The sequence below is a fragment of the Urocitellus parryii genome, chromosome 15, assembly GCF_045843805.1.
Source record: "Urocitellus parryii isolate mUroPar1 chromosome 15, mUroPar1.hap1, whole genome shotgun sequence".
NCBI classification, from domain to species: Eukaryota; Metazoa; Chordata; class Mammalia; order Rodentia; family Sciuridae; genus Urocitellus; species Urocitellus parryii.
The window spans coordinates 30,871,036-30,942,572 of record NC_135545.1 but is presented as its reverse complement, the minus strand read 5'-3'; the positions used below and the strand labels follow the sequence as shown (position 1 = coordinate 30,942,572).

Below are 71,537 nucleotides of genomic sequence, written 5' to 3'. Positions count from 1 at the left end.
CTCAAGCCCAAGGCAGCTGTTGCATATGGGACTCCGTCAAGCAGGAGGAAAGGTACACCATATGAGAGAAGGTCTCCAGCTCCATGTAAAGCAAGAGATCGACCTTGGACTTGGCCAGGCTCCCAGGCTACCATGGAACGTCCAGTCCAGAAAGATGGCCAACCACTGCTGGCATCTTCAGTGTCCACAGCAAAGGGCCAGGTGGAGGGGCCAGGGGTCCAGAGTCCTTACTCCACCATGAGCTCCTGTAGGACTGGGAAATGAATCTCTCATTATCAAATGGCCTCATCTGTAAGACAGGCTCCTTATAATCCTGACACACTCCCCTCACGGGGTAGGGGTGAAGATGAAGAAATATCACCAATGAGAAGCGCGTTGCTACTCCAGAACGGCACAGAAATCAAACAGAAGAATATCAAGGAGGGAAAAGTCATTTGTCAGACAGTTTCTCCAAGATAAGAAAATCCATGGTGTCAACTCAGTTCCTTGAGAGTGTGGCCATCCCTTGGATTTACTTTATTTTCTGGATGCTTCAGAACAAACTTCCAGAAGATAAGGCAAACAGATACCCAGTCATCCAGATGAGTGATGGTGATTTTGAGTCGTCCTTTCCTCAAACATTTAGCAAGCACCTGCTCTATGCCAGTCCTGAAGCAGATGCTGGGCTACAAAGACCAGTTACACTCACACAGGGAACTCCCCTTCCAGCAGAACAAATAAACAAACATCCCCCCCCCCAAAAAAAAAACAGAGAGAGAACAATTATAGGACAGTGGAGGAGGCCCTGGGGAGGGGCTTCTGAGAGACACATGAGCCCCGTGTTGTGAAGGGAACTGAAGTTTTGAGTCACACCAGCTCAGGATTGCAGAGCAACTTGTCTGGTTGGGTGATTTGGAGCAAATGCCAATGTCCCCTGGCCTGGGTTTACCCATCTGTGCTAGAGAGAAAATAAGTGTCTCCCTTCCAGGCTGAGTGGGAGAATTCATAAGGAATGTGTACCAATGAGTGTTTAAGACGGGGCCTGGTCCACAGTAAGTGCTCAGTTAATGGCTCCTGAGAAATGATGCTAAGACTGTTCCTGGCAAAATGAGTACCATATCTTCACCACGGGGCGGGCGGGGAGGAAGAAAGTGGTGACTCAGCGAATTGTGACTTGTTTAAGAAGCCTCCTTCCTGGTCCCCACCACACGGGTCCAGTTCTCCCTCACACACAAATCCACAGGGTGCCGTGGGAGAGAAGTGGATTTAAGTCCAGGCAGGTTCTGTCCTCGCTGTCTTTGCATGTGCCCATTAGGTCCCACCCGCAGCCTCTCCAGTCCGTTCTGAGAGCAGGTGGCCTGGAAGCCATGTAATGTGGTCCAGCGAGTGAAGAAGTCCAAAGAATGTGACCAGATCAGCAAGTGGACGCCCCGGGGATGGCAGGAGGCAGGCGTCCCTCACACACAGAGAAAATGCGGCTTCCCCACCACGTTCCACGTTCGTGGAATGGGAGGCTGTTGGGCTGGTAAGTGACTTCCCTGAAGAAATTCTTCCAGGGTATTTCACCACCGCCAGCTGGTATTTGTTGGCAGCTGAAGCAAGATAATAATCATGTTGAAATGGCACCACGGCCTTGTAGGAACAGGGCATGACTTGTCACCTCCTGGGGCCTGCAAGCCTCCGCCTCCACTTCCCCTTATCTCCTCCCCAGCCACCCTGGGGCCACTCGCCTGGGGCAGTACCTGCAGCTGGACTCCAGCAGGGTGGGGGGCCACAGAGGCTCTGAGCCAATCCCCATCCAACCCCGGGACACCAGGACCAAGGACTACCAGCTGCCCAGCTGCCCCCAAACCACCACACCCCATCTCTCTTCCAGGAACTCCTCCCACTAGCAATTCCACCCAGGTGTATTCAGGCACATTTCAAAAATCTGCTTAATAAATTACCACCTCCTCGACATGACCTGACAATAGCTACAGATAATCCCGGGCTATTAGAAGCCTTGTTTACAAGGAGTGTAATTCTAGGTTGTGCAAAGCCTAACAAGTTAGGAAAGGTGTCAACCTTCCCTCTTTGAATGACATAACTTGTATGCACAAATTATATGTAATTGATCCAAAGATGTTACAGACATTTGAAAAACAAAGGGGAGGCTGCACCCTGCACCCTCCTCCACCCGCTCCTTCTGGGAATTTGCCCTGGAGGAAATTATAGAGAATGTAGGGGGAAAAAAATTAGCATAGGTCTGTTCAAAGTGGTGTTGTTTATAATAATACAAACTTTAGAAACAACTCACCTGCGCAACCAACAGGGATTAGTTAAACAAACCTTGGAACCTGCTCTGGATGATGAGATTCTAAGAAGCCATTTAAAATAATAGTATGTGGGAGGCTAGAACTGGCCATGGGAAAAATGTTAATCACCTATTTTTAAGTGAGGGAAGAAAAGGAGGATAAGAAGCAGTAGTTTACAGTTAATTTCATTAAAATAATTTGTATGAATTTATTTACTTAAACAGTGCTTGGGAGAGAGTGTGCTCTGCAGGTGGGCAGATGAGTCTGAGGTTGAATCTTAGGAGTTATGTGATTTGCGGTGAGTTATGAAACCTAGTTCGACCCTTCAGTTTCCTTATCCACCAAAAAAAAAAAAAAAAAAAAAAAACTGCTTTATAGAGCTGTCGCAAAGACTAAATAAAATTATCCACATAATTGTTATTTAAATTCCTGTAAAATTTATCTGACATAAAAGTTGAGTAGGTGCTAATTTTTGTTAATGTAATCATTGTGCCAGCTCTGATTTGTAGAATTCTAGGTATTTTCCTCTACTCTTTTGTTTTGTTTTGTCTATTTCTAGAAGGTACCATTAATGCAATAACAAAAAAAAAAATCTTTTTTTCAACTTACAAAATGGCTCGGGGTAGTAGGAAGGAAGTGGTGAATCAGAGGTGAGGCAGCCAGGTGACCTCAGCAGATGGGCGAGGAGTTCATTCTACCACCCAGGGGCAGCTGGGCAAAAGGGCAGCTCCTATCGATCCACATCAGAAACTGGGGGCCTGGGGAAAGCAGGGAGAGATGGTTCCAGATATGGCAAAAGGAGTCCTCCTGGCCTGGCTCCTCTCCTCCCTGTGCTCACCCATCTCACCTTTCACCAGAATTCAGGAATCAGGAGTCCTGGGTGGGGTAAGGAGGGGCTGGGAGGGGAAGAGCTATTACTAAAAAAGTGGAGGAGACCACGGATGGGGGGGCGGGGGGCAGGCAGTGCTGAATCATGATCCTGAGGCTTAGGGTGAGGGGCACTGGGCTACGTCCCAGTGAAAGGGAGCTACTGGGAACCAGCATAGGTGGGAATGTTCTGGAAGACCCAGATACTGCCGGCCCTGGCCTTGTCTAAGAGACCCGTGAGGTTGGTGTCCTGGTCTCCTGGCTCCACGGGTCTGGCCCCCTTGGGAAAGTGCACAAAGTCTCCTGGCACAGGCCGCCCTTTCTCAATCCACCTCACCCAGAGTCAGGCAGGTGCTTGGGGCTCTGCGGGGCCTCTTTAATTAGACTCCGTCTTCTAGGTCACAGAAGGGGTGTGCGGCAGTGGCCAGGGGCAGGGGAAGGACCAGGCGCCCTGACATCCCAAGCCCGGCTCCACCTAGAGCAGGGTGGGTGCCGTGGCAGGAGCAGGCCCCTCCCGCACAGGGACAGGGGAACAGAAGCCAGGGATCAGCCCGGTCCGTGTTGTGGTGGCAGATGGCTTGATCCTCCTCAGGCGGAGGAACCCGGAGGACAGGGAGAGCCCTGAGAAGGTGGCGCTCCTGCCTGGCCCCCGATGAAGAAGGCTGGGAAAGGAGGAGGAGCACAGTCCTGTCTAGGCTTCCGGCCACCCCACCCCTGGCCTGGGCCTCTTCACCTCCCCAAGGGCATTGCCCACCACGGCCATCTTAGGGACGCCTACATGGTGGAGGGAACAGAGCGTGGCCAAAGAAGGCAATGGCGGCCCCTTCCAGAAAGATCCAGGAAGCCTGCTTTTCCTCCACTCTGGAAGGAGGTAAGGCAGACGCAGCGTGGGGGTCCCTCCACCCTCCAGGTCTCCAGCTTTGGTGGCATGAGGGGACAAGGCAGATGGGAAGGGGCTCTCCTGCCTCCCGGGGCTTGGGGTGGGGTGGAGGGGACTCTGAAGCCACACCTGAGGACAGACAGCTCTGGTCACAGGTCAGCATGACAGGGCTATTTCTCAGGAATGTCCACCATCGGGCCCACCAAACCATCTCCCTCGATGCTACAGATGAAAAATGAACCACATCCTGCTAACGAGGACGATGCTCATCAAAAACTGGGAAATAACAAGGGTTGGCAAGGAAGGAGAGACGCTGGATCCCGCGCACACCGCTAGGACACAGGCCAAATGGCGAGGCACTTTGGAAAACAGCTTGGCCGCTCTTCAGCCTGGGCAACAGAAGCACCCCAGGACCCAGCCATCGGACTCCTAGGGCCATGTCTCCAAGAACAGAAGGCAGATACTCAAACAAGTTCATGTCTAGGCAGGTCCACCCCACCTCTGTTCAGAAAAGACCCAGGGTGGGAACACCCCAGAGGCCCATCACTAAGTGGAAAGATTGACAAAGTACATCCATATGATAGGATATCATTCACCACCAAAAGGTGAATTTCTCCTGTATCTTGCGACATGGGTGAGTCTTGAAAACACCATGTTAAATGAAAGAAGTCAGGCACCAAAGGACACATGTCATATACGTGCACTTATGTGAAATATCCAGCACAAGTAAATCCACAGAAACAGAAGACAGATGACCAGGTGGGGCTAGGAACTGACTGCTCAGTGAGTATTGGGTTTTCTTTGGGAGTAATAAAAATGTTTTGGAACTAGACAGAGTTGGTGGTTACACAACCTTGTGAATATACTAAATGACCCAGGATTGTAAAGTACCGAGTGGTTCACTTTATGTAAATTTCCCCTCCATAAAAAAAAGAGATGGATCAGAGCCAAGAAATGTCGTCTTGCTCTGCCATGTGTTTCGCCCACATTATCTCATGATCTCATCTCTAGAACAGGGCCGGGAGGCAGAGATTTATGACCCCATTTTGCTGATAAGAAAACTGAGAATCAGAGAGGTGATATAATGTGCCCAAGGCCTCATAGCTCAGGCGGGGCTTGAGGCAGAGCAGAGAATTCCCTCACTCCACAGAGGCTGTCTCAGAATTTCCCAGAAATTCTTCAGAGTTGAGTAAGATGACCCAGCTGGGTGCTGAGGATGTGCTGGGAGCTGAGGGAACCAGGGGCCTGGGTAATTCCATGCAGTTTTGAGTTGTTGGAATTCGGAGAATGATTGCAAGGACCTCGGGGAAAGATGCCTCATGTTGAGCCCATCTGTGAATTGCAAGGTGCCGGGCCTGAGCAGCTGGGGACTAAGCATCTGAGGCAGCAGATGATCTTTGATCCTTCAAATCAATTCTAACTTTACTTCTTCGTGGAAATAGGACTCAGAACAAAGGCCTCAGAAGGAAATAAAGCAGCACTGGGCTTTCATGAGATGGCCACTGAGTTTCCAGTCTGTAAAAGACGGATCTTCTCTTTCTCCTTCATAACTAAGATTTACTGAGCATTTACTATGCACCACGCATGGTCCCAAGCACTTGAACTACAAGAACCTTTGGGTAGAGGATGGTGTCCTGGTGATTGCCTTGACATCACCAAACCCACTCTCCTCTCCCACTACCCTGTGTTCGATCTCACCCGGGCTTGGCAGTCCCATCCTCCTTGATATCTACAGGATCATGCATTAGCGTGGAACTTCCTTCCAACCACCAGGGACATCTGTTGGGACTTCTGAGAAACATGGCCTGGCACTGAAGAAAGAGCTCCAGGAAGAACAAGAATGGCCCTCCTCTCCCCGGCTGTTGTTGTATCTGGATGTGATGCTGGAGGCCGTGGCCAGCATCCTCCTACAGTGGGAGGTGGGAGAGTCGAGAGGGAAGGACACCCAAGCCAATAACCACACCAGGCTCGTACCTTCCCGTTACAGGAAGCCACCTTGTCCTTGGTCCTGGTATATGCTGTTACTTGTGGCCAAAATGATCCTAACTGACACAGCTAGATCCTGCAAGAAAGACCTTTTGAGGTCCAGAGAGGTTTAGTAAACGGCCTAAGATCCCACAGCAGGGGTGAGACTGGGGTCTGAGCCCAGAGACTGGCCCTACAATCCCACCTGGCACCGTGTCAGTCAGTCCCCACTCTGTGGAACTGTTGTCACCGCAAACACAGTGCCTGACACCGTGGGGATTAAAAAATCCAAATGCTCCCTAAGAAGGAACTAGAAACAATCGACACCGAGGATCTAGGATAGAGCTGAGGGAGGGGGATGCCCCGTGAACACAGCAGCTATTTCCCCACATTTCTCAGCTGGATTTGGTGTCCATCTGGCCCCAAAGGCTCACAGTCTAGACATCTCCACACCCCCGCCAACTCTGGTCCCTCAAGAGTCCAGGTTTCCGAGTTCTAGGCCCACCCAGCCCCCCTATTCCAGGCAGCCCTCCATGATTTACCCACTGGCCCCCTTTCCCTTCCCAGTAGCCTTCGTCACAGCTGGTCCTTAGTGGGGACAACTTCGCTCGAGGTCTTGCCATGGGCTTCCTCTCCATGCCTAGAACGCCCTGAGAGGCGCATCTGCTCTCAGACTCTGTCAGATCACCTAATTTTGTGGCTTTACATGTGACACTTGCTGCCAGGGCGATTCTTGTTTTTGAACTGTTTCTTTTATTATTTTCCATCATTAATCTAGAATGAGTGGGGGACACATCAGTGTGACTCACTGTCAAATCCCCCAGCACCCAGCACCGTGGCATACAGCAGGTGCTCAATACACATTTGCTCAAGGGACACAACTCCATCTCCAGGCCAAGGGGTGCTCTTAGCTGATGCTAGAGAAATGACACCATCTGAGGGGAGTGGCAATTGAAGGGATCCTATCTCAACACTCCCAGGACCTTGAAGTTGTTCAGTATGCTAGACTCAGGTTCGCGGCAAAAGGTGCAGACTTGGTGCTTGTGCCTTTGAGAAGCTCTGCCAGCTTCTCAAAAAGTGATCTTGAGCGAGTCATTTAACCTGGCTCCCAGTGGCCTCAGTTGCCCTGACCGTCAAATGGGGATAATGGCTTCCAGAGTATTCTTGTGAAGAATAAGTGAGAAAATACACTGGCATTCAGCACGGTGTTTGGCATACAGCAAACACTGACTAAAGAAACTGCCTTTGTTCATTTGCTGTATCAGAGTGTAGGAGAGAGAGTGGGAGGGAGGGAGCAGCCGTATTTCAGCTACAGTCTCTGTGCCTAGATGTTACTGTGAACATATCCTCTGTCACTGGGAAGAAGAAGACAGGAGGTCTGAGTAGACCCCAGCTCTACTGAGTCCTCTGATGGCTTAGGCAACCCTGGTGCCCACAAAGCAGCACCTTCCCCGACTTAGCCCAGGAGGAACCTCTGGTACACGAGGGTGAAAAGGAGACCCGCTCTGCTTAGAGAATGTCCATGTCCCCAAAGCCCCTAGGGTGGTGGCAGCTGCTGCAGGGAAAAGCTTCCTGTGGGGATGAGTTGGGTCTTAATAGCTGCTAATTGGTCATAAGGCAGGGGAAGGGTATTAACGAGCAAACCGTTTGGCTGCGAGTGAATGGACCATAACCCAGAAGGATTTTATCGGTCTGTCTGCTTTTTAAGAGTTTTCATTAAAGGAGTGTCTTGGCCCTAAAATGGTCCACTGGGGACCAGGGCTTTGAGATAATGGTGAATGTTGAGGATGACAGTGTGCAAGCCCCAGCAGCCACCCTGCCCCATCCTTTTGTCCTGCTGAGCTGGGGAGGGGGCATCCTAAGGCCAGGAAGACATCCCCTGCCCGTCATGGCCCAGACGCTTCCTACCAGGAGAGGAGTCCCACTCAACAAGGACACCACCCTCCTTCAAGCCTTGTTTGGCGTTTGACCCCAAATGCTCAAAGAACGAGGGTGTTCTCTTTGGCTGAGGATTATCATAGCTAGCATGCATGGATGATCAGTTTTCTATAACTGGATCTACTTGTATTAAACTTCCCATAATACAAAAATATATAAAAAAGGAAATAAATTGCACTCTCATAATCTTACTCCTCAAAAATAACCTCCATTAACATTTTGATAGATAGCCTTCCATATGGATGGATGGATGGATGGATGGATGGATGGATGGATGGATGGACAAATCTTACTTTTTATTTTAAGGGTTTAAGAGGTTCATATAATTAATATTCAAGCACATACTATGCAGCTTAAAAAAATAAAACATCACAGGTCCATTGATTCCTGTGTTTTCTGTATTTCCTCCTTGTGTCCTCCCGTCCCCCAAGTCACCTTGGCTCAGAAGTTCTCATTTCTACATCCTCGTTGTACTTCTACGGTATCTGTGCAGTGATTCCTCCTTACCCCATTTTGCTTATCATAATTTCAATTATCCTCAGTTAATCCTGGCCCCAAAATATATTAAATGGAAAAGTCCAGAAGTCATTCTGAAGTTGTAAGTTGTGCCTCTCTCTGTAGCAGAATGGGCCACTCAACCTCATCCTCTCTAGGACATTAATCATCCCTTTGTCCAATGAATCCACCCTGCATATGTTACCCGCCCTTCAGTCACTGTTGGTTATCAGATCAACAATCACAGTATTAGTGCTTGTGTTCAAATAACCCTCACTTTACTTAATAATGACCCCAAATTGCACAAGTGGAGACACTAGGAATTTGTAGATGCCAAGGAGAAATTGTAAAATGCTTCCTTTAAGGGGCTGGGGTGTGGCTCAGTGGTAAAGCACTTGCCTCGCATGTGTAAGGGTTTGATCCTCAGCACCACATAAAAATACATAAATAAAGGTATTTAAAAAATGCTTCCTTTAAGGGAAAAGTTCAGATTCCTGACTCAGTGGGGAAAGAGTAGATATAGGGTTCAGCACCACCCATGGTTTCAAGCGGCCACTGACGATCTTCCTTCGGGGATGAGAGGTGGTTACTGTATCTATAAACAACATGCAACATTGTGTCACATAATGTTACTCTTTATAGAAACTACCCCCCACCCTATGTGATTTTTCTGGGACTGGCTTTATTTCCTCTTCTACTCTGTTTCCAGATTTGCCATGTTGTTAACATTCTTCTAGCACTATTTTATTCATTTTAACACGTATCATATTTTATTGTCTATGCCACAATGTATTTATCCATTCTCTTGTTGGACAATATTGTTGTGGTTTTGAATTGTTCACAAACACTGCTGCTGGGAATATTCCTGAACCCATCTCCATGGGGAGATATAGATAGATAGATAGATAGATAGATAGATAGATAGATAGATAGATAGATAGATAGATATTCTTTAAGGGAAAAGGTCAGATTCTTGACTCAATAGGGGAATTTTATACACACACACACACACACACACACACACACGAGTTTCTCTGGAGCATAGAACTGGAGATGGAACATCTGTCCTGGTGTGAGTTTCCAACTATACTAAACATTGACAAATTGCTCTCCAAAATGGCAATTTGTGTCCCTACCATCAAACATAAATTAGTGCAACCACTTCAGAAAAGAATTTGGCAATATCTATAAGTGCATGAGAGTTCCTGTTGCTGCACATCCTTGTGAACATGGTGTTGTCAGACATTTAAATTTGTGCTGATCTATTAGGTGTGAACTGATATTTTGTGGTGGTTTTAATTGTGTTCCCATAGTTAATGAGATGAGCACCTTATTATATTTACTGGCCTTTCTGGTTTTCTGTTGTGTAATTTGCTTATTCTTGCTCTGTCTAATTTCAATAGACTAGATAGACAGAGATAGAAGTAGAAATTGTTCTTAAAATAATTTATAAAATATTATCAACAATTTTAGATATATAATAAATATATGTAGTCCATATTCTATATTATATGTTTCAATGTGCTTTATTTTAACTTACTATAGTTTGTAGATACCAGGATAGTACTACTTTTGCATGTGTGTATACATATATATACACACACACACAAACACACACACATACATATGACATATATCATGAATACATATCATATGTGAGTGTGTGTGTGTGTGTGTGTGTGTGTGTGTGTTTGTGTATGATGTCATTTTCTTACCATTCTGTTTTGATGGACATTTTACTCTAATGATCTATTAAATTATTCTCATTATAAATAGAGAATGTTTTGTAGCATGTATTTAGTACAATCATAACTGTTTCTACAGAAGATGATCAATTTTCGTTCAATTGTAGGCGGTGATATATAACAAAAAAATAGAAAGCAATAAAAATACAATCAGATGAATTCAACATTAAATCTCCCCCAAATAAAATTCCTTCTCTTTTTTTAACAATCCAGTGTAATCTGAGAATAACCACTTGGGAAGTTGTGTGCGTGGTTAGATCCGTTCAAGTCATAGCTCAGCAATTCCACTCCTGGAATTGAATGAATCCAGCAAAACTAACATCACATATCCATGAAAAGACATGCCTGAGGATGGTCAAACAGCTTTATCCATCAGTTGCTTGAAACAGCGCCGATGGACATGGACACTAATGTGGAGGGATCTCAGACACGATGGTGAATGAAAGAAGCCAGACCCAACAGAGAACACACACCATCATCCCATTTGTATGAAGCTCAGGAATGATAAAAACCATCTATGGTGTCAGGAATCAGGATAATAGTTAGCTGTAGGGACCCAGTAGAACTTTCCGGAATGTCAGAAACATCTTCTCTCTGTATCTGGGTCATAGATGTGTTTGCTAAATTCGTTGATTTTTTTACCCTTAAGAGATGAATACTTTATATGAGTCATGCTACTATTAAAATGGAGGCGGGGGTCAATGGATACAAAATTCCAGTTAGGAGGAACAAGTTCAAGAGAGCCCCTGTCCCAGGTGCAACATGTAACTACAGTTGGTAACAATGCATTACATACTTGAAAATTTCTTAGAGTGTGTTGTGTTCTCACCCCACTGTGCATGAAAAGAGAAGTATCTGAGGTAATGGAGATACTAGTTAGCTTGATGTAGTCATTCCACAATTGAAACGTCTTGCCATATACCAGAAACAGATACAACTTCCATTTATCAATTTAAAGATAAAAATGTTTAAAGCATAAGTGCATTTTTTTTCCTTAAAGAAACAAAGATGTTTTAACTTTATGATTATTTGGGTTCCGCCTAGGTGAAAGGCAGAACCTGATGATCATAAACTACTGGGTTACTCATTTCATAAATGGTATCCCGCTTCATAATCATAACCATCCCTAGGGGGAGGGAGGTACGACTGGGAAGCATGCTAAGTTGGGTGACTCCTTTAAGGTGCCAGAACTACTCAGACTCTATTCATAACCTTTCAGCTATCACCATCCTAGTTGAAATTTATGAGGCACACCATGTGTCAGACATTACTCCAAATGCTCAACATGTATTATCTTATGTCATCTGCAAAACGATCCCGAGCAAGGGGTATTCAGAGGCACCAATATTTATCTCCATTTTACAGATGAGGAAACTGTGGCAGTAAGTCATTTCCCCCAAGGTCACACAGAGGAACCTGTGTGGCATAAGCCTCCGTTCTGATTCTTCTTGCCCCAAGACAATGTCTGAGATGGACTTCCTGCAAGCCGACACTACGGGTGCACGGCTGCATACTGAATTCGCTGTATTCCAGGGACTCCTGGTGGGACTCAGTGTTCGTTGACTTTTTCCCCATACTCTCGCATCTGTTTAGAGTTGAAAGACAGGGCCACGCAGTCCTGAAGCCTGAACATCCCAACATCGATTAGCAGCCAAATCTTCCCAAGGCAGAGGGACTGGGGCAGGGGAGTTGGGAGGCAGGAGTCCTAGGGTTTCTCTGGTCCTCAGAGCCAGACCTCACCCTCCCACACCCCAGGGAGGCCGGGACTGATAATAAGCTGCAGCAAAAGGCGTGTGGCTACATGCTCTTTGCAGAATTGGGTGTCACCTTAGGACCTTATTTTAATGGAAATGTAGCTATCTGGAGATAAACTTTGGGGGTGGGGGGAGGATATGAAGAAACAGCAGACCAACCAGTTACCCCTGTAGGCAAGAGAGAAAGAACCAGGAGGGGACAGTAAAGGAGGAAAGACACCTGACCCAGCACCAGTTTACTCTCCAGCAGAGGACCCAGCAGTGCCAGGAGCCAGCCTACCACCCAGCCGGCCCTGCTCGGCATGCACAGCTGCTCCTCGGCTACAGGGTTCCATCTCAGGCCACGCTCAGCCTTTGCCAGCTGATTACACCATTTCCACAGAGGGAGGGGAAGCCCCCACGGATGAGCCTCCCAGCTCCCAGCAATGGCAGAGTGAGCCTCCAGACAAGGGCCTCTTCCCCCATTTCAGCAAGTAGGTAGATCCCCCAGGGACATTGGAGGGAAGAAATCAGGCTAAGAGGGAAAGAAACCAGGCCTCCAGGCAACTACTAGGCCCCCCTGTCTGGTGAACAACCACAAAAATGAGCCCAGTCCCAGGCGCCTACTCTGCACCAGGCCCTGAACACGCCAGCCTTTGACTATCCTACAAGGGATTCATGTTAGCCTCGTTTGACAGAAAGGGAAATGAGGCTCCAAGTGGGTTAAGTAATCACTTACTTCAGATTTTGGCCTGGGTGACTCCAGAGTCCCTCCTTATTCAGCTAACAGCCTCCCTCCATGGAGAGGAAAGGAGAAAGAGCAGAAGAAACAAGCCCATTGGATGTAGTAAGTGCTCATTGAAATGAGCTGATGCTATTTATCAGTTACAATTCAGACTACTCCCAATGGATGATTTCCCATGAAAAGGAAAATCTGAGTCCACCATTGCCTGGGTCTCTCTTAGCCTGCACCAATGACAGGAGAAACATTTGTTCAAAGGAAAAAACACTCAGTCTTCCCCCAAGAAGGGCACAATGAGGGGAAAGTCAGAGCCCTGAGAGGCCATTTGTCAACGTGCTGTAGTGATGGGGAGTCAGGCTAAAGCCCACGGAGGCTGAGAATCCTGAAAGGTGGAGGAAATGAGTTTTGCAGGGCATCAGCACAGTTTGAGAAGGGGAGCTGTTTCCCGTGACTGGGAGAGTTAATGACGCAGCCTGGTGTCAAGAATGGGCCCTGGGGATTCAGGTGCTGGGGATCTTAAAAAAAAAAAAAAAAAAAAAAAAAAGCATCGTGGATGGCTTAGATCTGGACATGCCCACTCAAGCCCTCTCCTGGGAGGGGCTGTCATTCAGCAGTTACAACAGAAGAGGGTCACCCCAAGTGCTGAGGCTCAGCCCCGAGCCACAGGGGGCTGTCCATGCTGGCATCCTGGAGTCCTAACAAAGCACTCTGCTCCAGTCCCCAGGGGCCAGCACCTGCAGAAAAACACCAGACTCCCTGGAGGGGAAAGCCAGCTGTCAAATTCCTACCGCGTGAAGAAGGCAACCACTTCCGGGATATTATTGGAAAGAACGCTGAGAACACCAAAGGGAAGCAGTCTTCCCCGAACACAGGTGGCAGAAAACCTGGACGCTGAAGGCAGAACTGATCATATGCAGCACTTCCAAGTAATTACTCATACCCAGCAAGGTCGTTTACAGCCACGCAATCTCGCCTATCTGTTCACAGGGTCATGTTCAGGTAGGAGCCTCAGGAGTCTGCACTCTGATGGTACCAGTTGTGCAATCTAAGGGTGACACCTGGCCTCTCTGAACTTCAGCTTCGGCTTTACCTCCTCAGTGACTTGTGACAGTAAAGTGCCCAAGCAAAACATTCAAGGAGTGGGGCTGGGGATGTGGCTCAAGCGGTCACGAACTCGCCTGGCATGCGCCGGGTCGCTGGGTTCGATCCTCAGCACCACATGAAATAAAATAAAGATGTTGTGTCCACCGAAAACTGAAAAATAAATTTAAAAAAAAAAACATTCAAGGAGTTATACAAGATTCACTCCCTATGGTAGATGGATGGCCCAAATGGCCCAAATTTCTTACCTTTCCTGCACTCATCAAGAGGTGGAGTTCATTTCCCCACACCTAGAATCTGAGTTGCCTCTGGGACTTGCTTTGGTCAATAGTGACAGTGCTCCTTTCTTTGTATGTGTTGTGTTTGCCTGGCTCCCTTGCACCTCTGAATTTCCATGAGAGCGTGCCTGGGCTAGCCTGCTGGAGGATGAGGCATGTGGAGCGGTGCTGAGTCCCCCTGCCCCCTGGCACTGGTGAGAAAGCCCATCCAAGATGCACGCACAAAGCTACCTGCTGGCCGTGGGCCAGAGGGAGGAGCTCAGAGCCACAAACCACCCAGCCAATACAAAATTAGGAGCACAAATAAATGTTCACTCTCACAGGTTGAATAACCCCATGCAAAAAAAGCAAATGCTCTGATATCTGAAATTTTCCAAGCACCAACATGACACCACAAGCAAAAATAAAATTCCACATCTGATCTCCTATGATAAGTCACAGTCAAAATGCAGGTGCACTACAAATATTGTATAGAATTACCTCCAGGCTATTTGTATATGATATATTTGAAATATTAATGAATTTCATGTTTGAACGTGGGTTTCATCCCCAAGATGTCACATTACATGTATATGAAAAATATTCTGAAATCTTAAAAAAAAACTTGAAATCTGAAGCACTTCTGGCCTCAAGCATTTCAGATAAAGGATATTCATATATATATATATGACACTGAGGTTTCCTTGGTCGCTATGCATTGTGTTCAACTGCTCTACCCCTCCATGTGCAATCAGTCACTAAATCGAAACACATTTGTTAAGAGGCCAACATTGGAGCCAGACCTCCTGGTTTCAGACCTACTTCCTCTCCCATCCAGCTACTTGACATTGGACAAGTTCTTTAACCTCCTTGTGCCTCAAGACTTCAATTGCGTTTCCTTATCTAAAAATAGCAGTCGATGGTAGAAGAACCTATAAGAAGTCCTTGTGATGATTAATGAGTAAATAGTACAAGACGCTAAGGTGGCACAGGCCACAGAGTTAAGGCTGCATAAGTATTTGTCATTAATGTGCTTTCTGCTAAATATATTATGAATCATTTTCTCTCTTTTTCATCTGCTGCCTAACAAATATCATTCTGATCCAGGATATTTTGGGGGGTGGTTTTCTGCAGCCATCTTACATCCATTCAGCTGCTCTCCATAATGGAAACAAAGGGATCTTCCCAAAAGGTAGACCCCAAGGTTGTCACGCTGATTAAATCCTTCGGTGGTGCCCGCTGTCCGCCGTACAGTTGAAACTCTCCCAGTGATTATAAGGCCCTGCTAAAAACAGCCCCTATTTAATTATCAGGCCTCGTATTCCAGTGCCCCACATCGGTTGTCACAAATAATGAGTTATCATAGTCACCACACCAAGCACTTATTCTTTGTCAGGCCAAAGCTACGCATCATGCTTTCATTGTACCACTGAGTTCTTGTGACCTCCTTGCAACATGGGTGCTGCAATCCTCCTTTTACAGATTAGGAAACTGAGGTACAACTTGTCCAGGGTCGTCAGCTCATAGCCACTGCTTTTGCTTCTCCTATGAGCCAGGCGGCTCTGCAGGCACAGGACCCCAGATGTTAGAAACATTCAGGCTCAGGTCCTACTTGGGTGTCACTCCCCAAGGAATGAGAGGGAAAGGGCACCTCCTTGCTATGGTTAGGAGTTTTCGTTCCATAAAGTGTAAGAAGTTGGCAGATCAGTCAATCATCACAAAGAGTAGTCATAGCCCAGCTGACAGTGGTCACACCCTGCTGACCCCAACATCTCCACCCAACCAAGCCCCAAGCTGTCCGGTGACCGATTTTTGGCTGTACCTTGAGGCCTAGTACCTAATATGTGTTCGGTGCTACTGTTAACTAGTTAATTAAAGCAATGCTCCAATACCACTTACTGGACACCAGGCAACTAACTTCCTGAAGCCTAATAGCCTGGAAGATCATGGAGGCCTTGGAAAATTACGAGGCGCAACTCCTCAGCTGAGTCTGAAGACCACCCCGGAGGGCACAAGGTATTGATAGCAGTAGTATTTTTGCTTTGATCTGCAGTTCTCGGTCACACATTTAGACTCACCTGGGGAAGATGTGAGAACTTGAGATATCCACACCTGGTCCTCCGGGGCCTCTGGTTTAATTGGCCTGGAGGCGGAGTCCGGATGATTGGAGTCCAGGCCAGGTTTGGGAACCCTGCTCCAGGAGACTCTGAATGGTCATCAGAACCTTGGAAGCTAGTGTCCAATAGTCCCTTAGGAAGCCTGGCCTTCGGCTACAGTGATGCTTGAGCTCTGCCCTGAAGCTCAGAGCAGTCATGGGGTGACCTCAGAACAAGGTGACCACCTCAGAAGCTTCAGGCTGAATGAACCCCAGAGAACTTTCCTCAGCCTTCTCCTGGGCCATGACAAGGAATTCCTGGCGGGGGCAGAGGGAGGGGTCAGGCAAAGCTTTGATCGCAGAAGCAGGAGGGAAGCAGAGGAGCCCTGTGCTGAGAGAGCTGGGTAGCCTCCAGGCTTTAGCTGCCAGCCTCCATCCAGGGCCCAGGCACCCACGCCCCACCTGCAGGCCTTCCAGATTCAACGTCACGGTTCTGCTGTATCCATGCACCATGATTTCTCTATTTATCCTTGCTTAGTTCACTTTCTTCAGAAGGAAGCTTCCTGTCGTTGCTATTTGAAAATGGAAAGCCAGTGCCCTTTGTCCTAAATAGAAGGTATCTTAAGAGTAGATTTGAGGGACTGGGAAGGTAGCTTAGTGGTAGAGCATTTGCCTAACATGCATAAGGTCCTGGGTTCAAAATCTAGCACTGAAAAAAAGTCAAATATGATTTTTAAGATAATGTTATTGAAGTGCAGTTAGATGTCTCTCAAAGCTTCGGTGGGAAGCCTGTTCTGTCTTTTGTTTTTGTTTTTATTGTGGTAGACTATATATGGCATAAAATGGACCATTTTAACCATCTTTAAGTGTTCCATTTGGTGGCAATCATGATGCTGGAAAATTATCACCACCCTCCATCTCTAGAACTTTCTTTACTTTTTGTTGTTGTTGTTGTTTTGAGTATTGGGGATTGAACTCAGGGGCACTCGACCACCGAGCCACATCCCCAGCTCTATTTCATATTTTACTTAGAGACAGGGTCTCACTGAGTTGCTTAGCACCTCACTTTTGCTGAGGCTGGCTTTCTTTTTTTTTTTTTTTTTTTTTTTTTTTTTATTGGTCGTTCATAACATTACATAGTTCTTAATACATCATATTACACGGTTTGATTCAAGTGGATTATGAACTCCCGCTTTTACCCCGTATACAAATTGCTGTATCACATCAGTTACCCTTCCATTGATTGACATATTGCCTTTCTAGTGTCTGATGTATTCTGCTGTCTGTCCTATTGTCTACTATCCCCCCTCCCCTCCCCTCCCCTCCCCTCCCCTTTTCTCTCTCTACCCCTTCTACTGTAAATCATGTCTTCCATTTGTATTCTCTTGACTTACCCCTCCTTACCTCTTATATGACATTTTGTATAACCCTGAGGATCGCCTTCCATTTCCATGCAATTTCCCTTCTCACTCCCTTTCCCTCCCACCTCTCATCCCTGTTTACTGTAAATATTCTTCTCAAGCTCTTCGTCCCTACCCTGTCCTTGTTTACACCCCTTATATCAAAGGAGTCATTTGGTATTTGTTTTTTAAAGATTGACTAGCTTCACTTAGCATAATCTGCTCTAATGCCATCCATTTCCCTCCAAATTCTATAATTTTGTCATTTTTTAATGCAGAGTAATACTCCATAGTGTATAAATGCCACATTTTTTTTATCCATTCATCTATTGAAGGGCCTCTAGGCTGGTTCCACAGTCTTGCTATCGTGAATTGAGCTGCTATGAACATCGATGTAGCAGTGTCCCTGTAGCATGCTCTTGTTAGGGCTTTAGGGAATAGACCGAGAAGGGGAATAGCTGGGTCAAATGGTGGTTCCATTCCCAGCTTTCCAAGAAATCTCCATACTGCTTTCCAAATTGGCTGCACCAATTTGCAGTCCCACCAGCAATGAACAAGAGTGCCCTTTTCCCCGCATCCTCTCCAGCACTTATTGTTGTTTGACTTCCTAATGGCTGCCAGTCTTACTGGAGTGAGATGGTATCTTAGGGTAGTTTTGATTTGCATTTCTCTGACTGCTAGCGATGGTGAGCATTTTTTCATGTACTTATTGATTGATTGTATGTCCTCCTCTGAGAAGTGTCTGTTCAGGTCCTTGGCCCATTTATTGATTGGGTTATTTGTTATCTTATTGTCTAATTTTTTGAGTTCTTTGTATATTCTGGTTATTAGGGCTCTATCTGAAGTGTGTGGAGTAAAGATTTGTTCCCAGGATGTAGGCTCCCTATTTATCTCTCTTATTGTTTCTTTTGCTGAGAAAAAACTTTTTAGTTTGAGTAAGTCCCATTTGTTGATTCTATTTGTTAACTCTAGCGCTATGGGTGTCCTATTGAGGAATTTGGAGCCCGATCCCACAGCGTGTAGATCATAACCAACTTTTTCTTCTATCAGATGCCGTGTCTCTGATTTAATATCAAGCTCCTTGATCCATTTTGAGTTAACTTTTGTGCACGGCGAGAGATAGGGATTCAGATTCATTTTGGTGCAAATGGATTTCCAGTTTTCCCAGCACCATTTGTTGAAGATGCTATCCTTCCTCCATTGCATGCTTTTAGCCCCTTTATCAAAAATAAGATAGTTGTAGTTTTGTGGATTAGTTACTGTGTCCTCTATTCTGTACCATTGGTCCACCCGCCTGTTTTGGTACCAGTACCATGCTGTTTTTGTTACTATTGCTCTGTAGTATAGCTTGAAGTCTGGTATCGCTATACCGCCTGATTCACACTTCCTGCTTAGTATTGTTTTTGCTATTCTGGGTCTTTTATTATTCCATATGAATTTCATGATTCTTTTATCTATTTCTACAAGATATGCTGTTGGGATTTTGATTGGCATTGCATTGAACTTATAGAGAACTTTTGGTAATATCGCCATTTTGATGATGTTAGTTCTGCCTATCCATGAGCAGGGTATGTTTTTCCATCTTCTAAGGTCTTCTTCTATGTCTTTCTTTAGGGTTCTGTAATTTTCATTGTATAAATCTTTCACCTCTTTTGTTAGGTTGATTCCCAAGTATTTTATTTTTTGGGGGGATATTGTGAATGGAGTAGTTGTCCTCATTTCCGTTTCAGAGGATTTGTCGCTCATATACAGGAACGCCTTTGATTTATGCGTGTTGATCTTATATCCTGCCACTTTGCTGAATTCATTTATTAGCTCTAATAGCTTCTTTGTAGACCCTTTTGGGTCTGCTAGGTATAGAATCATATCATCTGCAAATAGTGATAATTTAAGTTCTTCTTTTCCTATTTTTATGCCTTTAATTTCTTTTGACTGTCTAATTGCTCTGGCCAGTGTTTCGAGGACTATGTTGAACAGAAGTGGTGAGAGAGGGCATCCCTGTCTTGTACCAGATCTTAGAGGGAATGCCTTCAATTTTTCTCCATTCAGAATGATGCTGGCCTGTGGCTTATCATAGATTGCTTTTACAATGTTGAGGTATGATCCTGTTATCCCTAGTTTTTCTAGCGTTTTGAACATAAAGGGATGCTGTACTTTGTCGAATGCTTTTTCTGCATCTATTGAGATGATCATATGGTTCTTATTTTTAAGTCTATTGATGTGGTGAATAACATTTATTGATTTCCGTATATTAAACCAAGAGGCTGGCTTTCAACTGGTGATCCTCCTGCCTCAGCCTCCTGAGGCACTGGGATTACAGATGTGCGCCACCGTGCCCAGCTAGAACTTTGTTTTTCCAAAATGAAATTCCATACCCCTGAAATAATAACTCCCCAATCTATCTTTCTCCCAATTTCTGTGCCTACGATTTCTTTGTCTCCAAAGGTGGTTAAAAAGAGTTAGAGAGGTGTTAAGAGCAAATTAGCACCACACTGAGACTTTCGTTTTGATTTGGTTCTGATCAAAAGCGGGTGAAAAGGTAATTCAGTTCACTCCTTGGGATTCAACATGGTGATGTGACTCAATACCTCCCCCCATGCATGGCCCAAAGTCTCGGTATTTGTCCCACAAGTTGCAAACGCTGCCCAAGTGACGCCCAGGCTTCTCTTCTAAGTTGCAGACTTGCAGCAAGCACATGATAAAATCCAAATCTCGAGACCCCCCCACTGTGCCCAGGATTCCATCAATGCTCCCAACAATGCTGAGACACAAATGATTCCCATTTGACCCAAGAGGAAACAGTTTAGCTCAGCAAAACAGACATTTACCCAAAGTGATACAATGAGCCCACACCAGGGCTTGTGGATCCAACCACAAACCCCTTTTCTCTCCACCCCACCACACTGACTTCCTTCCCTAAAAAAGGTTCCAGAGAATGTGAGGAATGACAGGAACCACCAGCAAAGAGGCTGCTTGGTGGCTCTGTGAGTACCGCCTGCACTCAGCAAGCAGACTCCTAACAAGTTAATCAAAATAAATCAACATGGCGCATGCCTAGGTAACACTCCTCCTGGTGCATAAACGGCACTGTGACTCTCTGGCCATGGGACCACCAGGCTGGCTTTTTAATGAATGCACACGAGATGCTGGCTGCTGAGGATGTGCCCCTCTGTGCATCCCTGGGGACCCACCCTGCTCTTTCCCAGGCCTTCACACCGGCAAATGGCTGTGCATACTCCCTCTGCATTTGGGCATTTCTGCCCCTGCAGGATTCTGATGCAAATGGATTTGACACATACACAGAGCATCACCCTCCCAGCTGAGCTCTCCTGTTTGCTGATGGGTTTCCAGCATCCTCCCTGGACTGCTTACCTTCATCTTTTGTGTTTATTTAAATAACAGCCAGGTAGAGACCTTAGTTAAATATCTTCCCCGAGACGCCAAGATGGGAAGCGTTTCCCTCCACTCCACTCCTCCACCCGACAGATGATGCTGTATTTGCAGTGCCTTCCAGATCAGTTCTCTGGCTGGTCTCCATTTATTTGTGAGGCTGGGATGGATCCATATGCATAAAGCTTGCACATTAGTAGGAGCCTCATGCATTTCCAGGCTAAGGGATGCAGCCAGGTACCTGGCCTGACCCTTCAGCTGCCTGCATTTGCTTTATTACCAAAGCCCTCCCCAGCATGAGACAGATTGCCTGCACTGGCCTCAGAAACAGCACACTGCTAATACAGTCCTCTCTGGGTAGCCTCAGGCTTGGTTCCAGAACCCCCATGGATGCCAAAATCTATGAATGCACAAACCTCTTATATAGAATGGTATGGTGTTTGCATATAACCTATGTTGATCCTCCTGTATCCATTGAATCATCTCTAGATTACTAATAAACACCTAAGACAATGTAAATGCTTTGTAAATAGTTTTACCCAGTATTGTGTAGGGAATAATGACAAGAAAAGCCTTTCCTTGTTACTTTATGGATGTAAATTTCATACACATATACACACAAACATATATATATATATATATATACATATTATATATATATATATATTATATGTATTATATATATTGGGAGGGGTGTACAGAGAAATTGAGCTGAGAGGTGCTTAACCACTGAGCCACAACCCCAGCCCTTTTTATTTTTTATTTTGAGACAGGGTCTTGTTAAGCTGCTCAGAGCCTCACTAAGTAGCTGAGGCTGGCTTTGAACTTGTGATCCTCCTGCCTCAACCTCCTTTAAAATAGTTTTGATCCTTGGTTAGTTGAATCCACAAATGCAGAATCCAAGTATGTACAGGGTCAAAATCCACCTCCAAAAAGGAATCTGATTTTTTTTTTTTTGTACAGGGGATTGAACTTGGGGACACTAGACCACTGAGCCACATCCCCAGCCCTATTTTGTATTTTATTTAGAGACAGGATCTCACTGAGTTGCTTAATGACTCCCCTTTTGCTGAGGCTGGCTTTGAACTCACCATCCTCCTGCTTCAGCCTCTTCAGCCACTAGGATTACAGGCGTGCACCACGGTGCCCGGCAAGAGCAGGGATTCTAAAGTCTGAGAGATTTGACTTTCCTCAGTTACCTTGTAGAAGTGTGAAAATTAGAAGAGACTCCATGCACATCCTCAGCAGGATCCCGACACTCATCAGTCACCAGGCGCCATGGTAGCCTCTGCTGGAAGCCTCCTCACTACCTGTCCCACCCTCCCTGCCTTGCCAGGAGCTCTCTGATTTTGTTCAGGATGGCCCTGTGCCCAGTGCCCAGCCCTGCACAGCAAGCTGGTGCCAGCTGCTGAGGAGTTGCTGTCCCAGCCTCCTTTGCAGTCAGACTTGGCCACTTGACTTTGATTTGACCCATCTAACTCGGGCCAGGGGAGAAGGTGCTGAAGCTCCCTCCCCCTCAGCCGTCTCCTCCGCCTAGAGCAGGGCAGCCATTTGGTGACCATTTTGCAGCCGTCTGAGAATGAAAGGCCAGAGTGCCCAGAAGGACAGGAGAGGACACGGAAGGAATCCTCGATGACAGGGTCAAGCTCCTCACCAGAGCCACGGTGGTCTTCTTCAGACCCCCCACGATAGATCTGATGGATTCCCGGTATCGCTGCAGCCTCTCGGCCGGGCCTGAAACTCTATTCTACTCTCTGTCGGCAGTGACATTCCCAGCCTCTGTCCCTTCAGCCTAGTGCAGCCAAAAGAACCATAGCAAAATGGAATTCCAAAAGAAGTCAATCCACATTTTTTCACGTAATTCTTTTCATGACTCAGTCATGCAGTGGCTCCAGGGTAACAGCCCCACACCCAGTGGAAACCCCAGCCTGGGCTGTGACAAGAGTCACAAGTGGATACCTGAGCAGATGAGAAACTGCTGGGCTTCTGTGAGGGAAGCTGGCCACCTGCCCACCCCTGTCTGCCCCTCAGGCCTCTGATCCAAAGACCGTGGCAAGCCGCATACCCCACTCTGTTCCTTCAGTTGTGAAAATGGGGATCATGGCATCTAATAAACCAAGTTGCTGACCTGACTCCGGAGCCGGTTGGACAACTACCACACAAATCAGGTGCCATACTTAACCTCTGGGTTCACAGCCCCCAGTATCTAGCACCTGCTGACCTTCTGAGCCCCAGATTTGGCCCTTCACGGCTGCCACTCTGAGCCCCGGTCTTCCTGAATGTCCTTTGGCTGCTCAGACTGATGTGATATCTTCCCATGCCTCACAGATGCCCTCCCCTGCCCGGAACACGCCCTGCCCTGCCCCTCCCCTGGCTAGATCCTGCTCCATCGAAGCCCTGGCTGATAAATTGCTTCCTCCAAGAAGCTCTGCCAGACACCTCTCTCTCTCTCTCTCTCTCTCTCTCTCTCTCTCTCTCTCTCTCTCACACACACACACACACACACACACACATTGAGGTCCCTTTACCTGTTTGACCGCTGCCTCCCCACTGGTCTGTGAGCTGTAGAAAGGTAGAGCCTCTCTAGATCTCCCAGGCTCACCATTATACCCCTAGCATCTAGCACAGGGGCTGGTTGTAGGACTGTCATGAACTAGGCACAGGCCTAATCAGAAGAGGCACTTAATATCGATGCATTTATGAAAGGATGAATACTTACAGAAAGAGTTTAGCACAACTCCAGGCTCTTGACAGGCCCAGGGTAAATTCACATCTGCTAAGAGGAACACAAAGTCCAGTGGTTAAGAGTGTCCCTCCCGTGGAGCAATCCTGCCCAGGTTGGAATTCCAGCCTGATGACTGAGCAACTGTGTGACCCTGGGCAAATCACTTTACCTCTCAGAACCCCAGTTTCCTCATCTGCAAACAAGAATCTAAAATAATAATGACCTGCTAGAGTTGCTGTGGAAATTTAACAAGGTGATTAAAAAATAAATAAATAAAGTACCTGGTACAAGATAAGTAGTCTCTAATTATTATTGTCATCAAAACTATTATTAAGCCAGAGATATCCAAAACGAGGCCTGGAGCAGGCCCTCCCACAGAGGACTGGGCCGTGCAGGTTTCCTCCAGCACCCACATCCTGCCACCTGTATTGATGCTCACTCTGGGCACCCCCCTCCCCATTCAGCAATGCCACCCATCCAAGGATTGTCCTCCGACCGCCCCTCCAGCCCTCCTTCCCGTCCACCAGCGGTCACAGACGCACTCGCCTGATTGATAAAGTCCCTATCTGGTCATTTACGATCTGGCTGCCGAAGAGGTAACTCCTGCCAACTCAAAAAGCAATTAATCTGCAAACAAGCTGGGCAACAGCAGGCCTGGGCATTGCAGTCTCGGGCCGAGGCCACTCCAGAGAGCAGATAAGACTGCAGTCGCCTATTTATTGTACATTTTAATTAAGTGCTTGTTAACGACAGTTATTTTAACAGTCATAAAATTACTGTTGTAATGCATTTTGTTGGAGGGAGAATGGAAGAGCTGCAGGATTTTATGAAAGCAACCACAGATTGCCTTCACTTTAAATCAAAGAATAAATTCTGAAGAGGAGGGTCGGTGCTGCGGTCCAGGCCCAGACGCTAATGGTTATTTAATGCGCTCATCAGTGTTTGTAAGTCCCGAGCATACGGCGCGGACACAACAGCCTCCAGACCCTCTTTAACACTTATTTGAGATGACAGGAAAAATGAAACCGTTTGTGATTTCAATGGAAAAGCAATCATTGGTACATTATATTCGCCTTGCCCTATCATGCTAATGCATGGTAAAAATGTCACCAAATGTATTTAAGGGCCTGATGGACTGTTAACGTTGGATTCCTGGTACTGGACTGATTAATAAAAATCTTCAATTTGTATGTAAATGCAGCGAGGCCTCATATCATCCGCATACCTGCACCCAGAGAAAATAATAAACTGAAGTTTAATGCAGCAATTATCAGCATTTATGGAACTCTTAAAGCAGTGGTGGCCCTTGGAAGCAGGCATGGAGGGAAACGCAGGGGATGAGTGGAGATGGTCCTTGTGGGATATGTGTGGCCTTTTCCCAAGGGCCAGCATCTGGCAAAGCGGGTCACAACACGCCGTGGTACCCTGTGCTCTTCCAGGGAGCGAGCCAAGCGTGGTGACTCGGGTGGTGATTTGGAGCTGTTGCCATCGAGATGATCCAAGAGGCAGCCCCTCTCCGCTAACAACCCCTCCTTGGAACAGTGGGGCACCTGCTGACTTTCCCTGCTCTGATTTGGAGGAACCCCACTGCATGGTCTCACCACCTGCAGAGACTCGATATCTTAGTACAAGTGGCAATAGTGACAAACCACTCACTGCATTGCTAAGTGTCGGCCCAGAGCGAAGTAGTTTACATATTAATCCTTGTAATGTGTGCGCCAGAGACTGGCTCATGGTTCACCAGACCCATGTTCTTTTCCTCCTGGACACGCGGCTAAACTACATTTCCCAGACTCCTTTGCAGGTAAGTGCAGTTGACGGACAGTTTGGTGAGCATTTTTTTCATGCTTTAACAAAGATAACAATTTTTATCATAAAAACAGAATCATGCTATAATAATATTCTGTTACTTCCTCCCCCCCCAAAAAAAAAGATCCAGATAGCTCTACTCTACCCATTTTAGTCAATGCCCTGTGCATCAATAAGAAAATATAGAAAACTAAATGTAACCAAAGCCCTAGAAACGACATGTGGTGAGTTTGTTACAGACATTCTTTACACCTGGGGGTTGGCATGCCTGTGGGATAAGGTCTCAGAAATGGAATCCTGGGCTCAAGGAGAACCCACACTTAGAATACTAATAGATATTCCAGTGTGCTCCAAAAGAATTGTGCCAATTTGTGCCCATGATGTTTTCTGTCCCTGGCTGTAGAGCAGGAGGCTGGGATGGTTGTAGGACTGCCATGAACTAGAGAGAGGAGTAAGTGGGGACAGCCTCCGCCACCAAAATGGGAGTCTGCCACCTACCCTTACTATTCAGACTGCAGGCTCCTGCCCTGCTGAAGCCCCAGCAGAAGCTCATTCTCCTTCCTGGAGAGAGGGAACGGAGGGCTACCATGTCTAGAAGTCACAGGGTTTATATGTTTGGGGCCCATTCGGAGGGAAAAGTGTCACAGAGAGCATGATTTCTAAGGAGTCACTTATCTCTCTGGGTTCACTTTCTTCACCGGAAAACTTCCTCGCACAGAGGAGATTGAGTTAGGTGAGAGCTGAATCGTGGAAAAGCCCTGGATCTCAGGGGCTCACCCCACTGGTAAGACACCCCACTCAAGTGACACCTACAGGGGAGGTAGCTCTTCTGCAGGAGGTGGGTTGAACGTCTTCCACCTCTGGTCCTTTGGATTGATTCCCACCAAGCTAACAAAGGGAAATGGGCAGTAGGGTGGCCCAAGGGGGATTGTAGGGGCCACATGATTCCTGTCCCCCTTCCATTGGCCAGCTCTCGGCCACATGGTGTGGCAGTCATGCAAGTGCCCCTCTCAGATCCCCTCCTGTGGGGAGCCCCATTTGCTGGCAACCCCAGATGTTCTACCTCTGGATTTAACCTCACACTTACCTGGAGGGAGGCCATGCTTCTCCTGGACCAGAAATGACCCAACAGGAAGGACCCAACATGGCGGACGCATTAAGCAAGGCCCACTTTGGCAGGACCAAGGACTTCTAATGGGCCGTGCTGGCTCCGAGACTTCCTCGTGGCCTAGCAGGCACTTTCTGGGAAGTGTGACACAATCTGAGATTCCTCCCCAGGGCTCCCTGCTCCTGCTTGGTCCTGTGGAGGTCCTGGCCTACAGGCTCTCTCCCTGCGCTCTCTCGCTTCCTCCCTCAGCTAAACTGTGCGCTTCTAGTATCCGATCCCATCTTCCCATCTGCTTTCCGTCAGCAGTCATCATTTCCAACTCTGTGAGTGTCTGTGATGTGAGAGTTACGTACAATCAACACAAATTACTTCTACGCCCAAAATAAATCTTTAAAAGGATATTTTTAAAGCCTCCTGGAAAGATAGCAGGATCCCAAGAAGCACAGTGAAGGACTGGAGTGGTGGACAGAGAGTAGAGGGCCCAGAAAAGGTGAAGAATGGGTTTGTTGCCACGGTGGGCAACTGGGGGCCCATCTCACTGGGACCTCAAGAGAGCTTCAAAGCCCTGTTCCAGTGGCCAGGCCAAGGGAGGGGACAGTGGATGAGTTTCTTCACCACCCCTAGTTCCTGGTAGTCAGCAGTGGCTCCTGGGGGTGTGAGCAGCACTGTGCCTGCAAGGCCCAGAGATGGGGTACACTCCTCCCTCCATGAAGTCCTCATGTGGGTGCTGAAGATGGAAGCCACTCCCCACAGAACTGTCCCAGGAATCGATAGGTGACTCTGGAGTAGACACTGGGACATTGGGACACCAATAGCCTCACATGCTTCTCCTGAATTTTACTGTCCCACTCAGGACTGAGTCTGTGCTAGGGGCTTAGAAAACATAAGATGAAGGCAACCCAATACACACACACACACTCACACACACTCACACACATCACACACATCACACATAAACACACAGAGTCACCCCTGTCCCTGGGAGATTAGTTCCAGGACCCCCACAGATGCCAACATGCACCAAGGCTCAAGTCCCTCATGTAGAATGCTCCTTCAGAACCTCTGCCCACCTTCTCCATCTTCAGATCTTCTCTACACGATTTATAAAACCTAAGGCCACGTAAATGCTATGTGAATAGTTATTGCACTGTGTTGTTTTGGGAATCATAAGTAAACAAATCATAAGTAAAACAAATCCACACATAGAAAGTACAGACACATTTTTTTTTCCCCAAATATTGGGAATCGCTGGATGTTAAGCTCAGGGACACAGAGGGTCGGCTGTCATAGACACCTCCTCTACCCTAGGCACTCGCCTCCTCTCCCTCAAATAAGGGAGGGATTTTTAAAATTCTTTCTCTCAATTCTCAGTATCATTCAAAAACAAAGGCTATAACAAGACAATAGGCTGGCTGTGGCCTTCGCTGTGGCCTTGCCTGTGGGTTTTATCCAGCAGGTGGGTGAGTGTGTGCATGGGGTCTGGGCGGAGCAGGAGCACCCAAAATTAGAGGGCAAAATCAAGGTCTGGACACATGAATTTCAAGGTCACCAAAGGAGGCACCTGGGGACTCTCAGGCCCTATTGGAATTCTCTCGTGGGTTAAGTGCTGGTTGTGTGTGGAATCGCACCCCTGAAGCTCCTATCCTTTTAGAGCTTCGTGCCTCTAGACGTCCACATGGGGCACCTGTTGTCCCCTCTCCTACTCCAGCCACAGCCACAGGTGTCGGTTCCACGTGGACTGTGACCAGCTTCTTACAGCTGCGTATGGTGACTCCACTATATCCGTCTGGCTTCCTATCCTGGTTTTCCTGACACTGCGGAGCTTCTGTAGCCTACAGGAACCCACTCACCAGGCATGGGCACCCCACAAAGGTGAGAGGGCTATGACCTGTGGGGCCAGCCTTCACCTGCAGAGGGGGAAGCTATGGGGACAGCTGAGGGACGCGCTGGCCTCCACCCGCAGCTGCTTCTCCCTTGGTCTCACCTGCCCATCCCCACACCCCAGTTCTATCCTGTCCACCTGCTCCCCAGGATTCCCCCAAATAAACTGCCTGCATGTCCACCTTTGCCTTCCTATCTGCTTTGGGGGGAGACTAAGGCTTTAATCCAAAATAATCAGTTCCCAAAGGCCTACAAGTTTGAACTGGGTTTTTAAAGTAAGAAACAGAAATAGGTTGGCAGAGAGAAATGGGACCAGGAGCCCCGGAAAGACAGGGAGAAAAATGAAGCAAAGAGAGAAGGAGAGAGGGGAAGGAAAAAAAAAAAAAGCTCAATTTTCCCGTTAGCTCCCTGCTCACTTCTCGGTCAAGTTCAAATTGCCTTCACTTTCTCCAATCAAGGCCGCTCCTGAGGAAGCGATTTCTGCCAGTGCAGCATCTCTACGGCGCGGCACACGCAGGCGAGGATCTCAAGACTTTCCCCAAAACACTCCTGATAGACATCAGCGAATTGGCTAGAAGGAAAAAAATTCTATCCACAGTCGCTGCAGAGTCTCTGCCGCTGGCTTAAGAGTCCCATTCGCCTTGGAGACCCTAATGCAAACAAGGCCAGGACATTTACCTGGAGGTGTGGGACAAAGGAGGACCAAGTCAGGTCTCCCCAGCCCCCAACGTGTACCAACTGGGCAGCAGAAATCACGCAGAGTTTCCCTTTTCCTACCAACACATAGATGGTAACAAAATCAGGCTTTTCCCACACTTTCAGAATCAATTCTTTTGAAAGGTGCCCACGCTGCCTGAGTCTCCTGCTCTGGCTGGTTCCCTTCTCCTTGTCATTGTCCTCCAGGGTGAGCAAGGACAGGTCTTAGCCAGGCAGCCCACCCCCAGCAGGAGGGCCAGGCTCAAGTCTGTGGGTCGCTGCATGACCAGCACACCATCAGGGCCTCATGCAGAAATGGAGCTGCTGACCAAGGCCACCAGAGTCCCCAGAAGAGCAACAAAGGGACACAAGAGAAGTGGGGTTCTCTCACCTCTCTTTCCCGGGGGCAGAAGGAGAAAGCTATTTTTTTCAGTATATTTTATTGATGGTAAAATACACAGCCCATCAAATGTCCCCATCGTGGGCGTTTTTAAAGTGTACAGTTCAGCTTTAAGTATTCATAGCATGGTGCCCCCAACCATCTCCAGAACTCAGCATCTTGCAAAACTGAAACGCTGTAGCTCAAGTTCAAATTGCCTTCGCTGTCTCCACATTGCATATTCTCCAGTCCTACCCAGGGAACAAGTCTCTATTCCCCTCCCCTCCCCCAACTCCCTGGCCACCACCCCCAACTTTCTGTACCTCTATGACTTGGGTCACTCTAAACACCTCCTACAAGTGGAATCCTATAGTCTGTGCCCTTTTGTGCCTGGCTTATGCCACCAGGCACAATGTCCTTAAGGTTCATCTGTATGGTAACATGTGTCGGAACGTCCTTCTGTCTTTCAGGGCTGAATGGTATCCCCTGGCATGAGTATACCCCTTATTTATTTATTTATTTATTCATCTCTTGATGGCTTCCACTGTTTGGCTCTTGCAAATTAGGCTCCTAGGAATACAGGTGTGTAACTATGTGTTCAAGACTCTGCTCTCAATTTGGAGGGGACACACAAGGTGGGAACATTCTGGTAACATCAAATAGCCCCACAGCAAGCCTGGTGGGAGGAGTCAGGATGGCAGTTACTGGCAGGTTCTGCAGCCACAGGACTGATTGCAAACCCCGATCTTACTCTATGTAGAAGAAACTAATTTAATGTTTGTTGGCCCTTGCCATAGCTGAAAGAGTTTTCTAAGCCCTTCTACAGTAGCATTAGCTTATTTAATCCTCAAAGCAAGTCTACTCACTATCATTACCTGGATTCAAGTAAGTGATAAAGCTCAGAGTTGAAGGCAGACAGCCTCGTTCCAAAGCCTGTATGATAATCACGATCATGACCATGATCATGATGCTAAAAATAAATAAGAAAGAAGAGGGGGAAACAAATCCTAATCGACTGGTTTCAATTATTTTTCCCTTTTTGACTCCTACGGAAACTGAATTTCCAAATAGCTCCACAATGTGTTTGAAGTTACACGGTAAAAGGGGGACCCAGGCGCCTTCTGTCAGCCAAGTGCCTCCTTTGTCTGCTCATCGGATCATCGATCTCTGCATGAATCCCTCTGTGAAGAATGAGGAAGGACTTGTAGGCAAAGGGCTTTCATGTTCTCCCGTCCCACCAGTGTGTTCTTTGGCCAGAGCAGAAATTCCAAGGACATCTGGCAGAGAGGCCATAAAGTGTGACACGTGGGGAGGAGGAAGAGGAAACGCCACGCGGGCTGGAGATGAGGAACAGATCTGGGGGCATGAGATCCTGAGCCTCCGGGTCGGCCGGGGATGTGGGAGAAGGAAGAAGAACCGGGGGTCTGGGGAAATATCTCTCTAGCGTTCAAATCCGATGCACAGGAGAAGTTTTGAGAGTCACGAATCAAGACGAGATTTCTTTTAAAATTATAAAGTTTTTATTTGGGACTTTCTGCACAACATTGAGATAAGACTGGACCCTATCAGGCCCTCCGCTTATATTTGGGTTAAGCCAGTTTAAGAGTAAGACTTGGGGAGTGTACTTCCTGTGTTCCAGGCAGTAGGTTTATGGCAATCGCTGGGACACAGGTGTCCCTCCTCTTGGGGCAACCCCCTCCAAGACCAAGGAGCTGGCTGAAGTCAGGGAATAGGAATGGAGATGCTTCAGTACCTGAGAGTATTACCATTTCTTTCTATTTCTCCTTTCAAGAACCACATGAGGAAAAACCCAGGCAGATCCAAGCCTTCCTTGCATACTGGGGTCTGTTCTCTGGGCCTCTTGTCTACTGGTCTTGGCTCCCAGTGGCCTGGCCTCTCTGGCTCTGGGCCCTCCTCGAGGGCCCCCAGCATGCTCCTGCTCTGCTGCCCCAGTCCCAACCCAGAGGGTAGCATCAGTCCCTTGTCCCTCAGGGGGCTGAAGAGGTTTTCTGCCCACAGTCCAGCCTTCCCTGGCCCAGGTGAGACCTCTGGGCCCTCAGGCGACTGCCCACAGAAAAGGCTGATGTTTTTGATCCCTCCTGGGCTGCAGAGCTGCCCAAAACCTGCTGGTTGCCTCCAAATTTCACCGTCTCCCTCCTCCCCTTTGCGGGTGTGCTCCAGTCTTTCCTAACTGTCTTTAAATTTCCTAAGAGCACATGTTGTTTTCCTCCAAATTAAAAAGATTTACTTATACATGACACAAAACTTGGGAAGTATAGTAAAGGACAATGAAAATGAACACCCACGGGCTCTCCCAGGGATCGTCAGCATTCGCTACCATCTTGGGAGCAAACAAGGCACAAGTCCCCCAGGGTACAGGTGCAGACACCACAGCCCACGGGCCCAGATCGGAAGGGTGGCGCCAGGAGCCAGGTGTGCCCAGCTGCAAAGCCCTTGCTCTGAACATCTCCACCTCTCAGCCTTTCCCTGTCCCTGCAGGGATCTAGCCACTGCACACCTGGAGCAGGTACGGCAAGTCAGACTGGCACCGCCACCAGGGAGAGCTGTCCAGCAGGACAGCAGCCGGGTCCATGGGACTGGTCCCTCTGCCCATGGGAACCAACGTCCACTCTGGGTGACCATTTACCGGAGAGGTGTGAAGGACTCTCCCTCAGCCTCAGCCCACAGAACACGGCCTCTCCCAGGCCTCCTGCCAAAGAGAAGGAAGACGCACGTGAGCCTCCACCAGCCTTGGCTTCCGCGGGAGGCAGAGAGCGAGTCCAGGGGAAAGACACTGAGGACGTTCAAATGCAGGCCGCCGTGGGCTCTGCTTTCTCCTCTGGCAGGAATCTAGAAAAGTTGCCAAGCACACACCATGGAGTGGCCTCCCGGCCACCTCAGGTCACAATCAAATGACTTTCTACAGGCCCCAGGAACACACCCTTCCACAGAAGCATTCTGATGGCTGGGCGCCATGTCCAGCCTGTTCTGAATACTGCCAGGTCCCCACCCCCGAGTCTCCCAAGGACAAGCAGGTGCTCCTGGAGGACCCACAGGGACCCCTCCCTCCCTCCAACAACAACTTTACATCAATTACCTCATTTGCAAAACCCTGAGGGGGGCATATATGTGAGTGTGTGTGTGTGTGTACATGCACGTGCGTGCTCAAGACAGACACAGATACTCCTTGGCTGACATTGGGGCTCCATCCAAAAAAATCCATCCTAAGTGGAAAGTTATCTTAGTCCAAAACACAGAACCTGCCAGGCACCCAGCTTAGCCTTGGTCACCTCACACAGGCTCAGAACACACATCCTCCTGGAGTTAGGTGAAGTCACCAAACACAAAGCCCATTGGAAAATAAAGTGTTGCATATCTCAGATAATTTATGGACTCTTGTAATGAATGTAAAAAACGGAATGGTTGCACGTGTACCTTTGCACACCATCGTAGAGTTGAAAACTTCCAAGGGAAAACTATAGATCTGGGAGTGTACACACATTCTCACACACACATACACATGGTACATGGTGCAGGGATTTATTGCAGGGGGAGAAGTGATCTCTGGAAATATAAGGGAAGCAGTGGAGAAACTGAGTTAGAGAAGGGAGCAAAGCCAGAGGGCAATCAAGGAGCATGTCATCCATAGAGCCACAGGGGCTGGCTCCTTCCCGCCTGGCCCTCAGAGGAACCAGGCAGAACTCAGCAGAGGACCATCCCCCAGAGAGATGGGAGAGCTGGGGTGTGTATCCAAACAGTCCTGCTGTCCACTGACTAGCAAACTAATTATAAACATGAATGGGAATATGGACATTCTGTCTGACATAAATGCATCTCATGATATTCTCTGAGTGCTTGCTGGACTCCTCATTTATTGACAATAAATGCTTAAAATGAACACAGTCTTATAGACCTTTATTCTGGCATTTCTTCACACACTGGAGAGCTCATGAGACCAGAAGTGGGATCCTCCTCAGGCTCCAAGACTCCCTGTTTGCAGTGACCCTGGGGTCCCGGGGATGTTCCTGGGCCATCGGGAACTCTAGGGTGCTGGGACCATCCTGGTGGATGAGCCCGGGACGTGGATTCTGTGGAGTCTCAGGTCCCCAGCAGAAGCTCTCTGGGCCTCAGCGGGAAGGCCCTGCTGATCATCAATGCACAACAGGGATGACCTGAGGTCATAGCCTGACGACCCGACCCAGGTCACCAGCCCATCCAGGTCCCCAAAGCTACTCCAGCCAGGCCCTGGGCCGGACACTAAACTCCCCTCCTCTGCGGCCTCGAGGGACAAGGGCCTAGCTCTTGGACACCCTCTCCTTCCTTCTGGCCTGCACAGGGCAGAAAGCCCCGTCATCATCAATCACCCAGGAGCATTCCGGGGATGGGGACGGTGGGCTTTCTAAACCATGGAAAGCCCACATCAAAAGCCACTGCTCCCTGCGTATCCTGATTTACTTGGCAACGCCTCAGATCCGGGTTCAGAACCCAGAAAACAGAGGGCAGCGGAGGGGCAGGGGAGGGCTGGAGAGAAACAGAGGACACCGGCCTCGTGGAGCCCCCTGGGGCTGTTTGGGGGCTATTCTTCATCCTCCACCCCGGAAGGGACAGGGGGTTCCTCCATATTCTCCAGGAACCTCAACAACCCACGGGACCAATGGCAGGATCCAAAGGGCACGCAGGCCCCTTGGTTCAGAAATCACGACGGCTCTGTCTGCATTAACATGAGAGCATTAAAGCAAGCACACAGGTCACGAGGCCAGCCCTGTGCCATGGGTATGCCTAAGCCAATGGATGAAGACCTCAAGCTGGCGTCCCCTGTCTGTCCCCAGTGCCACCTTCCTTCACGCTGTTTCAGTCTCTCTCCTTCATTATCATGCTCTGAAAATAATTTTAGACCTTAGTTAGTGTCCTTGTGGGTATCTCTGTCCCCCCAAGTGAGCATGTGCTCAGACTGCGGCAGGTACCTTGCTTGTCACTGTGTCCCCAGCACCCAGCTGTGACTGGCCACCCACAGCGGGCTCCATCAGTGTTTGGTGAGTGAGTGGACGGGTGAACGAGCCACTTGATCACACGTGGTGGATCCAGAGGCCTCTGAGAGGCCCGTGCCTGCCCACGCCATCCCTGGTATGTTATTTCCAGTCAATGACCAGAAAAAGAAAAAGAAGCCACCCGCAAATTGCCCAGACTTTTCATTTTATTCTCCAAAATCACTACTCGATGTCCAAGAGAAAAAAAAATGGCAAACTATTGGGCAGTATCTACCCATGCAGAGCACAGGCATCCCGGTGACCCAGCAGTCCCAACAGGGCTCACCCCACAGGACACGCAGAGGTGAACTAAAGGGCACACCCGGGATGCGCCCAGAAGCACTGCTCATGCAAACTGCCCAGATGCCCATCAGCAGTTGAAGAGACGAGTGCACTATGCAGGGACGGCCACGTGGTGATGACGAGAGAATCTACAACCGCGTGCATCAATACAGATGGATCACACAAATATCATGTTGAGCAAAAGACACCAGAAACAAAAGATGTACGCTGCCCGGCTCCATCTGCACTAAGCAAAACAAAAAACAAAACAAAAAATAAAGTATATATGTCTATTGCAAAATATATATATTGTGTATATACGTGTGTGTCTACACACACACACACACACACACACACACACAAGGCTTGTCTACATTGGCGGAAGATGAGCCATCCTTGGGTTATCTATGCAAGGTGGCTATCCTTGGGGGTGATGGAGAGACTAGAAGGACACCCAGAGACTTCTGAGGGACCTGGTCTGCACAATGGTTATCCTCCCTTGGTAAAAAGATGTGTAACCTACACTCTGAATGCTCGCATCTTATTATGGGTAGTGATCTTCAAGGAGAAGTCAGAAATCCTTACTGAAGAAGGAAGAACCCTGAATGCCCAGCACGGCCTGAGTTACATACATCAGCTGAGCACAGTGATTCAGAGGAGGGGGAGTCTAGGCTGGATTCCTGGGTATCAGTCTTGATGCTGCCACTTGATAGCAGTGTGACTGCAGGGAAGTTACTCAACCTCTCTGTGGCTCAGTTTTCTTCATCTCTAAAGGAGGGGACAACAGTGCTCATCTCATAAGGTTGTTATGAGGTTTAAATGAGGTAATACTTGTAAAGGGCTTCAAACCACACCTGATACCTAGTAACCATCCTGTATCTATTAGCTTTTATGGATGGGAATATGATATTAGAGGAAATGGTACATCTATTCTTAAGAATAATGGGAAAATGTCTTTAAGATGTGCTAAATGTGTACTTGTGTGCCTACCCACTGAATTATGTTGTCTGCACTTTACTTTTATTGTTTGTTTGTTTGTTTTGGGTACTGGAAAATGAGCCCAAGGGGACTTCACTACTGAGCAACATCCCCAGCCTTCTTTGGTTTTTATTTTGAAACAGGGTCTCCCTAAGTTGCCTGGGCTGACCTTGAACTTGCCATCCTCCTGCCTCAGCCTCCCAAGTCACTGGCATTGTGTGCATGCATCACCATTCCTGACTTTGGCACTTGACACATATCAAGTCATCGAGTTCTCCTATGGCATTTTTAAAGTGGGGAAACAGAGGCACAGAGAAGCCAAGTCACTTCCTGAAGGCTACTGGAGAAGAAGAAGCAGAGCTGGGATTTGAGCTCATCCTCTTAATCAACAGGCTGGTTACCCGAGACCCCTGCAGCCCACACCCATGTCTTTAATGCAACATGAAGCATGCAGGTGAGAAATCTAAAGATGCTCACTGCCCTGGTGAGCCCCCAAAGCCACCCTCTCAACTGAGAGTTGGGTCTAATGACAGAAAGGCACAAGGTTCCCTATAGTGGTGAGAAGGAGGTGAGCCCATGGATGTGGGAAGACAAAAGGGAAGGTCACCCAATTGAGATTCCATTTTCATGAGAAATTTAGCAAATGCAGATGGTGTGGGGTGGTGTGAAAATTGCAACAGCCTGGTTTTGTTGGTTGTTTCTTTTGTTTTGTTTTGTTTTGTTTCTTCTTCTTCTTTCCTCAAAGCCACAAGGAACCAAGGAAAGGGAGGGAGGTGAGAACCCCCACATTTCCCAGCATGCCAACCTGTGCCCTGCAGAGCAACTTGACTTGTCTACTGCTTCTAAACAGCTGGAGAAATGTCAAACTGTCATCAGTGATTAAAGTGGGATTTTCCAAAGGTTTCAAAAATATTTCAGAATTCAAGACCTTATTCCTCTTGCAGAAAATAAATCCAGGCAGCATTGCCTTAACCAAAGGCATCATGGGACCCTCTTTCCCTACTGGTTTTCTTCTCTGGGTGTTGATAGTGGAAGACAGGCTTGGTTTTTGCGGTGGTTTTCTTTGCTGCCTTAAGTAGGTTATCTTGGCTGCCTCTACCCAACCAAGAAGCACAGGGTGCCTAGGCCCGTGCTTCACAGGATGCACAGAGATCTGTGAGGTAATTACGGTGGCTCCATCGGCCATGTAGCAGGCATGCAGGGCTCCTGGGGATTGCTGTATCCACCTCTGTGTGCAGGACCAGGTGCATCATCTGCTGGGGCCAGTGCAAAATGAAAATGGGTTGTCCTTTTGCAAAACTTAAAAATTTCAGGATGGCCAGGTGCGGTGGTGCACACCTGTAATCCCAGCAGCTCGGGAGGCTGAGACAGGAGGCTCACGAGTTCAAAGCCAGCCTCAGCAAAAGTGAGGCACTAAGAAACTCAGCAAGACCCTGTCTCTAAATAAAATGCAAAATAGAGCTGGGGTTGTGGCTCAGTGGTTAAGTGCCTCTAAGTTTAATCACTGGCACCCCACCCCGACCCCTGCAAAAAAAAAAAAAAAAAATTCAAGAAGGCCACCACTGAGCATTCTGCTCAGGACCTTCCCAAGCATGAGATACTGTGAGCCGGTCACATGTCCCTGAAGCCAGCCCTGTCTGCATGCGTAAGATCTACTCTAGAGTCTGGAACCTGGTTAGTGCTTGATCAGCATATACCAAATGTCCATCTTGCCATTATCATGATCCCCTCTGAAAAGAGGCTTTTGGTTCCTGGACTGTGTTTTCCAACATTAATGGAACAGTCACTAGGTACAAGACATTATTCTTGACATGTTAACTCCTCTGCATTAAGATGCTATGAGGTAGAGACTATTATTGTCTCATAGGAGGCAACTGAGGCACAGAGAGCTAAGTCCTCTACTGAAGGCCATGCAGTTGCTAAGAAGTTGGGCTGGACTTTGACCCAGGGGATCTGGCTCCAAATCCTACTGAGTTACTGCTGTGATCAGACAAAAGCCGCCATAGCTAATATGTACATGAATGGGTAATCCTGGGTTCCAATAAAACTTTATTTACAAAACCCCGTGCTGGGAAGTTTGCTAACCCTGCCTTTGAACAATGTTCTTTGGGTCAGGACTCCACATGTAGCTCAGTTGGGGGCCTTTGGCTCAGTGGTCTCTCAGGGGTTGTCATCCAGTGGTCAACAAGGGCCACACTCACAAGCAGACTGAGGTGGGACTACAGAATCTGCTCCCGAGCTCACCCTGTGGTTGAAATCACGGAAATCATCCCAGGGATGGAAGGGGAAGCTACCCCAGGATGTGCCCTTGGGTTGGCCCTGGGACAGGCACGAGACTCTGCCAGGACATGGAGCAGGAAGCATTGAGCCATTTGGTCCCTCTCCTTGGCCAAGGGTGTCCTGTGCTGGAAGGGGTCACATGCGTGAGATCCCTGCTGACGTTCCAGAGAGACAAGAGTGTGCCATGGTGGCTGCTGGCGAGGTCCTGTCCACACCTGCTGGACCAGGGGCTGCACAGGAGGTGGAGCTGAAAGGTCTGAAGTGGCACAGAGAGGTGTCCCCAGAGTGCTCCCCCCCAAGGGAAGCCACCCAGCCCTGCCCTTGGACTTCAAGCATGGCCCCACGATGGCTTTGACTAAGGAAGGGTGAGCAGAAGTAGCCACGGTCCCTCAAGCAGAGCCCTGAGAGCCGTCAGCATGCCCTCGTGTGGCTGCCGCAGGACGCCCAGCAACAGTCCCCGAGGGAGTGACCTTTTCAACCTGGATCCTGGGACAAAGAGAACATGTATCCGAGCCACAGCCAGCAACCTGTGAAGTGGGAGGTGACCGTCGGCCATGAAGATGTGAGGGTGGATTGCTGCTGTGGCCACGCCTGATGGGTTGATTCAATAACTGAACCTGAAAAGAAGGTTGGAATCACGCCAGACGGTCAAAACGTGGGGACGTCGGGCCCCAGGATGATGTTTTGTGACCTCTGTCTTTGAAACGCAAAAATTCTATCTCCTGCCACCTCACCTTGTGTGTCAGGTTGCCAGGGGCTGCTGTCACAAGTGAACTCATAGTGGGTGGCTTAACCCAACAGAAATATATTCTCTCATGGTTCTGGCACTAGAATCTGAAATCAAGGTATCCACAAGGCCACGCTGTCCCTGAAGGTGACAGGGGAGACATCTTCCGGCCCTGGCTAGCTCCTGGTGGCTGCCACCACCCTCGGCAGCCCTTGGCTTACAGCTGCACTTCCCCAGTCTCTCCCTGTCTTCAGCTGGCTGTCCTGCCCATGTGCCCGGCTTTTTCTCATAAGGACCCGAGTCATATTGGATGAAGATCCTACTCGAGTATGAAGTGAAACTCCAGCAAAAGTCTGACCTCAGCCAGTCACATCTGCAGTGGCCCAATTGCCAAAGGCGTGTACATTCCCAGGTTCTGGGGAGGTTCTGGATCTGAAACACTGCCCAAGCCTGCATACTCGGACTTACTGGTTGTGTCGGTTCATAGAACCTAACCCTATTAAGATGGCCCTGTTTCATTTCCTGTTTAGAAGCTGATCACTCCACTAAAAGTCAGCTGTATTCGAGCAAAGCTCCGTCTAGCTCACCATTCAACGCCAGCCCCTCGCGCAGCTTGAGGCACGAGGGTGTCCTCCCATAAAAATTTCTTGCAAAGAGAAAGAAAGAGAAGAGAAGAAACAGACTTTCTGCTTTGACATGTTTAAGATGGTGCAGAGGAACTGAGAAGGGGCTGGGGCTAAGGACAAGGAATCCAGAGAGTAGGACCTTTGAGCTCATAGCGGCTGCAAGGCCACCCTTTCTATTCTCTCTCCAGAGGCTTGAGAAGAGGCCCTGTTGGGACAGAGCTCCTCATTTCCCAGGAGCCCCTACAAGTCTACCTTCAACCTTGCTCCACCCCAGAAAAGAGTTGCCAATGAACTAGGAGGGGGCCAAGAGGAAAGGCAGGAGAGGAAGCTGAAGGTCCAACCTTGGTCAGGTTCTGCACCATGTCCTTCCCACTGGAGGGAGGAGCTCTGTGTGCCCACGAGGGTGTCCCATTCCTGCAACTGGGCCTGAGAAGCAGGGCTGACAAACCCAGTCCACACTGAGAAGAGTGGACCCAAGTGGGGACTGGATTGTGTCCAGGTGAATGGGCAGCTGCTACCATGAACTTCAGAGGACTGCTCTCAGAAAAGAGCCTTCTATGTGCAAATGAATGCTGAGATCTAAATATTTAAATAGGTTTTAAAATAGAATTCAAGCAATCCAATCAATAGGTGGGCAGAGGGGGGGGGTGGGCATGGGGAGCCACTATGGACTCCAAAAAAGAGGATGTTCCCAGAGGTAACCCTTGATTGACAGCCTCTTGTGTAATGCAATTCCTGATTGTCTTGAAGAATCTGAAATTTCTAGTGTGGATCAGATCAAGGCAGGACACTAACCCATAAGCTCATGACATGAACTGAACCCCCTAAAAAAAGCAGATCAGAAGCAGGTAGGCCTCAGCCAACCAAAACACCTTCTTCCCTTCCTCCAGTCCCTTCCCTGGGAGAGAAAATAGATCCTTGACCCCAGTGATATTTTTTGCCCAGCTCCTCTTCACACATTTGCTTAAGTGTAAAGATTGAGGGGAAGGGGAATCCAGGTGTCCTGGCTTCCCTTTCCTTCAATCAAACCAGGGGCCACTCTTCCAATAATCCTTCTTCCCAAATCCCCAAAGGACCCTGATCTTCCTCCCAAAGGAATCAAGATTAAGAATACCAGACAGAGTTCCAATCTGGGCTTTGTCCAGCTCCCACAGCTGCACTGGTCCAATCTCTAAGACTAGGGCTAGGTCATACCCCAACTTTGCACAAAATTATGCAAATTAGAGAAAGGTATTTTTCCACCAGTGTAGCTCTAAACCAAGACACACAATTTAGTGATCCCAGAAAGGCTGACTTTAGACCCTCTTAGCCCCTCTGCTGGGTGCCCTTGTTCATTGAACATCCTATACAACCATACATAGCCACCCTGTAGAGTCTCTCCTTTGCAAGCCTAGTGTAAGAATTAATTGTGATACTGTTTTAAAATGCTTAACACAATTATGTGGTAAATAATAATAATAACTCAGTATGTTATACTTTAATCTTAATTTATTTACATAATCTTCAACAGAATAATACAGATGAATCCCAAAGCAGGGCTGCTCTTGGGAACCTCAATATGACTTGAGATAGTAAGGGCAGAGAATTAAATGAATACTGAAGGGTAAGAAGTATTCTCTTTTCAATGTTCTCATTTCTTCCTAGAAAGATTCACTATTTAACACCTCAGCACTTGCTAATGATACATACATGCTCTTGAACCCCTAGAAGTCTTTCCCAAGCAAGCCTGGGCAAAATGTATGAATAGTGCTTGATTTTTAGCTCTTTATCTTCTACAATTTCCTTTTCTGGTGACTAACAGCTCCTTTTATTATTTTAATTTTTTTTTACAGTCATACCAATAGTAGTATCAACTCTTCATCCAAAAAATACATATTTGAGTTTTTAAAATGACCTGATTTAAGGAAAAAATGTTAAGTCAATAAAGAGTAGAGGTGGTAGGAAAAATTTGAAGTTGGGAAACTTGACCTCAGGCAATTCCAGGCAAGGTCAGACTTTTACGTTTTTCTTTGGAACCGGGAACTCTGACTCCCCTGACAGGGAGTAGGAAGGAACACGGGGTTAGAGCAAACGCTTCCTGTCCAGGGTCCTCTGCGCTACAGTGTCTAGAACCAGGCCCTTGGCTTCTGATTTCTCAGCAACTCACGTGGGTTCCCTTGGTCTCAGCTCAGTTTGCGCCTTGGCTCTGATAAAACCTTCACTTTGGGAGGTGCACCTGGGTCAAGGGTCCCGAGTTCGGCCAACCTCGGGGAAGGACCTCTGCTCTTGGAGACTGAGTCTGGCTCTGTCGGGGAGAAGCCCAGAATGGAACCGGCTCCCGACCCCAGAAGGGTCCTGGGAGCACCATCCCTGGTCAAGCCACGCCAATGCTCCCTCTAAGATAGAAGAGGACCGAGCGGAGCACCTACAGGTTGAGGCTGGGTTTGATCCCGAGATGTGTCACCCGGAATTGCAAACAATTTATTGCCAATAGACGACGTTGTCAGGCGCTAATCTCCCGGTGGCGCTCCATCACAGGCCTCTAAACGCCAGGGGAGGGGCTCAGAGGCCGCTGGGCGGAGAGCGCGCAGGAGCCACAGCGAGCCAGGCGGGGGTTCCCATAACGAGGCTTTAATGAGGGGAGCAGGGCCCGCCTTTGTGGCCAAGCCGGCGAAGGCCGGGCCCGCGCTCAGCGAGGTCACTTCCTCCCCAGGGCCCCGAGCGCCAGGGACAGCTGCTGCCGCCAGGGCCGGTACCCACGGCGGGGCTCTTTGGGGTCCGCACCACCCTGGCCCACTCCAAACTGCGGCAGGAAAAGCAGCGCCATGCCACAATGCAAACGTGCTCATTACCATACCCTCAATATGCAGGAAGAAAATGCGCGATTCTCACCGAGCCCCGTCACCCGGCTCTGGCCTCGGCATCCAATAAGGCGACATATTCATCTCCCGAGATGATGAGGAGGGGGCGCCAGGGAGGCAGCCGCTGAGAGGAGGAGAAAGGAGGGGACAGATCCTGGAGAGGGAGAGAAGAAGGGACAGACACCGAGAGGAGAACCCGACAGGGACCAAGAAATTGAGGAAGGAACTAGGGGAGGGTTAGGACGAAAAAAGGAGAAAAGAAATTTGGACAAACGCAGGTGGGGGGGGGGGGACACCATCACCAGGAGAGAGAAACAGGGACAAAAGAGGAGAGAGACGGAGCCGGATGGAGAAAAGCCAACTAAGTGGCCCTGAGAAAAAGTGTAAAACCGAACAAATTAGGGAGCCGAAGAAAGACCAAAAGAATGACCTAGAAATCAAATATACCGACAGTGCGAGGGACGGAGGAAAACAAAGGAAGGGAGGGAAGCGAAACTGCAGGTGGAAAAAAAGTCGATCCTGGAGAGGGAAAGAAAAATAAAATGATTCACGCTAAGGTCCGGGGTTTTCGATCTAGGCCATCGGCCATCGTTTGGGGCGCTGCACATCGCGGGCCTCGCCGAGACCCAGGGGAGTGGGCCAGGTCCGGTGGCTCCGGGGCGGAGCAGAGCTGCAGGAGACCCGGTGGCCGGCCTCCGTCCTCTCCCTGGGCGGCCTGGCCGCTGGGGAGAGCGTAGGCCTGGCCCGGGGCCCAACCAGCGCTTCGCGACCCGCTGCCGCTGCGGCCATTCCGGTGGACGGCCTCTCCCGTGCAAGAGAGCGAAGTTGGCAAAGTTTCCCCCAAAGTTTCCCGGTCACTTCTCCAGGCACCGGGAAGGCCTCCGAGGCCCTGGCGGCTGGTAGGGAGCGGCAGCATTTTCCGGGGTGGCTCTGGAGATCCCTGACCCGCGCCTCCTGGGATGGATTCCTGGCCAAATACGAATTCCTCCCGGTGCGATGCCAGGCCACGCACTGGGTCCGTGTGGCTGCTAATAGCGGAGAGAGAGAATGCGAAAGAGAGAGAGAGGGAGAGAGGGAGAGAGAGGGAAGGAAAAAAATATTCTCAGCTCAATTTAAGTCTCATGGAAAGGGCTTACAACTGTAATTAAATCATTAAATTCTTGTCTACGCTTCACAGAGCGGAGAGAAATTAACTTCCCACCAACCTCATTTTCTATTTGAACATGAAATAATGATTTTCTGCCCGTCTAATTACAAAGCCAACATCTGATCAAGCCAGCATCCAGAGGGGATTATCGCATGCACGAGTATTAGACCTCATTACCAGCTTGAGTGCAAAATTATTACATCTTGTAATTGGATGGTGAGATTTATATACAGATCGGCCCGGTTTCTGTAAGATTGTAATTACAAGCTTCGTTGGTTAGCTACTTATCAGAACTTTGCAGGAAAACAAAACAAATGACTGAGGAAAACGAGCATTTCATTAACCTGTAACCCGAGCGCGGGGGGGAGGGAGCGGTGGGAGCGCGCGCCGGGCGGCGTCTGCAGGAAGCCCAGGGATAGCCAGCCTGCACTGCCGCCGGGGGACTCCGGGCCTGGGGAAGAAAGGACAGAAGATGGGCCTTGGCTGGGAAACACAGAGCTACAGGGGTTCCCCACCACCCGGAAGCGCGCGCACCGCGGGGCTGAGCGAGGAGGGGGCAGGAAAGGGGCCTTGGTGGCTCCAAGCTTGTGTGCAGTGCGTGGAGCAGCCCCTGAAACTGGTGGGCCTCAGGCCCGGGGTACACGTCGGGCAGCGGCTCCGGTACGCGTCCAGCGCACACTGCTGTGTGCGCCACGTGTGTGCGACTGACACCCTTTGGGTACACTCCCTGCGCCCTGGGCTGTGTTCAAAGAACGTCGGCAGCGAGTCTCCACAGCGCTTTGTGCGTTAGGAATACTGGAAGAAGGAGAGATGATGGAGAAGCTTCTGCGTGCGGAGAGTTTGTGCGCGCTGTCGTTTCCAAATCAACTTCCCGTGCACCTGCTTTTCCTTGCTATACGAGAGTACCACTCTGACCTAATCTCTTGGATTAAAAATCCCTGGAAAATATTCGACTGCCAGTGGACCCACGAGTTGAGTCCGGATTCGGGTTCCACTAGCACGGTCCAGTTGAGGGACCAGCACCACGTCGGGGCTCCTTGGAGATGCTGAATCCCGACTGGGGGGTGGGGTGCGTATTTCAGGGCCTGGCCAAGAATATTCCCAGCTGGAGACCAGGGTAGCCAGGGAGGTGGCTTCTGCTCCCTGGGGCTCCTGGAAAGATTAAGCAAGGTTCTTGGGTTCTGGTCATGTTGTGAAGGTTCACCCCCTGGGCCGGGGGCGGGGGCACCCAGGCGTGGTTGGTTTCTTTTAGCAGTCTGGCCTCTTTCCCCACGCAGCTGGGTCATTAACTGGTTAATGCAGAAGGAGCATCTCCGAGGCTCATGATTACTTTTTTTCTTTTCCTTCAGGAAGAATGAATTAAATATCAGGCGTTTCACCCTGGCACTTAACAGTGCAACCCCGTTCTCCCAGCTCAGAATCTTTCTCCCACCGCCCTCCTGGTCTGGTGCCACCACGCCCTGCAAACTCTAGGATTTCGGGGTTGTGGAACCTCAAGGTCTGCACCTAGAACACACCCTGGGGAATGTTACCCCTGATTTTGCAACCCTAAGATTTTTCGTGGGAAGGTGAGCCCAAGATTCCCTATGACATTCTCTGAAAGGTTTAACTGGAAACGAAATCAGGCGCCGGGGAGACATTTCAAGACCACGGAGCTGCCCCTGATGTCGCCTCCTTCGGCAAGGTTCACCTAAAGCCAACACCTAGCATCAGGCAGAGGCGCAGGACAGAGGAAGGGAAGCAGTTCAGACCCAATTGGGGAAGACACCAGTTCCCCCCCTCCATGGAATCCTAAACCTGGTCGTCCCCGAACTTTCTTTTGTCTTTTCCCTCATTATTCTTGACGTTCGAATCCACGGAAGTCATCTACCAGTCGGAAGAAAGTGGCAGGAATGGGGGTGGGGTAAGAAGAAACATTTTATTATGTAACTGAGTCCCCAGAGCGGCAGTGACCAGAGACAGCGGGGGGCCGAGACCCCCGGATCCCTCCACTCCAGTGGAATTTGGATTCGATTCCTTGATCGATCAGTGCCCGGTGGCAGCTTTCCGCCTTCAAGCTGAGGCTGGCCACTCCAAGGCAGAGTCGCCGCCCCCCAAGTTGTCCCCGAGGCACGACCGCCTCAGGCCAGGCCCGTGAGTGGGTCGCCGCCGCGGCCTAGGGCACTTAGTCCAGAGACGCAGCAGTTCCGGGCATTTCAATGCCTTTCTTGACGGTACGCCCCAATCCGTGAAGGTGGGCGCCTGAATACTGATATTTCAAGTTTGATTTAGGAAATTCTCCACCACACAACCCAAAGTCTTGCCTCCCATCCCCCCACCCCTCCCCGGCGGTGGGAGGATCCTGGCAGAAGGAGAACGGGTTGGCGCAGGAACCTGGGAGCGGGGAAAGGGCTAGTGAAACGAGGATCTCTACAGACCCCAAAAATGCCCATAGAGAAACTTCTCGAAGTACTCTCTGAAAGTTCTTGGGCCCTCCGACGTCTGGCTCCCAGTTCCTCCCCTCTTCCACTCCTTCTGGCTCTACTGATTCTTCGCGGCTCTCTAAGACCTCCGGAGGGTCCACCCTTTGGCCACCGAGCCCAGCCCGCCATTTCCAACAGGGATTTCGCACCCCGACACCCGGGAGGCGTTAATGTGGCAAATTGCACTGTTTGGTCCTACCGGGTGGAGGGTGGACTCCCCACCCCCTGGGCAGTGAGATGGCCTTTAATAACGCCTTTAGGACGCACTCCCTCACCCCTCGCGCACTCTTCTCCCTCCCTCCCGACCGCTCCGAGGCCGGGAGTCGAAGGGTGAGAGCTGAAAAGGGGCCCTGGGCAAAAAAACCCCGGGGGTCTCCCTTGGCCCAGGGTCCGTCCCGACCCGGGCCTGTCGCTGCGGCTGGGGGAGAAACGCCGCGGAGCCGGAGGCGGGGAGGGGCGAGCTGACCCAGTCCTAACCCGCGTCCCAGCGCCTCTCACTCCCCCTCCCGGCGCAGGCAGGAGGGGGCGGGAAGGGACTTGCTGCGCCCGGGCTCCCGCCCCGCCCCGCCCCGCGCGCGGTATCCGCGGGGGTGGGCGGCCTCGCCCGTAAGGCGCCCAGGCGATTGGCGACTCGGCGAGGAGACGCCAGGAAAAGTCGAATAAGAGGGCGAGACGTCAGACCCGAGATTTGGGAAAGGGTGAGGGAGGGGGTGGAAGGGCGGGGACGGACACACAGACACGGACGCGGACACACACCCCCCGCGCAGCGCCCTGAGTGTCGGCAACTTTAGGCCGCCTTAGACCAGGGCGCAGAAAGGCCAGGAAGGTCGGAGGAGGTGGTGCGCGTGAGCCAGGGGAAGGGTTTAAGAGAGGAGGGAGAGAAGAAAAAGTGAAGGGAACAAAAAAGGGGGAAAGCAATAGGGAGCCAGGGAAAGAGAAGGAAAAGGAGAGAGTTCCTAGCGTCCAGGACAGCGGAGGAGCGGAAGCGATCCTGGGGGAAGAGGCGCAGCGCGGGGAGGGGAGAGGAAGGGAGAGGAGGGGGAGTGAAAACTAGAGGAGGGCGAAGGAAGCGAGGCGCGACTCAGCTCGCGGAGAGGAGGGCAGTGAGGAACGCCGCGCGGGGAGAGGCGGCTCCGGCGGCCGAGAGGAGGGAGCGCGGCGCAGAGAGGAGGGGCTTGCGGCCCCGTAGAAATGTCAATCAGAGCCCGGAGCCCGGGGAATCTCCGCCAATCTGTTCGGACCTGACCTGGCTCCTCGCCGCCGCCGCCGCCGTCGCCGCCGCCGCGGAGCAGATCAATAGGGGAACCCGGAGCGCAGAGCAGAGCGGGAGGTAGCGCGGCCCCAGCTCTGCCCAGCCCCCGATGCGCGCCGGAGCCCGCGGGCGGCGCTGAGCAGGGCGGCCCCGGGGGCCGGGCCCCCTCTCCGTCCGTGCCCCGCGGGCCACCATGTCCTTCCCCCAGCTCGGATACCAGTACATCCGCCCGCTCTACCCGCCCGAGCGCCCGGGAGCTGCAGGCGGCGGCGGCAGCGCGGGGGCCCGGGGAGGACCTGGCTCGGGAGCCTCAGAACTGACCGCCTCTGGGTCCCTATCCAACGTGCTCTCGTCCGTGTACGGGGCGCCCTACGCTGCGGCCGCTGCCGCCGCCGCCGCCGCCCAGGGCTACGGCGCCTTCCTGCCCTACGCCGCGGAGCTGCCCATCTTCCCGCAGCTGGTAAGAGCTGGAGGAACCCGGGAAAGAGGGTTGGAGCTAGGGCGCCGGGCGAGGTGAGCGCGCGGGAGTAGACTACGAGGGTCCGGGCCAGGAGGGTGGAGGAGGCGACAGTTGGAGCTTACCCGCGCTCCCTCCGCGCGTGTCCCCTTCCTTTTCCGTGTGCGTACAGGGCGCTCAGTATGAGCTGAAGGACAGCCCTGGGGTGCAGCATCCGGCCGCGGCCGCAGCGTTTCCGCACCCGCACCCCGCTTTCTATCCGTATGGCCAGTACCAGTTTGGAGACCCGTCCCGTCCCAAGAACGCCACCCGAGAGAGCACCAGCACGCTCAAGGCCTGGCTCAACGAGCACCGCAAAAACCCCTACCCCACCAAGGGCGAGAAGATCATGCTGGCCATCATCACCAAGATGACCCTCACCCAGGTGTCCACCTGGTTCGCCAATGCGCGCCGGCGTCTCAAGAAGGAGAACAAGATGACTTGGGCGCCCCGCAGTCGCACGGATGAAGAGGGCAACGCTTACGGGAGCGAGAGGGAGGAGGAAGACGAGGAGGAGGACGAGGAAGACGGCAAGCGCGAGCTGGAGCTAGAGGAGGAGGAGCTCGTGGGGGAGGAGGAGGACACGGGGGGCGAGGGCCTGGCAGACGACGACGAAGACGAGGAGATCGATTTGGAGAACTTAGACGGCACGGCTGCCGGGCCTGAGCTGGCCTTGACGGGGGCAGCGCGCAGGGACGGTGACCTAGGCCTGGGACCCATTTCGGACTCCAAAAATAGCGACTCCGAGGACAGCACCGAGGGCTTGGAGGAGCGGCCGCTGCCAGTCCTGAGTCTGGCCCCAGCGCCACCGCCAGTGACCGGGACTCCACCGTCTCCGCCCTCGCCTCCCACCGGCCTAGACTCCTGCGCACCAGCACCGGCTCCCTCCTCGGCCCTGCAGAAGCCCAAAATCTGGTCCCTGGCCGAGACGGCCACGAGCCCGGACAACCCACGCCGCTCGCCTCCTGGCACGGGATGTTCTCCTCCTGGGGCAGCGGTCGCACCCCCGGCTCTACAGCTTTCTCCCGCAGCAGCCGCCGCCGCCGCCGCGGCTCACAGACTGGTCTCGGCGCCACTGGGCAAATTCCCGGCTTGGACCAACCGGCCGTTCCCAGGCCCGCCTCCCGGCCCTCGCCCGCACCCTCTCTCCCTGCTCGGTTCGGCCCCTCAGCACCTGCTGGGACTTCCCGGAGCCGCTGGTCACCCGGCTGCCGCCACCGCCTACGCTAGACCCACGGAGCCCGAGGGCGGAACAGGTGACTGCCGAGCGCTGGGCTCAGCGGGAGCGGGTTCTGGGAGACCCGATCCGGGGATGGACAGGGCTGGGGGGGGGGGGGCAGGTGCTTTTCTTTCTGCTCCGCGTCCGGCTCCCACGCTCTGGCGCCTGAACCGAGCGTTCTAAAAGCCCTCTTTTTCCCTCTCTTCGCTTCTCTCAGATCGCTGTAGTGCCTTGGAAGTGGAGAAAAAGTTACTCAAGACAGCTTTCCAGCCCGTGCCCAGGCGGTAAGAGACCCCGAGCTCGGTGGGGTGGGGAGCCGGCAGGCGGGAGGAGGAAGAAGGCCGAGCCTTACGCACAGCTTATTGCCCCAGGGGGAACCTGGCCGAGAAGTTTTTTAAAAGGGAACAAAATGCACTCCACTATCACTTCTCACGGGCGCAGAAACCGCTGCCAGTACCAGCCCAGGCCCCCGGGTGCGGCCTGCGGATTTAGAGCTGGGAACCCTAAGCTGGCCCGGCAAACAGGCCCCTAGAACTAGCGGCCTCCCAGTGAGGCCCACTCCTTCCTGACCTTCGGGTCTAGCGCCTTCGGCCTGTCGGTTTAACCCCCAACACACACTTCTCCGCTGAACACGATTATGCATTAAGACACCTCCCCGGCCCAGGCCCCAGCCCCAGGTAGGGTGTGTCCGCCCTAGGCGACCTCCGAGTCCCTGTATCTCACCTCCTTTGCTCCCACCAACTCTCTTCCAGGCCCCAGAACCACCTGGATGCGGCTTTGGTCTTATCGGCTCTCTCCTCATCCTAGTTTCTTTCTTTTTTTTTAAAATACTTTTTAAATCGTTGTAATAATTGTAAAAACAACAACAACAACAAATCGCTCTGTATAGTTACAACTTGTAAGCATGTCCGTGTATGAATACCTAAAAAGAAAACTAAACAAAAAAAGAAAAAGAAATAAAATCAGTCCCCCTCATCCCTCCCCAAGTCGATTCTGTGCCACCCCACATTAACTGCCATTGTCAGGTTGGTTTGTTCGATTGCTTTGGGGAGGGGGGTGGAGTTTCAGTGAGAATAAGCGTGTCTGACTGTTTTGTATATACAGAAAAATGTACATATGTGTGAACCAAATTGTACAAGAAAGTATCTATTTTTGGCTAAATAAATGAGCTGTTGCCACTTTGACTATACCGGCCCGCCTGCCTCCGGATAGATCTGTTTGGTGGTTCTTTCGGGTTTGGGGGGATTCCCCCCCCCCCAGTTGTTTGGAGAATCTCCCGAATCAGCGGGAAAGGGGAAGGGAGGTGGTTAGAGAACAGCAATGGCGAAGGAGGCGCCAAAGTGGCGGGACTGGGGGTGCGCCGCAGGCGGGAAAGCAGTGGGAGAAGTACCTGGAGCGCCCTAGATCAAGGGCGGAGGAGACAGGTGGGAAACTGGGCAAGTATTCCTACCAGAAGCTGGAACACTGGGTCCACGGAGCAACCGCGGGGCCTTGGAGCCTTCTCTGGTGACTTAGAAGAAAAACTAAGCGTCTGGACGCGGAGGACTTAGGCTGGGCGGTTCTGGTCACCCCCTGTTCCCATTCTTGGACAGGCACAATCGAGGTTTTCTCAGTCTTACATACAAAGGTTGTGCAAGCTCCTCTTCAAGGCCTCTTTCCAGCCGCCCTGCACCCTTCAGACGCTTCCTTATAAATGCAAAGTTGTGGATTGGCCGTGTGGGGGGGATATGGAGTGCAAGGGGCCAGGGGTACCCAACCTTCCTTCTGAGTGAAGGGTGACTTCGATCCAGTTGATAGTTGGAGGACCGTGGCGATGTCTGTGCATCTAGACGCTCCAGTGAGATTACCCTAAAATGCCCAGGAAGGGGCAACTTTCTGGGGTCCCGGAGCTGAGTTAGGGGGTCGGGCTGTTGCACCTTTCCAGCCAGGATTCCAGCTGGAGGCGGGTTGGGGGTGGGAGCCAGGAAATTTGGGGCTGGAGCTCCCTCTACAGGACAAAAGGGACGCTCTGCGTCTCGCTTCCCTGGCCTCGCCTCTGCAGCCAGGCCAGGCGTCGCGCCCCCTCCGCGCCCTATTTTTCCTCTTTCAGTTTGCCAGCCAATCTTGATCACTTTTGACTTGAAGATGTGGGGGACGCTCGAGAGAGGGACGCCTCCAGGTCGGAAGCAGAGACGGCTTGTTTTTACACCCTTCTACCGATGTTAGTAAATAGGCTGGCCAGATGCGGGGAGCAAGACCCGCAGAGCACAGAGCCAGGCGGGCATGGGACCATCTTTCGGGTTCCCGAGGAAGCTTAGGATGACCTCGTACTCCCAAAGCCACCGAACAAGGCACAGAGCAATGTCATCCACCATTGAAGCTCTGCGGGAGCTGGGGCAGTCTGGGGCAGTCTGGCAAGGATCGGTCCATGCGGGCACAGGTGTTTGAGCTGGACACCTGCACCCAGGATGGGACATTTGGGGTGCAGCAGCGCCCCAGGGGCAAGGGGGAGGGAGTGTTAGGGTAGTGCCAGCCGCACACAGGGCTTTGACCCTGGCAAAGATGTCCTGCAGCAGGGACTAGCTCCTTCAACCTTTCCCCAGAGGCAAGAGACGCCCCCCAGAGTGCTCCCTCTTGTCCTTAAGGTGTTTCTGGAGTTGGGCACATTTCCAGATCACAGGCCCAGACTGACCACAGAACCCCCAGACATAAAACCCGCTAAGCTGGAAGTGGGCAAACTTCAACTTGCCAGGGCTTTGAACCTGAGCTTGGGACCCCAGGACCAGGGCTGCAGCCCCTAGTTACTACAATGACAGCCTTTATAAGGCCCACACCTTGCAATCCTCGGCTCCAACCTGACACACTTGATTGGCACACACTGTGCCCCCTTCCCCTGTTTATCTCCTGTGAACCCCTGGGCAGATAATTGAACTCCTCCAGCCCTTATATCCTCATCTGCAAAATGGGAGTCAGGCTACCTGGCAGGGTAGTAATAGTGAAGCTGAGAGAGGAAGTGTCCAGTGCTGATGGGTGGTAGGTGGGTAGTTCCAGAATCTTCCAGAATCTGAGACTCCACTCCTCAGACACCTGCAATATTCTGCCCACCCCACCCATTGGTCACGGAAGTGTCTTCCTTCAGGCAAGCTCAGCTCCACCCAGGAATAAAGGACACTTCCCCAGGCAGGGGCCCATGGGGCAGGGAGAGAGGCTATGACAGAAGTCAGGCAGCTTCTCCATTTTGAATATCCAAGGAAGGAAAACTGGGTATGTTCCAAGGAAGGTGAGCATGGAGAGGCTGGACAGAGCTTGACGAGATCTGGTGATAGGTCCCTGGGGCTTGCTCTAGTGAAGACCCTGGAGTTTGGTCAACTTGTCCGATCATCACGTTGCAGGGACAATGGTCCTTGGATGAAACCAATTTTATCCACACTGCAAAAGCAGTAAATGCACATGTGTGGAGGAGAATGGGCATACACCTGGAGGAGTCCCCGTGATGTGTGTGTGTGCTTCCCTTAGCCCATAGAACACTTGGGCCCTTCAAGTGGCTGCAAACCGACCCCAATAAGATAAACTAATCAGAACAGATTATCATAGTTTCCAACAAGACAAAGAAGAGGAGATGGCTCCCCTTTGCAGCTCTTGTATTTCACCAGGGAGCCAGCTCTCATTTCTTTCCTTCCCCAGACCTCTCCCTCAGCCCACCTCATTCCCTCCTCCCAGGATCCCAGGAACAACTGCCTCCATCCCTTATTGTTGGAGGGAAGGAGGGAGAGAGACAGAGAGAGAGAGAGAGAGAGAGAGAGAGAGAGAGAGAGAGAGAATATGAGAATATGAGAATATGTGTATCTCATCCCTGGTCTGATTAAGCTTCAATTAGAAATAAAATATGTCAATCACCTGCCAGGAAGGGGTTTCTGCTGTCGGGGTTGGTTATGCAAAGCACTCCAAGGTGTGTGGGATAATCAATTAGGTCAGAGGAAGGAATGTGTGGCAGGGCTTCCCTCATTATTTGCATGGAGCTGGGTGGGGGTGGTGGGGAGGATTGCATCACAAGGGCAGGAAGCCAGAGAATAAAATTATCTCCCTAAGTGATCGTCCACCTCTGGGACCAGATGTTAATGGTTTTCAATTGAATTTCTTTTCAGGGGAATATAGGGAGGAAAAAGCAAGGTCCAACCAAAAAGAGATAAGAAAGGAAGGGGTGCCAGAGTCTTGACAACTCACCCGTCCCAGGTGTGAGAAGAGGACAGGGCGCTGAGTATTAGGATGGTTTTCTCTGGGCCCCTAGAGGGCAGGCAGGCCCAGAGACTCCACTCTCCAAGGCCTGCCTGGGTTTGCAGAGCTAGCCAGAGCAATTGAATGCTTGAGTAGAAACTGGATGTCAGATATCTTCTGGTTTGGGTTCATTGGGAGTTTCTTCCAAGACCTTGCTTTTTTATCCTTCTAGAAATAGCCTGTCTGTCCTAGAATTTCTTTTTGCATATACTCGCTCACCCCTATCCAGTCAAAATGGGCGATTGCAGCTATGTAAAAATTGTGTCTGTGTTTGGAGCTAACCCTTCAAAGGGGGTCCTAAATCGCCTACTCTAGGCCCCACTGTAAACATTTGGAAAAATGGAGGGTTGGATTAGACAACTCAACCCCAACAGTGTCCAGAATTAGGCATAAAGAAAAGAAGAATGACTCCAAAGATAAATATGGGGTAAGGGGGTCCCATATGTTCACTGGATACTGCCTCCTGATCCTAACTGGCCACTGTCACCTGACTCAGCCAGCCAACCTGACCACATTAAAAACGTCCACCTTTGTGTGACCAGCCTGGCTTTGATGTAGCTGCTGCTCCTCTCTGAAGAGGCCCCAGTCTTTCTATAGGCCACCTCCACTGTGGATGGAAAATCTCCATAAACACATCCCTGCTGAGGCAGGACACAGCTGGAAGAGGCATTATGAGCAGAACAGTTTCCTTAACCAGGCAATTTTGTCTCCCCTCCCACCCTGGGGACAGTTGACAATGTCTGAAGTGATTAGGATGGGGTTGCTAGTGGAATCTCAGGAGCAGAGGCCAGGGATGCTGCTAAAGGCCCTATAAGGTGTAAGACAATCCTCCAACACAGTGAATCAGCACCCTGGATGCACCCATTCTTACCTGATCTCCTAAGCCATTCAGGTCAGGCCTAGTTGGTACTTGAAATACAGAATTACTTGGTCCAAACTGTCAGTGGTGCTGGAAGCACAGTGAGTTGTGGGGGGAGAGGTATCTGGGGCCGGCACGACAAGTATATTCTCCCCAGAAACCGCAGCTGTATTGAGAGAAACACTGAAACTAAGTAGAATGGTTGGGTTCTCTAAAAACTTTTGGCCCTGGTATGGGGGGGGGTAGTGGTGGGGGGTTGGGGGTGGGGGCACAGCAAACAGGAAACTGGGAGCTTGGGAAAAAGTAAGAGTGAATCTCAATCCCGTGGGTGGACCTGGAACCTTCTCTGGTCAGCAGTGACAGGGAGGGAGTCAGCCCGCAGAAGGACGTCCATCCGTCCATCTTGGGGACCTTTCTCCCTGGGATATTGATGTCAGAAGCAGGTGACAGGAAGCTTCTTACAGATGAAAGCTGAAGTCCTGTGGTTTTTCTCCTCCTAACAGCTGCCACCCCTCAGAGGCTGCTGGGTCCTCTCTGCACATAAATGGCACTATTTATTTACTTGCTTATTTTACCTAGGGGAGAGGGGGGGTGCCTATCAGGCAGCAGGAGGGAGACAAAGGCAGGTTAGGGCTGAATGGGGGCTGGCCTGGCTGGGCCGGCTGTGACGTCATGGCTTTGTGCGGGTGGGGAGCCCCACATTCTCTCACTGCTAGGCCGCTAACAAGTGGGCCCACAGCCCCGGGGCCTTTGGAGAGCACTCATCTGGCAGATTGCGCTTCTCTCAGTCACTCAGATTTATTTTGCCAAAGTTACAGGGCAATTATGGAAATGCGCCCTTTGAAGCCAGGCTGATTTCTCTTTATTTTCTTCTCCCTGACAAAGGAGAGCTTCCCAGCCTCTGGTGGGCCCCTCTCTCTCTCTGTGTGTCTCTCTCCCCCTCCCTCTCTTTAATAATTCTTAAGAGTTTCCAGGGGTCATGGGGAAAAATCTTTTTCAAGGTGGTAGGAGTGTGTGTGGATAATGTTAATATTCTTTTAATATTTTTGAAGTGGGATTCTGATGGCCAGGAGAAGAGAAATGGATTCGTGACAGCAAGAGGCAGATGTCTCCTGCGGGGGATGGAGGGTCCCCGCCAGCCTCACCACACCACGCTGGGTGAGGCCCACCGAGGCTGGCAGGATGACGGGCTGGTAACAGCCTGGCCCAGCTGCCTGGGCCCCTGCCATGGTGGCGCCACAGATTGTCGCCTTAGCTCACACCTGGGAGGAAGAGGCCAGTTCACCGGAGCCCTGTCCTGGGCCTTGTCCATTATTTATCAAAGTAGCATGGAATCTGGAGGCTCCATGTGAACGTCCCTCTCTCCTCCCACCCTGCTCTGTTTGACCTCTGGGGTGTTGAGAAAAAGTGTCTGGAGCCAGAGGGTGTCACCGTGGGCCCTGTTCAAGTCCGTGGAGGGGAGGTCAGCAGCCTGGATTGCTTGGTGTCTGGGCCTTAGTTTCCGTTTTTTAAAGTTTTTTTTTTTTTTTTTTGTCCATGTTTTCATTTCCTCCTTCCTTCCTGTCCTGGGAGTTTGGCTCATTCCCGTGGACAAACACCAGTGGGAAGTCTTGTCACCTCAGGAGCCGACACCAGCCTCAGTCTCCCCCGTGCAGAGGGGAGGCCATTCCAGCCCTTACTCCCTTGCCCTCTTGAAAACATAAAATGAAATTAAATGGAGTTAAGGAAGTGTTTATGACATGACAGACCCCATGCCAAGCCCTTCCCATCCATTTTATTCAACATGCATGGCCTCCTCTGGGAAGAAGCCATATTATCTCCCTTTTGCAGGTGATAAAACTAAGGCTGGGGAAGGGAGCGGAGGGAATAGAGGGTGTGGAGAAATTTCTAGAAACACACACAAAAAACAATTAGAAAAGAATAAAAAAAAATCAAAGCAAAACGTTCTATATGGTACACCACCACCTGAATTGCAGCATTACAGCACTTGAGTGTGTGTGTGTGTGTGTGTGTGTGTGTGTGTGTGATGCTGGGATCAGACCCAGGGCCTCACCCACATTGGGCAAGTCCTCTACCACTGATCTACAACCCCATCCCTCCATTTGGATTAAAAATGGGAATGTGAATTTATTTGTGCAAGAAACCAATAAGAATGGTTATGTCAGGGAAAGGACCTAGTGACTTGTTGGGATCAAGGTGAGAGGGATATTTTTCAGTATATAATCCTTTGCTCCTTTTGATCATGTATTGTTAGCCCTTCAAAAACCTCTTGTTTGGGGGCTGGGTTGTGGCTCAGTGGTAGAGCACGTGCCTGGCACATGTGAGACGCTGGGTTTGATCCTCAGCACCACATAAAAATAAATAAAATAAAGGTATTGCATCCATCTACAACTAAAAAGAAAACTGTTGGTTTTTAAATAACATGTTTGTTTGTTTTCAAATGCATTTGTGGGAAGAGAGAGTCAGGCACCAACTTCTCTGGCTTTCACAGAGGAGTTAAAATGATGCTTTAGTTGGGCACCTACAGATACCAGTCAAGCACAGTATCTGCAGGACCAGGCTTAACAGGTGTGGTGGTCCAGGGAGCAGGTCCTGGAATCAGATGGCCTTGATCCAAACCCAGGTTGCATTACTCCCTGTGTGACCTTGGATGCTAACTCCATCTCTCTGAGCTTTGCTCCCTCCTAATGCAGGAAAAGTAATTAGATTATTTCCCTCATGGGCCATTGAGAGAATTATGCAAGTTCATTCATGCTCTCAGCAATGTATCATGCATGATGATTTGCCTGGTGCATAATGATAACCTAATAAATTATAATCATTATTTTATTAATTAGAACAACCACCTTAAGCAATAAGCATTATTGCCCCCATTTTATAGATAAGTAAGTCCCTTCTTGGCCACTAGTTCAACATGGCCAATAAATGGTAGAGCCAGCATTCTGACTCAGGCTTTCTGATGGCAGAACACACACCCAGGCCTTCACTGGCACTGGACTGGACCACTGTTTTGTGCCTCTGGTGCTGAAGTAGGCAGCCCTGGGGCTGCCATCCCACTTTATTCCATGCCCCCACCCCATACCTGACCTGCCTTAGGCTCATGGGTCTGACACTCTTGGGTGGGCCAGGATGGGGTGCAGCTCCAGCACCCAGTCTCACTAGATCCCATCCATTTCCACTGTGGAAGACAAGGTGGAAGGGCATCCAAGTGGCTGTACCAGAGGAACCTTCTGGTTCATTACGTTTTTAAGTAGGACAGGATGAGGATCTCTGTTCACAGCTTTAATTCCTTCTCATCTTCAGTCCTGGCGAAGGGGGTTCCAATGTACGTACGCATCATATTTTTGCAGTAGGAGGCCATTCATATTAGCAGGAGAAATGCTTGTCCTCCTAGATCTTTGCTACTCCATGTGTGGTCCCTGGACCAGCAGCATCAGCATCAACCCAGGGGCTTGGTAAAAAGAGATGCCCAGGATCCTTCCCACATCAATGGGGTCAGAATCTGCATGTCCCTAGAAATGTCTGGGTGGCATGAGTGCATATTGAAGTATGGGGCATGCTGGCCTAAAGGTTCCCCAGTAAAACATGTGCACCCCTCCCCAGGACCAGAGCTATCTCTGAGACTTGGGCCTCCGTAGGAGATGCAGGATGGAGCTGGGGATGCCAGGATGATGCTGGGGTGGGGAGGTGAGGAAGACGGAGGAAGGAGGGAGGTCAAGAGGAAGAAGGTACCAAGCACCAACCAAGGCGGATTACTCCTGAACCAAAGATGTGCCCTGTCTCCTTCTCCACATTTTAAACATGTCTGTGAGTAACACTGGGTTCCTGGTGTCCACAGCCTCTGCCCACATGTCCTCCTAGATATTTCACAGCATAGCAACAGGGGAGATTAGGTAGAAAAATTTAGGGATTTATTAATAGCAACTGATTTTTTTTTCTGCATTAGGGATCACATGTGATCCCTACGAAACTCAGGTATACCTCATGAAGAGGAAGAAAAAAAGAGATTGAAAGAGAAGAAGGCAAGAAGAAAGGAAGGAAGGGACAGAGGGTGGCTGGCCCTTTGGGATGGACACAAAATTGGACCCCAAAGAGATGAATGAGACTATCTCATTCACTTCTCCTTCTCCTTCCTTCTCCTTCTCCTCCTCCTCCTACTAGGAATGAACCCAAGGATGCTTTACCATTAAGATACATTCCCAGTTCTTCTTATTCTTTACTTTGAGGGTCTTGCAAAACTGCCAAGATTGACCTTGAACTTGCGATCTTCCTGCTTCAGCGGAGTTGCTAGGATTACAGGTGTGGGCCACCAGGCTGCTATTCATCAGACAATATTTATCACTCAAGGAAACAATGTGAGCCTCCCCTCCTGGAGGTTCCAGTCTACTTTAAACAAATGATTTAACAATAACGATGTGTTACATTTGTTGGCCTATGATACAGACAAGATGCGATGATCATACATGATCAAGGGGAACCTCACCTAGCCTGGAGTGGGAGGGGCAGTGGTAGAGATAGAATAATATATTCATGTGCCTGGCTCCTGAGTCAGTCTGTAGCACAGAGGGAAATAGGTGGGTCCCAGGCCTTTTCCAATCAGGTAGCCACTAACCACACTTGGCTACTGAGCCCCTGACCAGTGAGTGACCAGTCCTAAGTGAGAAGTGATGTAAATGCAAAATACATTCTGATTCAAAGACATGGTGTATTGAAAGAGAACTTGAAGGATCCCGATAGTTTCGATTAACCTATTGAAATAATATTTTGGGCACATCAGGTTAAATCAGATATATTATTAAAATCAATTTTAACTGTTTCTTTATACTTTTTAAATACGGCTATTTGGAATTTTCAGCACACGTGACTCATACTGCATTTCTACTGGGCAGCACTGCCTCCAGGAGACTGAGATGCTAGGAGTCTGAATCTAGCACAACTGCCCAGCTAAGGCACCTTAAGCAAAGAGCCCAGCTGCTCTGAGCCTCAGTATCTTCCTCTATGAATAATGACATCTGGGATTTATTGAGCATGTTGTATATGCAGAGCCCGAGTATCAATCCATTCAGTCTTCTTGAGGCCCTATGAGGTAGAGACTGCTGTGCTTACCATTTTGCCGATGGGAAACTGAGGTTCAGAGAGATGTGACTCACCCAAACCCACATCCCCAGAAAGTGGGGGTAGACAGGATTTAACACAGGTCACCTGGCTCCAGAGCCTCTATTCCAGAATCACAGAGCTGCCGTGAAGGCAGCAGTGGTACCTTCTCCCCAGGATTGCTATGGTGCGCTTACCGCTTCACGTCACTGTAGCAAACAAGAACCATGAAGAACCTATATTAAGAATCAACTTATAAAGAGAAAAGGTTTATGTTGTCTCAGAGTCTGGGAGGTTTCAGTCCATGGTCAGCTGCCCCATTGCTTCAGGGCCTATGGAGAAACAGCTCATCACGGCGAGAAGTGCAGGGCGGAGCAAAACCACACACCTCATGACCAGGATATGAAAGAGCAAGAAGAAGGGGCTGGAGTCCCAGCGTCCCCTTCAGAGGACCTGAGGACATCCCACTAGGCCCCCTCCTTAAAGGTTCCACACTTTCCACTGGCGTCACTCTTGGGAATAAACCTTTAACACAAGGCCTTTGAGGGGCATTTAAAATCTAAACTGTAGCATATGGAGAATTTTCCCAGAGGGAGTAACGTAAGCAAAACCCTTATGAGAGCACCCAGGCCACATAAGTGCTCAGTGATAAGAGTTGACAACAAAGAAGTTGTAATCAAAAATAATATAACAATAATCAGCTGGTAGTCTGCTCTGGCAAGATTCACATTGAAATGCCATAGTAATTATCTATTGCCACATAACAAATCATCCCAAAACCTGGGGGCATCAAACAACAGTTACTGTCTCACAGTTTCCGTGCATCAGAAATTCAAGGTACAGGCTCCACTGGGCCTGGAGCATCTCCTTCCAAGACTGCTCACTCACACAGCTGTGCCCACAACATGAACCTCTCCACACAGCTGCTTGAGCATCCTTACAGCATGGCAGCCACCGCCCCCAGAGCAAGAGACTCAAAAGAGAAGCCACATGTCTCTTATGACCTACCTTTGGAGTCTCACTTCATCATTTCTGCAATATCCTACTGCAGTCACACACGTCAACCCTCTTCAACCTGGGAGCAGACTACACAAGGGCACTAAGGAGGAGGGGTCGGGGGCCACCTTGGAGGCTGGCTGCTATGACCACTGGCACATCTGTGAGACTTAAAGCCCCTGTGTTTCCTAAGAAAACATGCTCCTGAGGTCCTGAGAGTCTGGATACCTGGATGCACAGGACAGAAACCTTGTTTTAACCCACTTAATCCTCACTGAGATCTTATAAGGTAGGTACTGAAAATAAAGCAGAAAGCAACCCAGGGATTTGAAAGTGTCAGTGCTTTCTCACTCATTCCAACTTCTGCTTCAGTGCTGGGCTCCTCCTCTCAAAACAGTTGCCATGAACTTTGATGACTTAGAGATGGTCATCAGAAGAGGAAGAAATGATTTCTCTTTCAGAGCTTCAGGTGTTAACTCCCCGGGAAGTCCTCTGCTTGGTTCAGCTTGGGTCATGTGTTCACTGCTGGGCCAATCACTGTGGCCAGGGTGTGTGGCAGCAAGAGGCATTTCCTTGGAGAAAGTAAGGGTGCTGAGCCCCTAAATCCATGATGGACAGTGATGGATGCATGGATGTCTACTGGACAGGTACAAGAGGAAAACACGGAGGAACATGCATGTACAGGAGGGGTGAAGGAAGATCTGTGGAGAGGTTTGGAGGCAGGTGAGAACAGAGAGTAATCATGGACTGGGGTGTAGCTCATTGGTAGAGCTCTGGCCTAGCATGTCCAAGGCCCTGGGTTTGATCCCCAACAACAATAACAACACACACACACACACACACACACATACACACATGAGCGTGTTCAGTCATTTCACCAAAGGCCAGTCTTGCAGGGCTAGTGACTAAGCAAAGACTGAAATCAAAGGCTCTCAACCTCTCTGCCCTTCCTCGGCCTCCCACAGGGCCCTTTAGTCTCTATCGGGTCACACATTGGGGTGGGTATGGGACTTGGCACTACTTCTCCAGCTTTCCCACCTGCCTACTCCAAGGAAAGAGGTGGGCCAAAGAAATTCATAACCAGAAGAATCTGAGGTCAGACCCGAAGTCGCCCTCCACGGGAGGGAAAGTTCTCCTGGGCCTCACTTTTTATCTTAAATATATAGGAATTTGTACTTCCCTCCATGTTTTCCTACTTGCCTTGTTATAAAGGTGGTTTTTCCCTGTAAAGATCTTCAGAGAAGATGAGTAACTCATGGCCCTATTTATCCTGTGACCTTGAGACCTGCTAGGACACTGTTTTCCACAGAGCTCTTGGGACACAGACCCCATGGTCACATGTGGTTAGCAGACCTTGGTCCCCAAAGGAGGTGGCAGAGAGCCCAAGTGTTAGAGTGGGGGAGACTCCTGAGGGACCCGGGCTTTGCTTAAAGTCACCAGAACTTTAGAGTCTGACATTTCCCCTTCTCATTGTCCCTCCATCTCGCTTCCCCTTTTACACTTGAACCTGAGGTGGCAGTTGGACCCTGGGGCTGGGGACTCTCTTGACACTGGGTGCATCTCAGGGCCAAGTATTGGCAAGCACTCCATACATATTCACCAAATGCATTGCTGCTTTGGAATTCAATAAGATCAGAGTTTTTCTATAGGTATCTTCTAGGTCTTTAGGAGTTTTATAAAATAAGAACCATTAAACACTAGAAATATAATTCTATAAAAAGATGTTGATAATTACCAAATGCCACAACTGTTCACATAAAATGATCAAATGGAGTAATTATAAGTGAGTTGCCAAGTGACGGAGACGTGTCTTCACGTTTTCATTGTCTGAGGTCAGCAGCAGAGCATGGTGTGAAGGCAGCCGCTGCTCTATTTCTAGTTGTCTTGTAATCTCCCCCTCCACACCTGAGCACTCTGAGAATACCCTCAGCTCCTCCGGACTCCCACCCCAATACTGAAGCGTGCTGGGAACAGTTCACGAGGTCAGCGGGTGAGGTTGGAGCTAGGGGGTTGTGTCACAGGCTCATGCTGATTTTCCTAAGATGTGGTCCACGTAGCAGTCAGACCAGGAGGTCTCCACGGCAGGATCCATCCTCCCAGCAGGGGCCCTGACCTTTGTATCCTGGAATACAGCAGAAGAACAGGATGATATGGCCCAGCTGGAAACAGAACCTGGGAAGAGGCCACAGACTCTGCCACTTGCTCCACAGCACGCAGAAGGGCCCGTGCCAAAAAAATACAATCATCCAGAAATGTGGAACCAAGACACTGCAGGAGAGAGGACCTGAGCAGAGAGGGTGGGGGACGGAGGGGACAGAAGGGCTGGCAGAGGTAGAGCCAGTTTCTGATGGAGGGCCAAAGCCTCTCTCGATGGCCTGGTCAGCTGCCAATGGGGAATAGGAGGTGCCGGGCACCAGCGCAGACTGTCTGCAAACCAGAGGCTTCCAGGGGAGTTGTCTTGACTGTTCAGCCTTCCTGGGAAAGAGAGAGGTCCCTGCAGAACTGTGGGCGGCCAAACTCATTCTGCAGAGGAGGCACCCACCCAGTCTTCTCTTGACACTCTGTGTGTCCAACCTCTTAATCTCCTTGGTCCTCACAGAGGACATTGACAATAGGAGCAAAAGATAGGTGAGAACTGGCCTGTGGGGAACCATGTTGGATATTCTTCTTGCAGCCTCTGAGATCGTTGGCTCTGGGCTTTTGTGCAACTGCTAAGCCCATTTGGGGTCACCATCTAATTTCCAGTCCCCTCTCTGGGTCAGTTATTAGAGAAAAGCTGCCGTTTCTCCTTGCTCTAGCAATGCCCTGGAGGTACAAGACATGGTCATTAGTGACAAGTTTGGGATATCTCTGAATTGATATCAGTACCTCTAACCCTGAGAATGGGCATAACACACACCGATGTGTTGGTGCGGCATTTGAAATATTGGACAACCGTGACCTCCCTAGCCTCAGAACTGGCCGGGTTCTTAGGTCTCTTGCTATATCAGGCACTGGAGGTCAATTTGAGACATGGAAATATCCAGGAGGTCCCAGGGAAGGGCCAGAGAGGAGAGGATGCTTGATTTCAGGGCAGCACAATTTACCAGTGGGCATGGAACTGTTTCTGTATTCTAGAAACAGAAACAGCTAGATGTCCACGAACCAAGGAATGAAACCAGACCCCTTCCTCACACCATATACAGAAAATTAAAGTCTATTATTGGCTTAACTAACAGAACTAAAATTATAAAAATCTTAGAATACAGATATAAATCTTTGTAGTCTTAGGCCAAGTAAAGCCTTAGTCATGGTATGAAAAACACACACCCTTTGGATAGGGCAAAGGGGAGGGAGGGAAAGGGAGGGGCCTTTGGGGTGGGAAAGATGGTGGAATAAGATGGACATCATTTCCCTAGGTACATGTATGAAGACACGAATGGTGTGACTCTACTTTGTGTACAACCAGAGAAATGAAAAATTGTGCTCTATATGTGTACTATGAATTGAAATGCATTCTGCTGTCACACATAACAAATTAGAACAAATTAATTAATTAATTTTTAAAAAGCACACACACAAAAAAGGAAAAGAGAAACATCAAAATGTAAAACTTACACGCTATAAAGGATATCATCAAGAAAGTAAAAAGATAACCAACAAACGGAAGAGAATATTTGCAAAGTATATATCTGAAAAGAGAATTGTATACACCGCATATACAAAGAACAATTGCAACTAGTAAATGAATTAACTATTACAACCCAATTTAAAAATGGACAAAGGATCTGAATAGATATTTCCCCACAGAGGTTAGACCAACGGCCACTCAGCATGTGAAAGGTTGCTCAACATCATTAGACAAATTAGAGAAATGTGAATTAAGACCACACAATAAGATACTACTTTAAAGCCATTAACATGGCTATAATCAAAAAGAAAGTAACAAGTGTTGGTAAAGATACCTAGGAACTGTAGCTCATACCATGTTGATGTGGATGTAAAACAGTACAGCCCCTTTGAAAAACAGTTTGATAGTTATTCAAAAAATTAACCACACACAAAAAAATTAACCATAGGCCAGGCATACTGGCACATGCCTGTAATCCCAGCGGCTCAGGAGGCTGAGGCAGGAGAATCAAAAGTTCAAAGCCAGTCTCAGCAATAGTGAGGTGCTAAGCGACTCAGTGAGACCCTATCTCTAAATAAAATACAAAATAGGACTGGGGATGTGGCTCAGTGGTTGAATGCCCCTGAGTTCAATCCCCAGTAACCACCGCCCCCAAAAAGAAATTAACCACAGTCTCTATATAACCCCAAAACTCTACTCCTAGGTATGTCCTCAAGAGAAATGAAAACACATCAACATCAAAAATTGCACATAGGTATTCATCCCAACATTATTCATAGAGGCCAAAAAGTGGAAACAACCCAAGTGTTCATCAACAGAGAAATGCATACACGATACGTGGTGTAGCCGTGGAGTAGCCGTGGAATGGAATACTGTTTAGCCATAAGAACCAATGAAGCACTAATACATGGACAGCATGAGCAGACCATAAAACCATGCCAAGTGAAAGATGCCAGACTCACATATTGTATGATTCTGCTTATGTGAGATGTCCAGAATAGGAGAATATGTGGAAACAGAAAGTAAATTAATGGTTGACTAAGGTCCTGCAGGAAGTGGGCAGCGACTGCTAATGGGCCCAGGGTTTCTCTTTGGAGTGATGAAAACATTCTAAAATTGGTTGTGCTGATGATTGCTCAGCTCTGTGAATATGTAAATAGCGTTGAATCGTACACTTTAAATGGGCAGATTGTACAATTATATCTCAAACAGGCTCCTGGATGTGTTCCACTGGTCAACACACAAAATACACCATTTAAAGATTCAAATATGAATGTACACACGTGCACGCACACATACACACACACACAAACACACACAAACACACACACCCAACAGACACAAGCAAGATGAAGACAATGAGAGAACTAGGTCAACATAAATAATTGTGAATACTTTTTTCCCAAGGCTGATAATGCTTAGTTTGGGCATAAAAGATCCTGCTGAAAATACTTACGTATAATTTTACTTTCCACCAAGCAGCAGCAGCTTTTGTATCCTCAAATAATTAGGTTCTGGAACTTTCTTATTTGCAAAACTCCTGAGATTAGGCTCATGGGTTCATTATTGGAGTAATAGGACTCCAAATGGTAATATTTGAAGGGCAAGCTGCACCGTGCCTTTTCCCACCCCTGCAAAGAACAGGTGATCTTCCCTCTACGCAGCAAATGGCTTCTACCTAACACGAAGAAAGGAGAGACTTTCTGGAAGGTTCCAGTGCAATGATGCAGCTCCTGTGTGCTGAAAGATGGAGGCTCCGTGACTAACACCCAGGCCAGTGCAGGATCCCTGATGGTCCGCTGTGTGGGGAGACTTGGGTAAGCCGAGGTGCCGGGCAGATAAAGCCGGTGGTTTCTCTTAGGAGGTCTGCCAAATGGTTCCCGTGCACTCACTGCTCAGATGCAATCCCAGGAAACAAGAGTGTGGGGTCAGGAAAGCCACATGGCCTTCTGATGGCCTCATCTTTTGCACTACAGCACGGTTATCACTCACTCTGGTGTGTGGCAATTGCTCTCACATCTGCTGAGCACTGTGTTAAGTGCTTAGCTCTTCTCCTCCTCAAAACCACTCATTGGGTCAATGATATCATGGCCACATTGCAGATGGGGACCGAGGTCCAAGGGGACAGATGAGAATTTTTATTTTCGGATACAGGGTCTTGCTAAGTTACCGAGGCTGGGGATATGGCTCAAGCGGTAGCGCGCTCGCCTGGCATGCGTGCGGTCCGGGTTCGAACCTCAGCACCACATACAATCAACTCAATCCTTCTGCGTCAGCCTCCTGAGCTGCCTGGCATGCACCTCTGTACCTGGCCCAGAGGAAGTTTTGAGTCCAATTCTGTGCAACACCATTGCTAACTCTTAATCACTTAGCTTCCAAATAGGAGCTCTGAACACAAACTTGCAGATGAAGAGAAGAGGAACAGTGGAGGAGGGAAGCAGCTCATTCCTCCTTCCCTTTGGCATTGCATTGAACACAGTCAAAACTCTGGGAAGCAACATTTCCAAGCACAGGACACATATGAGAAAAATATCCCCACCCAAGATACAGGGACAAGATAGCCTGGGGAGGATGTCACCATGAGTCTTCTCCCTGTGCATGTTGGGGAAGACATGAGGGGGCAGTGGGTGAGTAGGGAAGGTGAGAGCCCAGGGATGCTCCTCAAAGACTTGGCCCGGTCCCCCCACCTGCATCCATACCAGGACCCGGCAGCAAGTGCCTCTCCTCTACTCCAACAGCAACCAGGAGACCCTGGGGTGTGGCTGCCATTGTTATGGAGGGCGCCCTCCTCCTCTAGGTCTTCTCCCTGCCCCCACTCAGCAGCCCTGCCCCTAGCTGAACAAGAAGGGTTCAGGAAATGCACAGAGCTTACCTCAACCAAAAATTCCTCAGAAAATCCACACCGAGCCAGGAGGAGAAGGCCAGGGGACAAGAAAGAGGCCAGTGAGTGGGGCCCAAAGGACTCGAGTCAAGTCTCAGCATAATTTTTCAGATTTCCAGAAAAAAAATACAAGAATTATACACTGTCATATGTGCATGTACTTAGGTTGTTTCCAGCATCCCCTAATCACAATTAGCAATGTGCCCACATATTTTCACATTCTTGAAATGCCACCCACTTTTAGGTGTGATGAAAAAGGAAGAATTAGATCCAACTGCATGTAGTATAAAACCCCAAATAAGAGAAATATAAAATCATCTACTGCCATCCACCTAAAAAATATGTATATCCAGAATAAAGAAGTCCCACTGGTCACTGAGGTTCCACAGTCTCGGGGACATGGGCTACTTCAGTTTATGTATTTTTTCACTCCTAGTGTGTTATTTCCATCTATCTCTTGATCTGCAGTGGTGGTTGGTGCTACCATTTGTGTAATGGAAAATATGCATTCTCTCAGCTCACCTCTTTTTTAAAATTATTTATTTATTCTAATTTGTTATACACGATGGCAGAATGCAATTCATTGCATATTACACATAGAGAACACAATTTTTCAAGTCACTGGTTGTACGTAAAGTATTTTCACACCATTCTTGTCGTCATACATGTACTTAGGGTAATGATGTCTAACTCATTCCACCATCTTTCCTACCCCTTGCCCCCTCTCTTCCCCTCCTTCCCTTTGCCCTACCTAAAGTTCCTCCATTCCCCCCATGCTGGGCCCCATCACCATTATGAGTCAGCTTCCTCAGATCAAAGAAAACATTTGGCCTTTGGTTTGGGGGGACTGGCTTACTTCACTTACATTATATTCTCCAATTCCATCCATTTACCTGCAAATGCCATGATTTTATTCTCTTTTAATGATGAGTAATGTTCCATTGTGTATATATGCCACATTTTCTTTATCCATTCATTTACTGAAGGGCATTTAGATTGGTTCCACAATTTAGCTATTGTGAATTGTGCTGCTATGAACATCAGTGCGGCTGTGTCCCTGTAGTATGCTGTTTTTAAGTCCTTTGGGTATAGACCGAGGAGAGGGATAGCTGGGTCAAATGGTGGTTCCATTCCAAGTTTTCCAAGGAATCTCCATACTGCTTTCCAGATTGGCTGCACCAATTTGCAGTCCCACCAGCAATGTATGAGTGTGCCTTTTTCCCCACATCCTCACCAACACTTATTGTTGTTTGTATTCTTGATAGCTGCCATTCTGACTGGAGTGAGGTAAATGCACTTCTCTAATTGCTAGAGATGTTGAACATTTTTCCATATATTTGTTGGTTGATTGTATATTCTCTTCTGAGAAGTGTCTGTTCAGTTCCTTGACCCATTTATTGATCAGGTTTTTTTTTGTTATTTTGTTTGTTTTTTGGTGTTATCTCAGCTCACCTTTTGTTATGGTTGTAACTTTAATGCCTGCCCCTCAAAGTTCATGTGTCAGGGCTGGGGATGTGGCTCAAGTGGTAGCACGCTCGCCTGGCATGCATGCGGCCCGGGTTCGATCCTCAGCACCACATACCAACAAAGATGTTGTGTCCGCCAAGAACTAAAAAATAAATATTAAAAAAAATTCTCTCTCTCTCTCTCTCTCTCTCTCTCTCTCTCTCTCTCTCTCTCTCCTCTCTTACTGTCTCTTTTAAAAAAAAAAGTTCATGTGTCAGGCAGTGCCACAGTGTTCAGAAGTGAAAAGATTGGTTTATGGGAGCTATAACCTCATCAGTGGATTAATCCATTTGGTGGATGAATAACTTGAATGGACTATGGGGTGTTACCTGTAGGCAGGTGGGGTATGGCCTTAGACTATTTGGCAGAGACGCCCTGAGTGATCTCGAGAGTGGGGTTTGGAGGGGAGGGAGGGGCAGGTGTCCTTCCCACATGTCCCCCAGACCCCTGCTTCTACAGAAGAGGGGCTGTTGAAGTCCAGTGAGAGCCCTGGTGCTCAGCATCACCTTCTGGATGTCCATGGCTTCCCTTATGGTTGGGGTATGAGGTGTCCCTAAAAGCTCCTTGTTAATGCAGGAATACTCAGAGGGGAAATGATTGGACTGGGAGAGCTACAACCTAACCAGTCCATCCTCCTTTGAATGGACTGACAGGGCGGTAACTAAGCTGGTGGGGCAGAGTTGGTGGAAATGGGTCATTGGGAGCCTGTCCTGGGAGGAAACCTCTCCCTGTGACCCCTCTTTTGGCTTCCTGGCCACCATGTCCAGAGCAGCTTCCCTCGGCCACCCTCTTCCACCATGATGTTCTGCCTCACCTTAGGTCCAGAGCAATGGAGTCAGCCCACCGTGGACCAAGTCTCCAAAACTGAGAGTCAGAATAAACTTTTCTTCCTCTAAGTTGTTCTTGTCAAGTCTTTTGGTCACAGTGACACAGAGCTAACAGCTTCTCAGCCACAATCAAACCAAAGTTTATTTTCATTCAGCCTTCCCCATAAGGGAAAGCAGAGCTTGGGCTCCACATTCCATTCTAAATAAGGGACCAGAGGACTGTTGAATCTAATTACGATGGTTTTGCAGTTTGGAAAGAAGGATTTCTGTGTCCATGCCTCTCCCACTAGGCAGACCCTTCATACCCTCGCCAGCCCTGACCTCTGATACCATCCTGGTGCCACGTCAGCACCTGTCCATGCTCACCACTCCACCTGTGGACGGTGGGCACCTCCGGGCAGGGGCTGCTCACTTAGACATGGTTTGTGAGTTGCCAGGCCCTTCCTCTTCCTCTTGTGGGAGCCTTTGAGGATTTCCCCAGCTCCCCAGCCCCTTCCACGCTCCATATAGGAAGGCCACTGCAACCCTTGAGCAATTGCTATCCAGGCTTTGGGGGTGGGATAAGAGGGAGGAGGTGGCCGCCATAAGCATGACATCACTGCCCAGTTCTAGCCCAAAGCCTCATGGCATCCCTCCAAGTGACTGGCCAATTGAGGAAGGTGATCTTCTAAGACCATCCTTCTCAAAAGGCCATCCCCAGCATCACCAGCATCACCTGGGATCTGGCTAGAAATACAGGCCTTGGGTTGCACATTGACATATGCTCTCCAAAGTTTATGATCCTGCTCCAAGATGCAGAATATCTGGAAACTTCCCTGACTCTCCATTCTAGGTTCAAATTAAGTTAAGCTTCCAGGACTGGATACCTTAACAAATGAGTAAAAGTAGCTCTGCAGGAAGTGAATTTGGAGAAACTTGTCATGCCATGTTCCTCCCCAGAGAACACAAAACACAGGGGCCCATTAAAGGTCCTGATAAGTCCCACATCAAAGAAACACTTCTTTTCATTTAACTGGATGCCTCTCAAACTTCCTTAATTACAAAATATCCTTTTCCTAGAATACCCAATTATAGACCATCTTTTGGGGGAACATGGCCCTTACTTGAAAGAAAGGGACCCACAGTTCCTTACACTATCTGTAAGAAAATTCAACCATGATGCCCATGAGCTGTCACACTCTAATAACCAGTTCCAAGACCTCAGGATGTATAAATCAGGAACCTATTTTAAAGGTGACAGAAGGCTCACATCAATCACCTTTAACTCGAGCCACACCCTCCTGTTTCCAAGAATTCAACCTGGATTCCCACGGTCCTTCAAACTCAGCACGCCCAGCCCAACTTCATGACAAACACCGCTCCCCTCTCAGGACACCCAGCCCTTCCAGGTCCCAGGAAATTTTCTTCACTGATTCACAGAGGAATCCCCTCTCCCTCCCCCAACACCTGCCCCTGGGCTGCTGGGCCCTTCCATCTAACCCCTCTCCACGGGGTCGTTGGATTCGTACCTGTTGTGTCTTTTCACTGTCCCCAGCCCTGCTCCTTCCCACGACCACGAACCTGCTGCCCTCTTGCCCTCTAGGCACACCCGGGCCTCGGTTCCCCGTCAATCATCCACCTCCTGCAACTGGAGGGACTTCCCAATGCCCAGATGTGCTTCTGCCACTCGCCCGCCCCCTCCTGGCCCTTGCTCTGTTCTGAATCCCATTTTGAAGATAAAGAAATTGAAGCACGGAGAGATGAAGGGATCTGCCCAGGGCCACATATTTATGAAGCTTTGACGGATGATTTGAGAACCGGGCATGGAGGTCCGTGAAGCTGAGCGCTCGGCCCTTCGTGGCTCCGCCTCCCTTTCCAGACTCCACCTGAGTGACAGGGGTGCCACATGGGGATCTTCCACAAGGTCTCCACCCCCGTCTGCCTCAGTTGTGCTGGGAGAAGGAAACCACACCCCACCTCCCGCGCTCCCCAGCATCATCATGAAACCTCTACTCACATGCATCCCACGAGGTGTCTCGGGGACAAAATTCCAGAAGGTTCCCTGCATGCTCACATCCCGCGCAGGCCCCCTAAAGCTTGCGCTCCCCCCCCCCCCTGTCTTGCCAGGCTCCTGGTCCAGCTTTCCACACTCCATCCTCTTATCTGGTCCCCAGGAGTAGCCCTTACTGGAGGCTCTGCGATCACGATCATTTCCATTTTACAGAAGAGGAGACTGAGGCACGGAAGCCTCAGGAAAGCCGCGTGCCCGAGCAGAATCTGGACTGGAACCCCAGGTTGTCCAACTCAGAGGCCGAGCTCTCCACCACAGGGCACTGTTGGGTTTGCTCACAGCCTGAGAACAGGGCAAAGGAGGCCCACACGCAGTGGTGCGTGACAACATCTGTCAGCCGAGGGCCATGCGCAGGGGTGAGAGCATGCAGGGAGCAGGAGGGGCTCAGGGAGCGGGAGGTGGCCTTTGAGATGAGACATGAAGGACCGCTAGGGTTTCAACAGGTGGCACTTTCAGGGAGGGCGAGCCAGAAGGAAAGAACAAGAAGTACAAAACCTGGAGGTGGGAAGGGAAGGGACTGTGGCTGTCCCAGGAGTCGGGTGTGGCCAGGGCATGGATCATGTAGACAGAAGAGCACTGGGAGGCGGCAGCTGCAGGCAGGCCACCACTGGGAGCCCTTGGGCGAGGTGCAGGCTTCACCCAGCA

General features: G+C 49.6%; 1 protein-coding gene across 2 annotated transcripts; it reads left to right on the top strand.

Moving 5' to 3' along the window:
• The first annotated feature begins 46,924 nt into the window (after positions 1-46,924).
• Positions 46,925-49,987, top strand: Irx3 (iroquois homeobox 3). 2 transcript variants are annotated; one of them, XM_026392275.2, is made up of 4 exons: positions 46,925-47,560; positions 47,730-48,852; positions 49,033-49,099; positions 49,568-49,987. In XM_026392275.2, exons 1-4 carry the CDS (start codon positions 47,294-47,296, stop codon positions 49,620-49,622), a joined length of 1,512 nt encoding a protein of 503 aa, XP_026248060.1. In that variant the 5' UTR covers positions 46,925-47,293; the 3' UTR covers positions 49,623-49,987. The 2 variants fall into 2 exon arrangements, with proteins under 2 accessions (XP_026248060.1, XP_077649292.1); XM_077793166.1 differs by having other exon boundaries at positions 47,730-48,863.
• Positions 49,988-71,537: the final 21,550 nt, after the last annotated feature.

What these genes read in the sequence shown, in the direction of transcription:
- Irx3 (XM_077793166.1), top strand. Translation starts at nt 47,294, where the DNA reads ATGTCCTTCCCCCAGCTCGGATACCAGTACATCCGCCCGCTCTACCCG. An exon ending in GCGGAACAGGTGACTGCCGA is followed by an intron (nt 48,864 to 49,032) that starts GCGCTGGGCTCA and finishes CGCTTCTCTCAG; the next exon opens with ATCGCTGTAGTGCCTTGGAA. An exon ending in TTCCAGCCCGTGCCCAGGCG is followed by an intron (nt 49,100 to 49,567) that starts GTAAGAGACCCC and finishes ACTCTCTTCCAG; the next exon opens with GCCCCAGAACCACCTGGATG.